Below are 72,089 nucleotides of genomic sequence, written 5' to 3' on the forward strand. Positions count from 1 at the left end.
TATGGCTCATGAAACACACCTATGAACTGCGGAATAAATAGAATTAATACACAGTGACATATCGTAAGAGGGTGAGGTATTGCCAAATTTTAGGGAGAATGTAAAATAAAGATATTTTTGTATTGTTATTTTTCCAAAAAGTAACTTTTTTTAATTTAAACATTGTCAGTTGAATATTTAGTTTGTATTCATCCTTACATATATTTTTATTATTTAATAACAAATTGCATTGAAAAATGAAAAAAGCAACAAGAATGAAATGCACTTATCACTCGTTCTCTGATTCGGCCTCCACAGAAGCAATATTTGCATGTAGAATTGAGTCCATCTATCAACAAGAGTTAGTCCAGTTAGTAAGGAGTCAGCTCATAACCCACAAAATCGTGAGTTTAAATCCCGCTGCCTATGTCAGGACCCTATTAGTGGGTGATTTGTAAGTATCTCTGTAAGCGTTCTCTCAGCCTGGAGGCATACCCTGGTCCTGGTGAGTCCCTGAGACCCAACTAACCTAAATTGTAGTAAACTTTAGTATACCCAAAAAAAAAAAAAGAATTGAGTCCGTCTCACCAGAAATATATATTGCATAAATGGAACAAATGTTTGCTTGCGTTAGTTTTCAAGGAATCATCAATCACTTTATTTTTTTCCCAAAAAAAAAAGTTATTAAGTAACTTTAAAATATTATCAGAACATCGATAAAGTAAGATTCAAAGTATAACACGCTCCAATACTATATTTCAAACCAGCCTAGATTCGCAATATACAATGACCAGTATATATTAGCTGCATTTCCATAACACACATAACCAGCATGTCTGGACTCAAACCCTGTACAATACACACACCTTATCTATCTATTTATCCTATGAAACTTTGAAGCAGGAAGATGGATTGAGAAAACCTCCCTAATTAAGCGCAATGCTCGGAAGTCTTCAACTTCAAATCGGCGTAAACCGACACAGGATGCATGGCACAGAGCCCTTTTTTTGTCTCTCCATTTCATTAGTGATTAGTGTTTATTTCATCTGAGGGGGGAAAATCATTTTGCACCATGTTTCTTATATTATTCCGCTCAGCTTGACAATCTCAAAGATTTAATCGTTGAAAAACATAACCATATTCATGTTGATGGAAGAAGACGGGCAGTGTACACGAATCCGTTTGTTGAATTTGGGTTTTTATCCATTTTAGCCTGATACATTGACTTGAAAATAGAGTAAACAAATTGCAATCTAAAAAAAAATTGTAAAATTATTCAAATGGAGAGCAATTAATTCTTATGCCTTAGTCAGTCTTGAATTTGTTCCCTTGCCTCTGTCTCTGCCCTAAGCCATTCTCTGCAATTAACAATTAGTCAATGAATCTTCTTGCTCTGTTTTTCTTTCTGACTTGTGGATGCTCAATCATATTCATTTATAAATATTTGTCTTGTCCGTCACATCAGCATAGTTTCACAGATTTCACAACACCGTTAGGCATTAGCCCTTGTTAAACGGTTTTAAACATTAGGTACTAACATAGCTAATTAACGGAATAAATTTAAATGATTTGATAAATATATATATAAAGTTCCGCGCATGAACATTTCTTTTTTTTTTTTAACCGAAAAAGCTTAAGATCATTAAAAGAAAAACGTAATAGAGACACTTATGCAGAAATAGAAAAGAAACGAAGGCGACAGCCAAATGACATCGCAGAGCCACAGAGACAAACCGAATAAAGACAAATAGCCTAAACTTGCAGGTTGAAAGTGAGGAGGCCAGTTTTTATTCCACCATAATCAAAAGAAAGAACAATAGAGAGTGGTTGTCCAAAGTCCCAAGACATGCTTTCCCGGGCCCACCTTCTTTGATGCCAATGCTGCAAAGACAACAGCAGCTTCAACAAACCCCTCTGTGACAGAAGGGTGAAGAGACCTTTGAAATTTGATAACAAATAGAAAAGAAACAGTGATCATGGCAGAAGTAAACCAGCATCCAGAACAAACAAAAATCACCCACAAGAAAAGGTGAAGACAGATCAAACAAGACAACCGCAAAAAGAAAAACAAAAACAAGTCACAGTGCTTAATCCTAAAAACAAACAGGGGAGACCTATACTCCAAATGCACACCACAGAGACCCCCCCACTCCTGATAGCATTGAGAAAAGACCCTCATGGCGATTGGGTGGCTGTGAGCCAGCCACCAAACCTCAGAAAGCAAGTATCAGCAAGATGAGCTTCTATCGATCCCAACTTCAGACCATCCCACAGCTTCAGTGTGTTAAACTTCAGATTCCTCAGAGTCTTGATTCCAACCTTTAACGAAGCTTCACCCAGCATTATCGACTCCTCGACTACCTTGTAAGTCTTGATCCCCACCCTCTCAAAGCCTCCGAGCTGATAAACGTTAAGATCCCCGCCAACCTTCTGAATCGCTGCCGCCAGACTCAGAGCTCCTTTTTCTCGAAGCAGACACCCCTGCTCCATCTCATTGGAAAGCCAGCCGCAATCTCCTATCTCACCCTTATCAAAACACCTTCCTTCACTTACCTGAGGAAATCTCAGGCATGAAACTGCGGAAACCCCAAGACGCCATCGCTAAAATCTCCTGCAGTGGAGAGAACTCCAACGAAGACTCCGGCTTTGACAAAACCCTAGGAAAGACCCCAGGACCTGAGTTTTCATGCGCGCGCACCTACTATTGGATTATAAGCGAAGGAGAGATGAGCCGAAATGATGCCCTATAGTCCTATACCAATTTCTTGTATGGGTAAACGACAACCGGTCAAACTTGATGCTGAATTTTATATCAATATCTTACGCCAGCGAAGTAACGAAGGAAAATTAATTCAATCCCATTTTAAATATAAGGAATATGATAAAACGAGGGCATCCCCTATGCATCTTAATTAAAAGTATATATTCTTTTTTTCCCAATATTATTTCACCTATACTAGAAAGGCACAGATAATAGGAATGCTAATGAATTTGGTAAGTGCATGTCTATATATATATATATATATATATATATGGTATATATATAAATTCCCTGTATATATAAACTTATGCTATAATTTCCGCCCAAAATTAGGTCGATGCAATCCTTTTTATTTAGGAGATTTCAAAATGGAACCAAGTTTTAGAAGTATGTGGCTTAAATGGCATTAAACTCCAAGTGAACATGTGAGGGTGTGTCCCTTCTAGAACCAAAATTTCCTTCGCATCTGTCCAGTTGTTAACATATATTGCATGGCGCAAATCCTCCTTCCATCCCCTAATGTCCTCTCCTGTAATCTACCCCATGTTAGCATGCAAAGCATCAAAACGAGTACGTAGCATCATGTTTGGCTTATAACCACACCAAAGTCACTTTTTTCAAGCAAAATCACTTCTTAAAAAGGTTATGTTCAATTATTTGTTAAATGCATCTTGAGGATGAGAAGATTTAATTTACACGTCCATAATGTATTGGTTAAAATAATGAAAAGCAATTAACCAAAATGAAAACTTCAATATGATGCACTGCTAGGATAGAAAGAAAGAAAACTTTCATGAATTTCAATTAGCAGGGAAAAGCTCCATTTGAAGAATCTCAAGTTTTGTTTCGCTTATATAAATTTAATTAAGCAAATATGCGTATTAATTATTGTATTCAACAAAAATTGGGGAAAAACCTTCCGTTACTTTTGTTGAGACTCCTTGACAAGGTTCCATGTTTGTAAAGAGCATTAAGTTGAACTTAGTTAACACAACCGCTGCGATATTTTTTTACAGATGTTGATCCAAAAATGACAAAAAACAAAAAGCTTTTGTAGTCATTCACCTGATTCCTCGTATGGCCCTGGTGAGCATTGTTCCATGTCACCTGATGGTTCTCCAAATACCAATGGTGAGTCAAGATTTGATCTTACGGCTGCACCGCCATGGAAAGGGGAAGAGCCGCCAGGTGAAGGACGGTGCAGCACCGCGAGAGGATCAAAGTCGATCAGTGAGTTCTGTCCCAAGTCACCTCTCAATGTTGACATTTTGAGGACCTATATAATATGACGAGTTACGAGAGAGATCTGTATGATCAATGCGAGTTAAAGTTCTTATTAATTAGTCGCACGAAAAGATGGAAGTATATATAATGAATTAAAATAAAAACAAGAATGAAATGCAGTTACCCCTCGACCTTGAGCCTAGGAACCAGCAAGTCATGGCTGCAAATCGAACAGAGGAGCAACAACAAATAACAAAAATTAAATTTTCTGCCGCATCTCTGTTCTTTTCTGTAGTGTCCCATCACATCGAAATTTAGAAACCAATTATATTTTTGTTTGAATAATTGTTATAAAGTCCTAAGAAATGAACATAATTACTAAAAAAATCCCAATGATAACAAAGTAGCCTACAATAATAAGTTCTAGAATAAAAATGACAATTGTTCAATTGTCATTGGGACTTATCCTTTGTGACTTATTGTAAATCTCCATAAAAGATAACACACATATGTACATACATAAAGATATCTAAATCATCTTTAAATTAGGTTATCCTTTCAAATTAGGGCTAGGGTTAGATCATAGATTTTTATTCTTATTACCTAATTTGGGTTCAACGTAGTATAGTGTAATGATCATACATCTAATTTTGTTTGAGAAAGCAATTTAATTTTAACTTTTAAATTACAAAAAAAATCCTCTCGACAAGTGGTGGCTGGAGATTGACAATGACAGGTTGTGGTAATAGCCGGCAGTGACTTCAGTTTGCCCTCTTGCCTCAATCTCTGCCCTATTCTTTCTTTCCACGATCTCTTTTTGCGTCGCTTCCCTTTTCTCTCCCAAATGACTCAGTCCTCTATATCGTAGTTTTAGCCAGTGACCGTGCCATCATCTTTGCTTCTTTTGAGATTTGATCACCTGCAATACTTATGAGGGTCCGGTGAGGGGGGTAAAGAAACAAAAAGATGTGCGCGCGGGAGGAACCCTTGTGTTAGATGTATCCTAGTCACCTTTCCCTATTCCTCTGGGGTGATGTGAGGGGATCCATCTATTGATTTCAAGTTAGAAAAATAAGTCTCTGTTAACCAAAAACATACTCCTTGTTTGCTAATTACTGAGAACTCCGTTTCAATTTAAAAAAATATAGACTTTTCCCGAAATAAAAAAGGTAAGTTGCACAAGCCCTTCTTCAAAATTTAATTAAGCTTTTACTTTCATCCACTCAACTATTAGTTGACCATCAAATCACGTTCTTAAATTTTTTGTTTTAACTAGAATATCCATATGTATTGTTGTCAAACCCGCTAGTTGACTCTCCAAGTTAGCATTTTTTTTTACATTTTTAGCTTACAAAATCATATCGACTCGTTGTTGTACTAACTGTAAACTCGACTGAATTTATGAGTTCATTCATCAAATTTACCATTTCTATGTTTTTAGCGCATAAAAGTTGAAGAAGAGAGAAGTGATAATATGGTTGAGAAGATGAAAACCTTAAAAAATGGATGTTTGTATGAATAATGGGTACCCAATATTTTCATCATTTCCTCCTGAAACAGTAAAAGCTCTTGCAAACATAATTGTAACAATTAAGGCACCGACAACTAAGCATGAAGATGCTGTATCTTTTATCCATTTCTCTCCTTGCTTCATTAACTCTTTGAGTTTCTCTGAATAATTCTGCAGCTGTCACGCCAGCCCTGTTTAGAAATAGCCTAAAGCTTGGAGGTGTTGAACTCTCCATCTCCTGCATTTGTTTCAAAAAGTATTATTGCATTTCACATTCTTATCAAACCCAGACAATTACTATATACAGTTTGGGAGAAAAATAATGAAGTATAGCCTTTCACATTCTTATCAAAACCAGATTAATATTGCAACTAGTTTGGGAGAAAATGATCAGTTAAAAAAACTGGAACTTCGATTCAAAGCCAAGCTTCATGGTATTTACTTTCTTTGTGATGTATTTGAATGATTTTATAACATTCAACGTGGCTCTGCACACTTGATTATAATAGATTCAATCTTATAAAGAGAAGTATGGCTCAAAGATTAATAAACATCTTTCTCTAACCTTAAACCATTGCAATTCTCTCTGCATTTGTAATGAAGATGCGTAGATGCGATTAAGACCATGATCATCAGGAGCCTTTATAGCCACCTTATGCATCAAGGTATGTCCAGGATCATTATCGGGTCTCATTGTTACCAGGCCATGCTTGAAGCGAAGGCCATGGATAAGGTTGAAAACCTTAGCTTGCCGATAATCAAGACTAGTTGCCAACATATCTTAAAAGAAGGAAAAGGAAAGAAGAAAAGAAAAGGGAGGAAAGAGAATTCAAGAAAAATGATAGTTAAATTTCAAAAATCCAAAAGGTGACATGATCTTTGAAAATTTTCAAATCATCATAATAAATAAATTAGAATTTTAAAATATTAGTGAATTTACAATGTTGCTCATTTTTTCAACAAAAAACTCAAGTTACCAACACCAGTCGGCCGATCGCTGATGCTGGAGCCTTACATAGGACGGAAGGTAGCATAATACTACATAACATACCAAAACATTGAGCATGAAAATAAAAACGAAGCAGCCTGGAACCCAAACGGCCTGTGAGGCATCCTAATGGAGTGACAGAACAAAGATAACTCCCCATATCTTGTTAACCACTTGCAAAAGCCCCGTCATTATCGAAAGTTGAGCTGATGCTGTTACAGCTTAAAGGGTTATCTTCGGCTCCCAGGAAAGCTGAAATGAAGTCTCTGTACATTCATTTTCTTCTTATCAGAAGAAATTCTCTGGACACATACTATTTGATAAATGAAGCTTTGAACCGTTCTAAGAGTATTAATAATAGTGCATGTCATAATAATATTTGCAACAGCCACAGCTTCTTTTCTTATTAAAGATCACGTCAACGTAATTGATCGATAAGAAACATCCAATCGTAATTATTCCAATCATAGAAGAACAAAGCGGTACATCAATTACAAATCCATCTCATGGCCAAGGCTTGACTTTCCTGTCAAAGATATTCCCATGCGTAGAAACAAAAGTGTGAAGAGGAAGGGGGAATTGTGACAGCACAAAGAGGAAGATGGGGACACTTGCAAATATAATAATTGGAAGGAGACCCCATGAGTAGTTTGTGTGTTTTAGCATGAGACGAATGGTAGGCAGAAAGGCTATTATCATGCTTACAATAGAGATGAAAAGAAAGAAAAGACCCAAAATTAACTTTGTAGGCAAGGACTTGAGAAACTTTTCCTCTGAGTATTGAGAGGTTAGGATTGCTAGAAACATTAAAACAGAAGTTGAAGAGAGAAGTGATAACATGGTTGAGAAGATGAAAACCTTAAAAAATGGTTGTTTGATAAATAATGGGTATCTAATATTTTCATCATTTCCTCCAGGCACAGTAAAAGCTCCTGCAAACATAATTGTAACAATTAAGGCGCCGACAACTAAGCATGAAGGTGCTGTATATATCTTTTATCCATTTTTCTCCTTGCTTCATTAACTCTTTTTGTGAGTTTCTCTGAATAATTCTCAGGCTGTCATCCATTCTTGTTTTGAAATATCCTAAAGCTTGGAGGCGTTAAACTCCCCACCTCCTGCATTTGTTTCAAAAAGTATTATTGCAGTTCACATTCTTATCAAAACCAGACTGCTACTATATCCAGTTTGGGAGAAAAATAATGAAGCATTTCCTTTCACATTCTTATCAAAACCAGATTAATATTGCAACTAATTTGGGAGAAAATGACCAGCGAAGAAACTGGAACTTTGATTCAAAGCGTGGCCTCATGAGATTTACTTTGTAATGTCATTGAATGATTCTATAACACTCAACGTGCCTCTAAAGAAGGCGAAACTCATAGGGGAACATTCTCAGATATACTTTCAGACAAACTGTATTTAGTTGATTGCTTTACACACTTGATTATAATAGATTCAATCTTATAAAGAGAATATGGCTGAAAGATTAATAAACATCTTTCTCTAACCTTAAACCATTGCAATTCTCTCTGCATTTGCAATGAAGGTGCGTAGATGCGATTAAGTACATGATCAGGAGCCTTTATAGCCGACTGATGCATCAAGGCATGTCCAGGATCATTATCAGGTCTCATTGTTACCAGGCCATGCTTGAAGCGAAGGCCATGGATAAGGTTGAAAACCTTTGCTTGCCGATAATCAAGAGCTTTATTGAAACACAAAACCATCATTCTACGGAGGAAAATCTCTGGGATTGCATTTGATACTTGAAGAACAAACTCAACATTCCCTTCTTTGGCTACAAGACTTAAAGCCTCATCTATAAATCTTTTTTGGTATGCTTTCCTTGCATTCTTACAGACTAAATGAAGAAGGTCATCTGCTTGTGCATGCAGCAGCTTTAGCTCTTGCACTTTCTTAACTCCTACATTGATCATGCATGGATCTTTTAGTTAGTTTAATTTAACTTATGAGAATTAAGAGTAAGCCTGAGCAAGTAACCAATTCTTTGAAGAGATGTATGGAAGTTAGCATCCATACCTGCAAAATTATCGGTGGAGGTGATGAGCCTTAATAGTAAGCCATGCCCTGTAAATTAAGGCCAAATCTTTTGTACCTGTTAATTAACATCACTTTAAAAAGCAATGTAAAGGTTACACGTTTTAATGCCTACAAATTTATATATTGTTCCTCTATATTCTCCTAATAATATTTTTGTAACATACCTAGCTCATTAAGTTTTATTTTATCTCCTTGACTTCTATCTTCTTGTTGGATGTCAACACAAACATCATTGATAGCTGCAGTTGAAGGTATATTTATATCTTAAATAGGCGAGGAAACATTGTCGTTAAAAAAATTCATAAATAATAATAATGATTATAAATAAATAAATATGATAATGAAAGAGAAAGGAAAGCATTTAAAATTCATATGGCTAGCCAAGGACACAGATACTGACAGTTATAAATCCATCGTTACCAGAAAATAAGTTCACTTGGGTGAACAATAGCGGTGTTCAAGGTTGCGATCTCATGAATTGGCGTCCACCTTTCATGATCGGCGGGCACGAAAAGCAATTCTTCACATTGTTGAAGCAAATTCAAAGCAATATCTGCAGATATTTATATAGTCATGCCATGAAGAATTGACAAGAGCATAAAAAACATGGAGACAAATGACAAGAAATAATACACACTACAAACGATATCTTATATTTAGAATGAGGGATGGTATAATACTAGATAACAATACCGAAACATTGTGCATGGAAACAACAACGGTATTTGTTTGTAAGGGCCCGTGTATATGAGAGAGGATTTTTGAACGATATAACCTTCTCAAAAAGGTTATGCTCAATTATTGTTACATGCATCTTGAGGATGAAGAGATTTACATGTTTATAATGTACTGGTTAAAATAATGAAAAGCAACTAGCTAGCCAAAGTGAAAACTTCATTATGATGCACTAAGCTACAAGTAAAGAAAGAAAGAAATCCTACACATGAAATTTTAATTAAGAGGCAAAGCTCCATTTGAAGAATCTCAAACGTTTTATGTCAATCATGTAAATTACTGAAATTTAACTAAGTAAATATGCCTATTTTTCAGACTTGTCGACAAAGTTCCATTACTAATGTGATCTCCTGAACGATTTTGATCTTTCCATTTACAACATTAAATTGAATTAAAAAATTTACTTACAAAAAAAAAATACTGAGTCCTTTTTCTGTGTGTGGCCGAACCTTTGTCAACACATTGCTACAATAACTTTTTTTTTTTTTTTAACAGCTCTTGGTCCAAATGACATAGAGAAAAAGAAGACCTTTTGTCCTCATTCACCTGATTCCTCGTTCGGCCTTGGTGACTCAGGTGAAGGACGTTGCAGGCCCACAAGAGGATCCAAGGCGATTGGCGCTGCGTTTTTTGTGAAGTCACCTGGCAATGTTGACATTTTGGGGATCTGTGTAATATAATGACTGCGAGAGAGATCTGTATGATCCATTCGTGTTAGTTAATTGCACAAAAAAATGGAAATATAGATATTGAATTAAAATAAAAGCAAGAATAATGAAATGCAGTACCAGTCGATTGTGAGCCTTGGATGGACCCAACAAGCTAGCTATGACTGGAAATTGAGCAGAGTAGCAACAATAAATATGCCACATTGCATATTTGGAATATATGCTTGCTTGCAAACGTTTCCAACGAATCAACTCAAAATATATTTGCGCCCGGAAATCAGTACATTACTTTGGAATTCAAAAAAAAAAAAAAACACAACAAAAGAGAGTCTAAATTAACAATGCTTTGCCTCGTAGCTTCATTTTATTTGTATTAATTTGTTTCAAAAGAATCGCTCACTTTTCTTTTGATTTTTTTTCCCTTCCTTTGGATTATGTTAAAAAGGAGCAATCTTAATAGCCAAGAAGCAAAGGGAAATTGAATCCGTGACCTCCCTCAAACAAAATTAGAATTTTAAAATATTAATAAATTTATAATGTTGTTTTCATTTTCTCTTTAAAAAAACTCTAGTTACCAACACTGGTCGGCCGATTGTTGATGCTAGAGTCTTAGCAACCAAGCAATTACTTTTTTGAAAATTTTTACAATATTCGTAATGTGATTAACAATTCTTATAACAATATTCACAACTCCATTAACGTCATTTATCATGTGTTTTTCAGATTTTTAAATTGAGAATTTTTTTTTCAACAACTGTAATATGGCTGTCATTGACCAAGTCATATCAGATGTATTTAAATTAATATTATTAATTTCCTACACATTTAATTTAATTAATTAAATACATACTAAGTGTATAATATGACTAATGGCGTTAATAAAGTTGTGAATATTAAAATAAGAGTTAACTACCATGTTACAAGTGCTGAAAAAAATCTCAGTTTAAAAACTCAGAAGACACATGGTAAATGGTGTTTAATCTCATAATAAGAGCTGTAAAAAAAAAAATCCCATAAGATCAGACACTTAGTAATTTCTCTGAGTTTAATATCCTATCATGTAAAGTAGTTAATGACATTAATAGAGTTGTAAATATTATTATAAAAGTTAGCAATTACTTTATAGATTTTGAAAAAAGTCCCCAAAAAATATTTATAGGTCATCGGAGCTCTAGTACCAATCGTCAGTGCCTGAGTTTTGGCTAGCCAATAAGGGTGACTTGAGATTTTCTTAAAAAAATAATAGAAGACAATGTTATAAATTCACCAATATTTGAAAATTCTAATTTAATCATTAGGACTAATTTGAAATTTCTCAAATTCAGATGACTCTTTGAAGTTCTCGAAATTTAACTATTATTTTTTGGGAGTTTTTTGAAAATAAAAAATAAAAAAGGTACAGAAAAAGGTGAGAGAAAAAAGAAAGAAAGAAAGAAAAAAGCTCCAAATAAGTATTCCACCTTAAGTTGTTATAGCTTTCGCTTTAGATTTTGTTATTGTCTTTGGAGCAAGCTGCCTTATTTTGTAGTTGAAAAATTTAAATGGAAAATTACAGAGAAGTCTCAAATAATTAAGTTAATCATTTTTAGTTTTCTAAAATTTGAGTTATTACTAATAAGTGCCAAAGAATGTGGGAATAATTTTGAAAAATATGTGTAAAATTACTCAAGCAAACTTTAATCACATTGATCCAAATTTGACTTCCCCCCTTTGATTGGTTTAACCGCCGGCAATGGCCGCACTGCATAACCGCAGAACAATCACTAGCGAGTCATTGACCGATTGCCAGACTACAATCCGTAGTAGGGGCCCGGCTGCCTATTATTACATTAATATAAATGTTTTGATAATATTTTATTAAATATTACTCCTCGGATCTTTAATATGAGATATAATTAATTAATTTAATTTAATTGAGGAAGTTATATAAGCTAGTTAATTATAAGAAATATGACATGTTTTTTCTAAAGTATCGTAATCATTCTTCTTAATATCTTTCCTCCCTCTCTTGAATTGATTATGCTTGAAGAAGCATCAATAGGGATAATTTAAAAATAATAATAAATACAAAAAATAGCTTTTATATTTAGGACTGAGATTAACCCAACAATTAGGTTTTATATTAAGAAAGGGAATAGTAATATTTAAGCATTTTAAAAATTGTTTTTTAACAAGTCAGCAATATAGATGTTAACTTGTGACTATTTAAAAATCTTTAAAATATTAACATTTTAATACTCCTTCGATCCTTAATATAAGACCCATTTAACTAATTTGATTAGATTAAGGAAGTTAGGTAAATTAGTTAATTATAAAAAATGTGACACGTTTTTCCTAAAATATTATAATCATCTTTCTTAATACCTCATTTTCTTCTTTTACTTGATTATGGTTGATGGTAGAGGTGGTAATGCGGGCTGGCGGTGCGGATACGGGCCAGCCCGTGGCGGTGCGGGCCCAAAGCGATGCGAGCTGGCATTTTGCCAGCCCGCCTATATATTCTTTTTTTTAAAAAATAAAAACTATTATTATTAATATAAGTTGAGCTTAATTTGAAATATTAAAATTAGACTTTGAATCTTGAATTTGAGTAGTAAGTTATGATAAAATAAAGTGAAGATTAATTTATAATTTAAGAATATATTTTTAAAAACTAATATATTTTTTATAAATAATTAATTTAACTAGTTTTTTTATTCAAAGTAATTTAGTTTTCTTATCTAAATTAATTAAGTAGGTATTTTATGTATAAATGTATAAGTATCAGATGTTTATTTAATTTTATAAAGGCTTTTATAGTGACACAACAAATAAATGAAAAATAAAATATGGACGATGATCTTCGTATAACTACACACAGAATCACAAATATATAAAGTGTTTAATTACTTATGCAATAATATGAAAGAAGCAATGTTTAATTGTTCATGTAGAATTTGAGAGTCAAAATATTTTAACTATATTAGGAATTATATGAAAAATTAAAAAAAAAAAAAAAAAGCGGGTAACCCGCGGGCGTCGCGGGCTCAAAACGGTGTGGGCTGGAATAGCCCGCACCTTGGCATGCCAACCCGAGCTTGCCTTTTTTAGCGGGCTAGCGGACCCAACCCGTATTACCAGCTCTAGTTAAGAAAGTATCCATAGAAGTAATTTAGAGAAAATTGATAAATATGAGAAATGGGTTTTATATTCAGGATCAAAACTAACTTAATAATTAGGTTTTATATTAAAAATCGGAGGAGTAACAGTTTATAGTAATTTAATACTCTTCCAATCCTAAATATAAAACCTATTTTGTAGTGTAAATTATATTATAAATGAGTCTTATATTCTGGATCGAAAAAATAATATGTTGCTGGACTACTATAAAATGGGATTGGTGGTGGGGTCAAATCAATTAAAGAGAACTCAAATGATAATTCAACAATTTCACACTTTTTTTAAAAAAATTAGTTCACGGGAGAACTCCCTGCAATTAATATTAATCAATTCTCAAAAAAAAAAATTTATGTCATGTACTTTTTTCAATTAACTCTCACAAAATTCTCAAATTGCATTCCCTTAATCACAATTTTATGTCTAAAAAGAAAAAAACAATCATTATTTTATTTGAGTTATAAATTAATGAACTTGTGCTATAAATCACCAAATTCTTGTTGTAAAAATTTGATTTTGAGTAGTAAATCTTTGTAAATTTTATAGGTGGATAAACAATTCAAATCCAGCAATTTAAAGCAAAAATTTGACAATTTGTAATATAAATTTGGTAATTTACAATAAATATAAGAAAATTCACAATCCCAAATATAATTCTTTTGGTATAAATCAACAATCAAATTTGACAATACACAACAAGAATTCAAAAATTTACAACACAAATTTATGATTTGCAAAAAACACAAAAGAATTCATAACTCTAAAATAAAGTAAAAGTATTTTTGTCTTTTCATTGATCTTGGGGGTACAGACGTACAGTGATGTTTTTTTTTCCAAGAGTTGATTGATATTAATTAGCTATTTTGGGGGTTTACTCTCTTAATTCAAAGTCTCTTAACAATCAAGTCTATTTAATTTCTTTTAAAAAATTTAACTTTCCAGTTTTCTGTTTATTCAAAACACTTATTTATTTATTTATTTCACAAAAATGTCCATGTGACTGACAAGAAACAGCTTAATTAATTATTCAAACCCAACATTTTAGAACAATAATTGTGCTTAGCCAAATTGCAGGGGGAAGCCGATTTTTGGTCTTGAGCAAACCATTATTTGCATCATATTTAGAGGTAATTAGAGGTGACTGAATATTGACTGGATAACGATTCATTTAAAGGAAAAATCACAAAAAAAGGACATTAAAAATAGAAAAATTGTAAATAGGGACATATTACAATATTAGTATTGGTTTTGATAATAATTAATAAGCAAGTTATAACAATTATTTTGAACGGATCTCTGAATGTAATTTTCCAATTTTTAAAATTTTTTTGCTATTTTTTTTTTTAATTAATTTTCTCCAACTCACATACTTATTTTCTTACACCATAAAATCACTCTTAAAGAGATAATCTGAACACCCCTAATGAGCATACAAATATTATTTTATTTTATTTTTAAAAAATATTTTAATATACAGAGTCTAAAATAAAAAATATTAAAAATATTTATTTAAAAAATTATTCTTTAAAAATTTTAAATGTTGATTGTTGAAATTGCGTTCAGATAATTTAGATCTTATCTCATAGCTGTTAAATGTTGATTGTTGAAATTTATCACCAGTGGTACATCATTATAGAGGATTATTGTATCAGTTTTTTTTTTGGGGGGGTGTGGAATAAAATCAAGGTTAAACTTCCTTATGTCATGGCCTTTCCTCTAAGATATGCTTCCCAGAGGTTAAATAATAGGAGAAAAATAGGTCTTGGAGGCTGTGTGACCCAACTGTTTGACTCTTCACGGGTATGTTGGGTGCGCGACGAATCTTATGTGCTTCTAAGAAAAGAAATTTCTTCATTTTTCGGGGTCTTGTAGGGGCATGGAAAAACATAAAAACTCTTAGATTGAAATGAAAAAATAAATGTACCTCTAATTACTTCAAAAATGGTAAGATTTTTGGCACAAGAGGGGTTGATTGGTTCTGATTTTTCTATTTTTCAAAAAATTCTAAGTCGGGTTTCTCTCCTACTTGTATCGAATAGAATATGTTCAAGCCAAATCTTTTGTTGAACGAAGGATGGAACAAAAAAAAAAACAAGAGGAAATTAGTTGATGAATTTTATGTTATTGTTATATAATAGACATGATCATTTTGGACGCGCATCTAATTACGCTTTGCAGCTCTACCCTCCCAATGAAATTGGCAAATGAAATAATCACCAACAAATGGGTCTCGACATGGGCCTTCATTCCATTCTGTTCCAGCCCATCTGGCTTAGGCCACAAATATTAAAGTTGAACCGATACTGTTACAGACTTTACAGGGTTATGTCGGACTTCCCATAAGCGGACGAAATGAAGGTTCTGTACATCCATTTTCGTCTTTATCAAAAGAAATTCTCACCACCAATGAAAATTGGATCCAACAGAAAGAATTAATTCCTCACAACGTGATGAACTAAAATTTGAATCCCCGTCGGAAGAGTTGCTCACATTTGTTGCCTAATAGTGCCTTGAATAAGATTGCTTCTAATAGGAGGATACCTATGTTTTAGCAAAAACAAAAAAACAAAAAAAAAAAGAAATTCTCACCGCCTACTTTGAAACGAAATTCTCTAACCATATATTTAGTGAATAAAGCTTTGAATCGTTCTAAGAGCATCAAAAATATTTCAAGTCATATTTCACAGTTTGTATCTGATATTTCCCATTCATTCCAAAATCATCTGGTATTGTCATTTAAATTTCAATATATTCTAAAATATTAATTTATTAAACTGTTTTAAAATCCTAATTCTCCTACTGGTAAATTTGGAAAAGGAAAATACAGGGATTCCAATATTCAATATTTATCAAATATCCGGAAGATGTATCATTTTTATTATCGGAATCGCATCAAAATCGGAGAAAAATATATCCGGCAGCTGCTAAGTTACGACATCTCTATTACTTCCCTGCTAGAGATATTCCCATAAGTTGGAAACGCAGCATGAAGAAGAAGAGGGAATTGTGACAGCACGAAGACGGATACTGGAACCAATGCAATTATAATAATGGGAAGGACACCATGCGTAGTTGGTATGCTTACAATAGACATGTCAAGCAGTCAAATAATAGAACACAGAGGGGGGCGTCAGTTACGCATACCTCCCAAGCAGTCTGGCAAATGAAATAATCACAAACAAATGGGTCTCAACTTGGTCCTTAACTCCAATCTGTTCAGCCCATCGGGCTTATACTGAAGCTGCAGGTTTTGGGACATAAATATCGAAAGTTGAACCGATGCAGTTACGGCATTACAGGGTTATCTTGGGCTTCCAATAAAAGCTGAAATGACGTCTCTTTACATCCATTTTCTCCTTATCAGAAGAAATTCTCTAGACAAATATTTAATAAATGAAGCTTTGAACCCGTCCTAAAAGCATAAATAATATTTCAAGTCATAATAATATCTGCAACGGCCACAGCTTCCTTTGTTATTAAAGATCGCGTTTCATATACATTTCATAGCAATAGTCCCACTTTCCTATTAAAGACAGTCCCATAAGCAGAAAAGGCTGTATTACGAACAACAGGAATCAGTGACAACAGGGAATAAGAGATGGGAACACTTGTGAATAAAATAATGGGCAGGATAGCCCCATGATAATTTGAGTGCTTCAGGGTGAGATGAATGGCAGAGAGAAATGTGATGATCATAGCCACCATGGAGGTAAGAAGTGTAGAAACACCGAAAAGCAACTTTGAAGGTAAGAAATTGAGGAATGCTTCTTCTGAAAAGGGAGATGTAAGGATGGCCAGAAACATCAGAACTGAAGCTGAAGAAGAGACGAGGGATACTATGGTTGAGAGTATAAAAACATTAAAACTCGGTTGTTTTTTGAATAATGGGAGTCCAGAATTTTGATTGTTCCCTCCCGGAAGAGTAAAAACTACAGCAAATGTGACAGTGACAATTAAGATGCCAACAAGAGAATAAGAAGATGCTGTAGCTTTTATTCATTTTTCTCCTTGGTTCATTAATTCTCCATGATGTGCTCTAAATGATTCTTCAGCTGTCATACCTGTACTGTTTTGAAGTACCCTAAAGTTTGGAGGCATTATCCTCTCAACCTCCTGCATTTATTCCAAATGGTGTTAATTCATATTAAAATGCCGAGAAAGGCATTGTATTTCACATTCTAAGCAAAATCAGACACCATCTACAAATATACTCCCCGGACATATGTTGTAGTGCAATTTATACAATAAAATAGGTCTTATATTTAGGATCAGAGGAGTATATATACAATCAATTGAATGTTTTAGAGGACAATAGAAATTAAAGAAAAAGGAAAATCAATGCATGTGTTTTTGTTTCAGTGAACCTTAAACTAATCAATAATTTCACTGATTTAATTACCAATTCAATATTAAAAAAGCACTGATGTGAAATTTCATATGACTAATAAGCTATCTCTCATGAGAATTTTAAAACTAACCTTGAACCATTGCGGCTCTCTTTGCATTTGTAACGCTGGTCCATAGATGCATCTAAGAATGATGTCAGGAGCCTTTGCAGCTGCCGCACGCAGCAAAGTATTTCCATCTTTATCTTTGCTACAAGCAAAGACATCCTTGAAGCGAAGCCCATGGATAAGGTTGAAAAACCTAGCTTGTCGATGCTCAATGGCATGGTAGAAAATGTTTCGATATGAGTTGTCCCTAGTGAGTAAGATTTCAGGATTTGCCTTTGATATTTTAACCACAAACTCAACATTCCCTTCTTTCGCTGCCAGAAGTAACACATTTGCAATAATTCCCCCTTCATCTTTGCTTGCATTCCTACAAACTAGATCAACAAGTTCATTTGCTTGTGCTTGCTGTAACTTCATCTCTTTTATTTTCTTGATTCCTACAATGAGACGTAATCTTTTTTTGTTAGCTGAGTTGATGAGAATCGATATCAGTATATATCAATATATCAATAAATTCAATAATAATCGTCAATATCAAATATAAAATTTATAACAAATTATGCTATTTATGTATCATAAATAATGCTGCATGCAATATGCGGGCCTATCCAATAATAAAAAACTTTAGAATAGTATGTCATTTTTGGAAGCATGATATGTTAGTTAGAAGATACGCCTACCTATAAAATTATAAGCAGAGAAGATGAGCCATTGAAGCAAAGGATGTCCTGCTGCAACTTAAAAAGAAAAAACGGAAAAAGGAAGAAATTAAAGGAAAGCTCGGCTTATATAAAGGAAAAGGTTCAAAAAATGTTTTTGTTTCATGTCTTTTTCTATAAAAATTGTAATTAAAGATGAAGTTGAATCCAAAGAAGAAGAAAAGACATATTTTGCTACCTGGCCCTATTAAACGGTTTTAAACATTAGGTACTAACATAGCTAATTAACGGAATAAATTTAAATGACTTGATAAAAAAAAAAGAAATATATATATATATATATATATAAAGTTCCGCGCATGAACCCTTTTTTTTAAAAAAACCGGAAAAGCTTAATAGCATTAAAAGAAAAACGTAATAGAGACACTTATGCCGAAATAGAAAAGAAACGAAGACAACAGCCAGACGACACCGCAGAGCTACAGAGACAAACCGAATAAAGACAACTAGCCTAAACTTGCAGGTTGAAAGTGAGGAGGCCAGTTTTTATTCCACCGTAATCAAAAGAAAGAACAATAGAGAGTCGTTGTCCAAAGTCCAAAGACATGCTCTTCCGGGCCCACCTTCTTTGATGCCAATGCTGCAAAGACAAAAGCAGCTTCAACAAACCCCTATGTGACAGAAGGGTGAAGAGACCTTTGAAATTTGACAACAAATAGAAAAGAAACAGTGATCATGACAGAAGTAAACAGCATCCAGAACAAACAAAAATAACCCAAAAAAAAGGTGAAACAGATTAAACAAGACAACCACAAAAAAAAAAGTACAAAAACAAATCACAGTGCTTAATCCTAAAAACAAACAGGGGAGACCTATACTCCAAATGCACACCACAGAGATCCCCCCACTCCTGGTAGCATTGAGCAAAGACCCTCATGGCGATTGGGTGGCTGTGAGCCAGCCACCAAACCTCAGAAAGCAAGTATCAGCAAGATGAGCTTCTATCGATCCCAACTTCAGACCATCCCACAGCTTCAGTGTGTTAAACTTCAGATTCTTCAGAGTCTTGATTCCAACCTTTAACGAAGCTTCACCCAGCATTATCGACTCCTCGACTACCTTGTAAGTCTTGATCCCCACCCTCTCAAAGCCTCCGAGCTGATAAACGTTAAGATCCCCGCCAACCTTCTGAATCGCTGCCGCCAGACTCAGAGCTCCTTTTTCTCGAAGCAGACAACCCTGCTCCATCTCATTGGAAAGCCAGCCGCAATCTCCTATCTCACCCTTATCAAAACACCTTCCTTCACTTACCTGACGAAATCTCAGGCATGAAACTGCAGAAACCCCAAGACGCCATCACTAGAATCTCCCGCCGTGGTCCGTGGAGAGAAATCCAACGAAGACCCCGCTTTGACAAAACCCCAGGAAAGACCCTAGGACAAGAGTTTTCACGCGCGCGCACCTACTATTGGATTATAAGCGAAGGAGAGATAGGCCGAAATGATGCCCTATACCAACTTCTTGTATGGGTAAACGACAACCGGTCAAACTTGATGCTGAATTTCACATCAATACCTTAGATTCGCGAAGTAACGAAGGAAAATTAATTCAATCCCATCTTAAATATAAGGAATATGAGAAAACGAGAGCATCCCCTGAGCATCTTAATTAAAAGTATATAATCTTTTTTCCCAATATTATTTCACCTATACTAGAAAGGCAAGGATAATAGGAATGCTAATGAATTTGGTAAGTGCATGTCTATATATATATATATATATATATTGCCTGTATATATAAACTTATGGTATAATTTCCGCCCAAAATTAGGTCGATGCAATACTCTTCATTTAGGAGATTTCAAAATGGAACCAACTTTTACAAGTATGCGGCTTAAATGGCACCAAACTCCAAGTGAGCATGTGAGGGTGTGTCCCTTCTAGAACCAAATCAATTGATATTTGGAACAGGAAGAGTAGGAAAGACAGAGGAGACAATACTAGAAAAAATAGTTTTAATGACGCTATTTTACGATGGTTAATAGTAAAATTGTCATTAAAAAGAGACAGTGACATTTTTATAATTAAGTGACAGTAAATTTCACTCTTTGCGTCAATTATTAATAAAATCGCTATGAAAAACCAGTCCCCCACTAAAAAAAGGTAGAAACGTTCCAAAACACTGTGGTAAGATCTTTTAACGGTGTTTAAATTTGTAAACGCTGTTAAAAGTACTTTTAGCGATAGTATTATAAAACCCCATAATATTTTTTCAAATTTTAAACAGAATCCTCGCGATATCAACATCACAATTTCACTTTTTTTCCCTAAACCTTTTTGCCATCGTGGTCGGTGGTCCCTTACCCCTGCCCCACTCCAGATTTCAATGACAACCCCTCATCGGTGATTCCCTCTGGTTTCCAGTGTCGCCGACCTCTCTGCCTCGTTGCCATCATTGTTTGCTGTTCTTTTTGAGTTTTCTTCTCCTATTATGTGATAAGCTCTCTCTTCTTGCTTCCTCCTCGTTCTAATGCTTTGGTGTTGTTCTTTTAGTATGTCTGTTTATTGAAAACCATGATTTATCAAATGGGTATATTTATTTTAGTATTTTAGAAGGATTGCATTTTTTTTTCTTTTGCTTGTTAGAGAGGTTTATATGCGAATTTGGAGTTCATTGGAATTGAGTTTGATTGATACTTATTTGTTATAGTTGATTACTTGCTATGCACGTCATAAGATGTTTGTTGAAACCTTTATTCTTGATTATTTTTTAATTTTGTAATTTTTTAAATAATTTTAGATATCTATTTTGAATTTTTTACAAATTTTTGACAATCTGTTGTTATGAACCTGTTGAGTATTTGGCCAAAAGTTTTTTCCAGCTAGGAACTTTGATTGATGAGTTTCGTTTAAAATTTCATGACAAACGGATGTCATTTGGGTTTTATTTTTGGATTCAGAAGTTTTACTCTTAAGCTTTTTTATTTGTTGGTTTGGGATTGTTTTGTTGATTATAATTGTTCAAATTTTCTTTTTATTTATTTCTTATATTGCTGGTTAGTTGATTTATATTGTTAATTGGTTGGTTGGTTGATTTGGACATTATTTGGGATTCCTTATATTTAAGGGAAAACTCTACCAAAAATTTTATAAAATAAAAAATGTATTCCCTTTAATTTGTAATTAAGTAGTAATCAATTTTATTTATTGACTAATATATACTTAATTAACTGATTTATTTAAAGATTCGAATTAAGTAGTTAGAATTGAGCTTAACAATTATGTTCTTTGATTATACAGAACAATGGATTGTACTTGAATAAAAGCTAGGAGAATTAGCAAAGAATATGCAAATGGAGTTGAAAGGTTTCTTAAATTTGTTGAGAGAAATACCCCTAATAAAAGGGATTACTTGAATTGCTGTCCTTGTGTCAATTGTTTAAAAAATAGTCAGCGGAGTATTCCTAAGATAAGAAAGTATCTTATTTGTGATGGGATAAATTTATGTTTATAAATTTTTTAGGTATAAAGTTTACAATAACGTGCTATAATATCTTTTTTTTTTTTTCTAATTGTTGATAGGGCTTTTCAAGGATTCAATGTACTGACCAAGAACAAAAAGCCACTACCAATATGGATTCTCCCAAAAATAAGTTGTTGTGAGCTAAGTTTTTTATTTATAAATTTTTAAAAGTTGTATATTTCCTAATGTATTCAATTCTATTTTTCATTTTGTTAGTACCGTTATCAATCTGGGAGTGTTGAATGGGGATATTACATGATTCACTATATGGATGACATTAATGAGATAGGAGTTACTAAGAAATTAGACAAGATAAATAAAAATTATATTTTTTTATATCTTTGATTTAGTTGGCTGATGACTTTGTTCTTTTTAATTTATAGGTATTTCAAGATAATGCAAAATATGAACCTGACGAAATCAACTCAATGAGGGATGGTTGGTCGAGAACATTTCTTAAGAATATGGGTTGATAAACATGCAGTATAGTTGAAGTTCATACTTTTGGTACTAATAGTTGAACAGAGATTTTTTGGTTCATTGACTATTAGGTTTAGTTGAACTATGGAATGGTTAGGTTGTTGGTCAATGAATTCAATGCTAAAACTCAAATCTAACATTATGTTTTAGCTTTCAATTGGTTTTACAGTATTTTGGTATGTTTTACTGGCTAAAATTAGCCTGTTTTGATTTGGTATTAGAGGAAGGTTGTATACAAATTGTAACAAATTTATATAATAAAATTTAAACTTTTCACGAAGGTTATTTTATTAACTGCAATGGAAATATCTTTTAATAGTGGTTAATTAAATAACTACTGTGAAAAGTGAGTCTTTTAACGTTATTTGTGAAAAAGACCTTTTCACAATGGTTATTTCCTAAAGTCCACCATAGGAAGTAAATTTTCAAAGCATTCATAACCGCCGTAAAATCCTTAGCTCTTTACATCCACAATAATCACTACACCTCTAAAATAGCTGTGAAAAACCCTTTTTAATCTCCATAAAAAAGATTTTCTACAGTAGTGGGATCAATAAATTAGCACGGGATAGTGGGTGGGCACTGTATTTTCGTTTTGCAACTTTTCATTTCTTTTTATTTCAATGTGACTTACATGAAATATGGCAAATGGTCAAATAATAGAACGCAGAGTGGGACATCAGTTACATATGCCTTTCGGCTTTCATGGCCATAGTGTCACTTTCCTATCAAAGACAGTCCCATAAGCTGAAAAGGCAGTACTACGAATGACAGGAATTAGTGACCATAGGGAATAAGAGATGGGAACACTTGTGAATAAAATAATGGGAAGGATAGCCCCATGATAGTTTGAATGCTTCAGCGTGAGACGAATGGCAGAGAGAAATGTGATGATCATAGCCACAACAGAGATAAGAAGTGTAGAAACCCCGAAAAGCAACTTTGAAGGTAAGAAATTGAGGAATGCTTCTTCTGAAAAGGGAGACGTAAGGATGGCCAGAAACATTAGAACAGAAGTTGAGGAAGAGACGAGGGATACTACGGTTGAGAGTATAAAAACATTGAAAGTCGGTTGTTTCATGAATAAGGGGAATCCATAGTTCTGATCATTTCCTCCAGGAAGAGTAAAAGCTACAGCAAATGTGATGGTGACAATTAAGAAGCCAACAAGAGAATAAGAAGATGCTGTAGCTTTTATCCATTCTTCCCCTTGCTTCATTAGTTCTCTGTGATGTTCTCTAAATGATTCTTCAGCTGTCCTGCCTTTATTGTCTTTAAGTACTCTGAAGTTTGGAGGCGTTACGCTCTCAACCTCCTGCATTTATTCCAAGTGGTGTTAATTCATATTTAAATGCCAACAATGGCGTTGTATTTCACATTCAAATCAAAATCCGACACCATATATATAACCAATTGAATATTTTAGAGGACCTTAAATATTACTTCCTCTGATTCAAAATATAAGATAAATTTATGTTTATCTAGAAATCAGTCACAATCAGTTTAACATAATAAATATGCAAGGCATGTGTTCTTTTTCTTAAATATGCCCTTATTAATGAAGAAAATGAGTAAAAGATGCAATAAGTGAATCAAAGAGAAAAGAGAATATATGGGAGTAACATTGAAAAAGACTCATTAAATGCCTAGATAAAACTAAAATATACCTTATAAAAAAACCAAGCCCTTCTAACAAAACTTGTCTTATATTTTGAATAAGAGGGAATGTATGATAAGTATATATAAAAGGAGACGAAAAAATTAAACAAAAAGAAAAAAAAATCAATGCATGTGTTTTTTGTTTTAATAAACCTTAAGCTAATTAATGATTTCATTGATTTAATTACTAATTCGATACTAAAAGCAATGGTATGAAATGTCATACAACCAATAAGCCGTCTCATATGAGAATTTCAAAACTAACCTTGAACCATTGCAACTCTCTTTGCATTTGAAACGCTGGTCCATAGATGCGATTAAGAACGTGATCAGGAGCCTTTATAGCCACCTTATGCATCATGGTATTTCTAGGATCATTATCGGGTGTCATTGTTACCATGCGATGCTTGAAGCGAAACCCATGGATGAGGTTGAAGACCTTGGCTTGCCGATAATCAAGAGCTGTATGGAAACACAAAACCATCGTTTTACTGAGGCAAATCTCTGGGATTGCTCTTGATACTTGAAACACAAACTGAACATTTCCTTCTCTAGCTGCAAGACATAAAGCCTCATCTATAACTCCCTTTTGGTGTGCTTCCCTTGCATTCCGACAAACTAAACGAACAACGCCATCTGCTTGTGCATGCAACAGCTTTAGCTCTTGTAGTTTCTTAACTCCTACGTGATATGTATCACACATGGATCTTTTCATTAGTTTAATTTAATTTATGAGAATTACGCGTAAGCTTGGACAAGTAACCAATTCTTTATACAGATATATGGAAGTTAGCATCCATACCTATAAAATTATTGATGGCGGTGATGAGCCCCGGTAATAAGCCATGCCCTGTGAATTAAGGCCAAACCTTTAATCCATGTTAATTAATATTACTTAAAAAAAGCAACGTAAGAGTTACACGTTTTAATCTGCAAATTTATATATTATTCCTATTCTCCCAGCAATATTTTTCTAACGTACCTGGCTCAGTAAGTTTCACTTTATGCCCCTGACTTTTGTCTTGTTGGATGTCAACACTAACATGATTGATACTTGTAGTTGAAGGTATATTTATATCTTAGATGGGCAAAGACACAACATTGTTAAAGAAATTCATAAATAACAATAATGATTATAAAGAAATATATATGATAATGACAGAGAAAGGAAAGCATTTGAAATTTATATAGCTAGCTTAGCACACAGATACTTACAGTCATAAATCCATTTTTTCCAGAAGATAAGTTCACTTGGGCAAACAATAGCAGTGTTCAAGGTCGCAATCTCATGAATTGGCGTCCACCCTTCATTATCGACAGGCATGAAAAGCAATTCTGTGCATTTTTGAAGCAAATCCAGTGCAATATCTGCATCAAAGTCACACCAGGAATTGGCAAGAGCATAAAAACATGGAGAGAAATGACAAGAAATAATATACGCTCCAAACTAGATTTTATATTCAGTGCGGAAGGTAGTATAATACTATATAACATACCGAAACATTGTGCACGGAAACAATAACGAAGAAGCCTGGAACCCCGACAGCCTGTGAGGTATTCCAATGGAGTGACAGAATAAAGAAAACGTCCCATTTCTTGGCAACCATCTGCAAAAGCCACTGTAACAGGAAGGTTATCATCCCTATTTGGTATGTAAACTATGCTGTAATTCTTGTTTACGAGGCATTTTGCAACTTGGGTGATTCCAGTAAACCGACAAGCCAATCCAAGTGCTGTATCGCCGAACAAATCAGGAGTTTCAAGGAACTGTGGAGGCAGTGATGTCAGCAACTCTTCCACTATCGTGATGTGCCCGAACATTGCAGCCACATGAAGTGGTGTTCTTCCTTGATTATCAATTTTTGCAGTCAACGCATTAGGCTTTCGCTTCAGAATTACTTTCGCATCACTCCAGTTGTTAACACATATTGCATGGCACAAATCATCCTTCCATGTATCTCTTTCCTCTCCTGTAATCCACACCATGTAAGCATGCAAGCATCAAGATGAGTACGTACATATAATTATTAACTTATTTTTAAAAGGAAGGGAGCCATAGTCTGAACTTACACTTTGTAGCTTTTGCCAGATATATCTTAAGTATAGTTGAGGTTGGAATAATATGCATATTGCATTAATTTGGGATATATTGGAAAATAATGTTAGTATATTGTTAACTTAAAAATGAAATTAAGTTGAATGTATACATCTGTGATTTCCATACACAAAAATACACACACATATAAATAGATTTTTGTTTATCATATATGATTTGCTTGTATAAACTAGAATTTCAGTTTACTGAGATGTATAATCTCATCCCTCATATTAACACTTTAGATTTTAATTATTTTTAAGAGTTTAGAATATGTTTCTTCAAATTTTTCTAAAAAAAAGTTTTTTTTGGCTATTTAAAATACTGCTTTCTTATGAACCATAACTCAAAAGAAAATGGTTGAGCCAAGCAACCATTACACTTTTAAATAATTTGAAAATCAGATCATAATATTTTTCAGAAGTATCCTTTTGGGAAAAAAAAACTTTTTTAAAAATAAAGAGAGATTAAATAAACGAGCCCTAAACATATAACTGACTAACAAAACTAGCGAGCAATCTTTCTATATTTAGAATATTATAAAGTAATTTGATAAAAGAATATTATGTGTCCCCCCATTCAAAAAATAAAATAAAAAAATAAATAAGAAGAAAGATTTTCTAAATATTCCACAAATATCAGTATATATACTCCAAAAAAAAAATGACTCGGTATATATTGCACTAATTAAGATGTAACTAAGAATCAAATGCACTTACCAACTTGAGCTTTGGCTGCTTCAGTGATTAATCTTCACAAACATATTTATACACACATATCAACTTGAGCCTTAACTGCGTCAGTTATTAATCTTCACACACATATCTATACACACATACAAACTCGAGCCTTGGCTGCTTTAGTGATTAATCTTCACAAATATATTTATAGACGCACACCAATTGAACTTGGTTGCTTCAGTGGTTAATCTTCACAAACATATTTATACACACATACCAACTCGAGCCTTGGCTGCTTCAGTGGTTAATCTTCACAAACATATTTATACCCACATACCAACTCGAGCATTGGCTGCTTCAGTGGTTAATCTTCACAAACATATTTATACCCACATACCAACTCGAGCATTGGCTGCTTCAGTGGTTAATCTTCACAAACATATTTATACCCACATACCAACTTGAACTTGGCTGCTTCAGTGGTTAATCTTCACAAACATCTTTATACACACACACCAATTCGAGCCTTGGCTGCTTTAGTGATTAATCTTCACAAATATATTTATACACACATACCAACTTGAGCCTTGGCTGCTTCAGTGGTTAATCTTCACAAACATATTTATACACACATACCAACTCGAGCCTTGGCTGCTTTAGTGATTAATCTTCACAAATATATTTATATACACATACCAACTCGAGCCTTGGCTGCTTCAGTGGCTAATCTTCACAAACATATTTATACACACATACCAACTTGAACTTGGCTGCTTTAGTGGTTAATCTTCACAAACATATTTATACACACATACCAACTCGAGCCTTGACTGCTTCAGTGCTTAATCTTCACAAATATATTTATACACACATACCAACTCGAGCCTTGGGAGCCTTGGCTGCTTTAGTGATTAATATTCACAAACATTTATACGCACATACCAACTCTAGGCCTGGCTACTTCAGTGATTAATCTTCTCAAACATATTTATACACACATACCAACTCGAGCCTTGGGAGCCTTGGCTGCTTCAGTGATTAATCTTCACAAACATATTCATACACACATACCAACTCGAGCCTTGGCTGCTTTAGTGATTAATCTTCACAAATATATTTATACACACATACCAACTTGAGCCTTGGCTGCTTCAGTGATTAATCTTCACAAACATATTTATACACACATACCAACTTGAACTTGGCTGCTTCAGTGATTAATCTTCACAAACATATTTACACACACACACACACCAACTCGAGGCTTTCCTACTTCAGTGATTAATCTTCACAAACATATTTATACACACATACCAACTCGAGGCTTGGCTGCTTTAGTGATTAATCTTCGCAAACATATTTATACACACGTACCAACTTGAACTTGGTTGCTTTAGTGATTAATCTTCACAAACATATTTATGCACACGTACCAACTTGAGGCTGGGCTGCTTTAGTGATTAATCTTCACAAACATATTTATGCACACATACCAACTCGAGGCTTGGCTGCGTTAGTGATTAATCTTCACAAACATGCTTATCCACACATACCAACTTGAACTTGGCTGCTTCAGGATTAATCTTCACAAACATGTTTATACACACATACCAACTTGAACTTGGCTGCTTCAGGATTAATCTTCACAAACATATTTATACACACATACCAACTTGACCTTGGCTACTTCAGTGATTAATCTTCACAAGCATATCTATACACATATACCTACTTAAGCCTTGGTTGCTTTAGTGATTAATCTTCACAAACATATTTATACACACATACCAACTTGAACTAGGCTGCTTCAGTGATTAATCTTCACAAACATATTTATACACACATACCAACTCGAGCCTTGGCTGCTTCAATGGTTAATCTTCACAAACATATTTATACACACATACCAACTCGAGCATTGGCTGCTTCAGTGGTTAATCTTCACAAACATATTTACACCCACATACCAACTTGAACTTGGCTGCTTCAGTGGTTAATCTTCACAAACATCTTTATACACACATACCAACCCGAGACTTGGCTGCTTCAGTGATTAATCTTCACAAACATATTTATACACACATACCCATTGGAACTTGGCTGCTTCAGTGATTAATATTCACAAACATTTATACACACATACCAACTCTAGGCCTGGCTACTTCAGTGATTAATCTTCTCAAACATATTATACACACATACCAACTTGAACTTGGCTGCTTCAGTACTGATTAATCTTCACAAACATATTTATGCACACATACCAACTCGAGGCTTGGCTTCTTCAGTGATTAATCTTCATAAACAAATTTATACACACATACCAACCTGAGACTTGGCTGCTTCAATGGCTAATCTTCACAAACATATTTATACACACATACTAACTTGAGCTTGGCTGCTTCAGTGATTAATCTTCACAAACATATTTATACACACATTCCAACTCGAGGCTTGGCTGCTTCAGTGATAAATCTTTACAAACATATTTATACAGACATACCAACTCGAGCCTTGGCTGCTTCAGTGAGTAATCTTCACAAACATATTTATACACACATACCAACTCGAGGCTTGGCTGTTTCAGTGATTAATCTTCACAAACATATTTGTACACACATACCAACTTAAGCCTTGGCTGTTTCAGTGATTTATCTTCACAAACATATTTATACACACATGCCAACTTGAGCCTTGGCTGCTTCAGTGACTAATCTTCACAAACATATTTATACACACATACCAACTCGAGGCATGGCTGCTTCAATGATTAATCTTCACAAACATATTTATACACCCATACCAACCCAAGCTTTGGCTGCTTCAATGATTAATGTTCACAAAAACGTCTATGTTACCTGTAAAATGCCTCAAGCTTTATCCTTTCGTCCATCTACAAGCAAGCGCTTTATTAATGACGATTTGAGTTAAAAAAATACCCAAATTACATATCCTTCTTGTTTGCTAATTACTCAAACCTCCTGTCTTATTTATACGTACAAATATATATAGAGAGAGAAAGAGAGGAAGACAGAGAGACAAAGAAAGACCTTTCGGATCTCAAAAGAGGCCACTCCTTACCTATTTTGATTAAAAGTAGAAATAATTTTGATTAGGTTAAAGTCATAAAATTAATATATTACTTATTTATCTTAAAATATAATGATATATTCACGTAATAATTAGATTTCATAAACAATTATATTTGATTATTTTCATAAGCTACTTAAAATAATTAGTAATATGCTTTTCTTAGATTTTAGTTATTTTTAAAAGTTTAGGATATGCTTGTTCAAATTATTAAAAAAATAGTGCTTTCTTGTGAACCATAGCCCAAAAGAAAATGGTACGGTTGAGCTAAGCAATCATTACTCTTCTAAATAATCTGAAGATCATTTGATTAAAAAAGTGACATCAACAAACAGGCCCATAATCAAAGATCATAGTGGTAAGATTTTTCAAAAGCTGAACTCCTCTCACATATTTACTTTGCACTTTATAAATCATTATTGAAAAGCTACTTATAAGCTATTCTAAACGGGTTCTAAACCAATGAGCCCTAAACATATAATTGACTGATAAAGCTAGCGAGCAATCTTTCTATCTATATTTGGAATATTATAAAATAATTTGATAAAAGAATATAATGCATCTCCCTGTACATTATGTTTGGTATAAGGTTTTCGGAGGGGAGGGGAGGGAAGTTGCTCCCATCCCCTTGTTTGGCTGGTACAATTTTTTAGGAAGGGAGCTTCCCTCCCCTTGTTTGGTTAAGATATTTGTTAAAGAGGGGAGGGGCTCTGCTCCTCTCCTCTTCCCTTCTAGCATCCCCTCCAAAAGTGAAAGTTTTTTGGAGAGGAGATAAAAGATAATATTTTAATTTCTCATATATATTTTTGATTTGTTAACCCCTAATCAGTCGTAAACATTTCTACATAAGAGAGTTCTTTTGAACATATAGCAAGAGGTTGTTGAGATAATTGTCTTCAAAATTAGTGAGCATTTGTGAACCTTTTTTTTCCTTCCTCTTCTTCTTATTCCAAGAGGCTGTTGGTATTTTCTTTAACCTTCAAAGTCTTTTCTCTGATTGAAATGTATCACTCACGACTTTTTATCTTGATATCCTATAAATGTGTGACAGTATCTTGTAAGTCAAAATTGGTGAATTACATTATATATATAGTTATATTTTGATAAAATAAAAAAGTAAGAAAATTCATTTAAATTTTATGAGGTTAAAATAATTAATTTTTTATTAGAACAAAATAAGGTATCATTAAAATTTTTCCCTTCCCTCCCCTCCAATTAATTCAAATAGAAAAATCATTAAAATCTCTTCCCTCCCTCCCTCCCTTTTTGTAGCTACCCTTCCCTTTCCTCCTCTCCCCTTCTCTTGATTAAAATCTCTCCTTTCCCTTTCCCTCTGTCAAGCCAAACACAGCGGTAGGAGAACAGAACAAAACAAATAAATAAATAAATAAAAAGAAAAGAAGAAGAAGAAGAAATCTTTTCTTAGTTGAAGCTTCATCACACGACTCAGCTTCAAAACTAAACCTATAGCATGATGAAATCACTGCTTTGTACAGGCCATTCGATGCAGAAAATAATGGAAGGCCCAATAATAATATAAGATTGACCTGACCTGTTGGGTGGCTTTGATCTGAAGGAGGGAACACGAGCATGGTGGCTTGTGGCTAGGGTGAACTCTCAGTCCCTACATTATTATTTCGTAACCATAAAACAAAATTTGGAATACACCATAAAAAATTCTACTCCGGTCTACAAAAATAGGTCTTGAGGAAATATTATAGATACATATATATTGCATTAAGTAAATAAAAATAAGAATCAAATGCACTTACCAACTCGAGCCTTGATCTGCTTCAGTGATCAGTCTCCACAAAGCCTATGTATACAACTGACTCCACGGCACCACCAATATATGCAAAAAAGTTGGATACACAATATAATTTTGTCATTGTGATCTGACTCTTACTCATATAAAAGTGTGAGTTAGTAATGAATCAGAGAAACAGACGGAGACAAGTTGGGAACACAGAATCACCAAATAATTAAAAAAGGTTCATGTTAATCTTAATCGTGTGTAAAAGCCTAATCTTCAGCAGAATAATCATTACCACCAGTTTCCTCAGGATCTAACGCCGCAATCGGAAAGCAGGACGGCGAACTCGGAGCCCCAGAAGAAGGACTGTGAACAAGAGAGGCGGAGACGAGAGGTGCAAACGCCGATGGCTAATGAAGTGTGAAGAACGACGCGAAGAGATCAAGACGGTAACACAGACGAAGGCGAGAGGCAGATTATATTGTCTTAAATATAGACTTCTGAAAGTTCTTTCTTTCTTTGTGAGCTTCTTGGAAGGTGCCTCGTTCACACCCGCGGCATGACCATTTGTGCCTCTCCTGGAACGCGTATCTTTCGCTGCTGTCCAAATTCTAAAAGGCATGACCATTTGTGTACTTCCGGGAAGGTGCCTCGTTCACACCCGCGGCATGACCATCTGTGCCTCTCCTGGAACGCGTATCTTTCGCTGCTGTCCAAATTCTAAAAGGCATGACCATTTGTGTACTTCCGGGAAGGTGCCTCGTTCACACCCGCGGCATCGCCATTTGTGCCCCTCTTGGATCGCGTATCTTTCGCTGCTGTCCAAATTCTAAAAAGCATGACCATTTCAAGGAATGGTGGGCCATGAGAAAATGGAAGGATGCTTTGATTATTACTCTTCTAGGTTGCTTTAACAGCCTAGACATGATGAAGGACAGAGTGTTTTGGCTCTTAAAATCCAGAGACTTGAAATTATTGAATTGCCCAATGAGTATTTTGTCTTTCGAGCAAAGGACAAGGAGTTATGCAGGAGATTATTGCTTGGTAGGCCATGGCTTATACAGGGGCACTACTTAATTGTGCCACTGGAGTCCAAATTTCAACCCGTACTATAACGAGGTTCGAAAGGTAGCCATTTGGGTTAGAATCCCAACACTTCCTATCCATATTTACTCTGAGGATTGTATGCTAGAGTTGGAAAACATTATTGGGAAAGCTTTGAAGGTGGATTTAAATACCTTGGCTCGTGGCAATAGGAATGACACTACAGTGGAGAGAGGTAAATTTGCTAGATTAAGTGTTGACGTGGATTTTGTCAAATCTGGTGGTCCAGATTTATGTCGAGGAAAAAGCTTTATCATGTTGAATATGAGGGCTTGAAATCATCTACTTCAAATATGGTAGATACGGCCACAATCAAGAGCAGTGCCCATTGAATGAATCTGAGGAGTCAACAGCCCAAGGTCCGGAGGATTCACCGGTAAACAACGTTGAGAACACCGAAAAGCAGTCCCTACTTGGTAGTCCGGAAGGCGACAAAAATGAGGAGTATGGCGTGTTGAAACCACTGGCTTAGGCCATAAATATGAAAGTTGAACTTGATGCTGTTACGGACTTAGGTTACAGGGAGTGTTGGATTTTTGGACTTAGATATGCTCTTGATGGGTCAGATTATTTGACTGGATATTAAGAGAATATTCTAATTAAATATCCAAAAAAAATTATTATATTTTAACTCGGTCAAATATCTTAATCAAAGCAAATCGGTTACAATATAAGTTAAATAAATTTATATTGTACAGATTAAATATATATTAAATATATATTTAAAATTAATTACGGTTGATTCTGAATTTAAATTCAAATTCATAATCTTATTAACTAAAAGATATTTGAATATTTGAATTTAAATTTGAACTAATAGATTTGGTGGATATTTTCCAGTAGTTAAACTGATGGATTTAGTAAATATTTTACAGTGTCATTTTATTTGGAACCATATGTCTGGCCCACATATGCGTGTTGTTCGGTGCGCGCATGCGTGTTGTTTGGTGACGGGTCACGTCTCTTACATACTTTAGGGGACATTTATAATCAAGTTCCAATTTTTTTAAAAAAAAGGCCCAATGTGGTATTATTACTTTTTGGATGCGAGCGATAAATGATGAGTCTCATATTTTCTCTAGTCGTGATACTTATAAGATTTAAATATCTTTTAAATATTAGTTTTTAAGTTGATACCTCTAACTTATGAGCTAGTTTTTCAGTTCAATCTAAAGTCCTAATTCATTTAGTATTCTGAAATTTATCGTCATATTAGAAAAGCTGCCAATTTTCATCACAATGTGTACAGTGAGTCCGTGAAAAGCTTTTATTGTTGGAATCATATCTGATAAATCACATCATTTTAGTGGTCTTTGTCTTCATGCAGGCTCATGGATTGCCAGTAGCAAGTAATTATCCTCGTGGTCCTTTCCTTTTTCTACTAACTTATTCATAGTTTTCGCTTTACACAGTTGCCCTTTTTTTTTTTTAACTGCTTAAAATCGATTAAACATTTCTGTTTGGAGGAACGGGTTTGAGTTTTTTTTTTTTTTTTTTTGTGGGGGCCGCCAACGATGTTGAGGGGTTAGCATGACTACAGAAATTTCAAACGGAAAGTTAGACATTATGTAATCTTTGGGAAAAGAGAAAAGCAAGAGGAAGAGAGAATTGAGGAAAAAAATAGGAGGTAATAAGAAGGAAATAAAAGTAAAAGAGAAAAATCAATGGAGGGTAAGCGTTATGAAAAAAGCTAAGTTCTTATGACATGACACATTAAAATTTAAATTTCTGCTAAAAATGTATTTATATTAATATTTTGAAGAGGAGTGCCTATTTCAACACAACACCATCATAATATTCATTTGTATATTTAGTTGTTGCGGTGTAACATCCTAAATATTATTCCAATAAAAAAATTATTATTATTTCAAAAAAATTAAATTAAAAAATATAAAATAATAATATTTTATTATTATAAAATAATCATATTTTATTATTTAAAAAAAAAAATGAAGACCCAGCTTTTTCACCGATAATTAAAGAGGAGGGAGAAAAATGGGGGAAGGTTAATAAATGAAGAAGGAAATTGGGCATGAGATGGTTGGAGTTAGAAGGATAAATGGAAGAGGGAGGTAGGGAGTGAGAGGCGCAGAAAGAGAGATCTAGAGAAGGGCAGAGAAGTGTTAGTATTTTGAAGGACAATGCAAGTTTTGAGAATTATTTAGGTACATAAAAACACTTCTTTGTTGAGACTCCTTGACAAGGTTCCATGTTTGTAAAGAGCATTAAGTTCAACTTAGTTAACACAACCGCTGCGATATTTTTCTACAGATGTTGATCCAAAAATGACACCAAAAAAGAAAAAAGCTTTTGTAGTCATTCACCTGATTCCTCGTGTGGCCCTGGTGAGCAATGTTCTATGTCACCTGATGATTCTCCAAATGCCAATGGTGAGTCAAGATTTGATCTTACGGCTGCACCGCCATGGGAAGGGGAAGAGCCGCCCGATGAAGCATAGTGCGGCACCGCGAGAGGATCAAAGTCGATCGGTGAGTTCTGTTCCAAGTCACCTCTCAATGTTGACATTTTGAGGACCTATATAATATGACGAGTTACGAGAGAGATCTGTATGATCAATACGAGTTAAAGTTCTTATTAATTAGTCGCACGGAAAGATGGAAGTATATATAATGAATTAAAATAAAAACAAGAATGAAATGCAGTTCCCCCTCGACCTTGAGCCTAGGAACCAACAAGTCATGACTGCAAATCGAACAGAGGAGCAACAAGAAATAACAAAAATTAAATTTTCTGCCACATCTCCGTTCTTTTCTGTAGTGTCCCATCACATCGAAATTTAGAAACGAATTATATTTTTGTTTGAATAATTGTTATAAAGTCCTAAGAAATGAACATAAGTACTAAAAAAATCCCAGTGATAACAAAGTAGCCTACAATAATAAGTTCTAGAATAAAAATGACACTTGTTCAATTGCCATTGGGACTTATCCTTTGTGACTTATTGTAAATCTCCATAAAAGATAGCACACATATGTACATACATACAGATATCTAAATTATCTTTAAATTAGGTTATCCTTTCAAATTAGGGCTAGGGTTAGATCATAGATTTTTATTTTTATTACCTAATTTGGGTTCAACGTAGTATAGTGTAATGATCATACATCTAATTTTGTTTGAGAAAACAATTTAATTTTAACTTTTAAATTACAAAAAAAATCCTCTTGACAAGTGGTGGCTGGAGATTGACAATGACAGGTTGTGGTAATAGCCGGCAGTGACTTCAGTTTGCCCCCTTGCCTCAATCTCTGCCCTAAACCGTTTTTGGTTTTCTTGAGTGAATGCCCCAAACGATTTTTGTTTCTCTGCAATCAACAATTAATTAACGAGTAATCTTGCTTACCTGTCCCTTCTGCCGGCATGCCCGGGACCAAATAATAGTACTCCATCTTGTCATTATTACATGGCACTTTCAACACAAATTATGAAATGATCCTCAACTCGTTTAAAAAAATAAATAAAAAAGTCTAAGGTGACCATACTTACCGGCTTCATTTGTATTCAAAAGAATCTCTCAATCTCAGAACCAAGAGAGGCATAACAAAGCAAGCTGAGTGTTCCTTTGAATTCCCGAGTGATGAGGAGTCTATATTATACACATTTTGAGAGACACTGAGATTGCAAACAGTGTGGTTATCTATCATTGACCCTATCTATTATTCTGCGTTGATTTGCAGGAATGGCTGAATTGGAATATGAAACACCAACCAGGCACCAGAACATTCTGCAGGTGGCCATGGACGAAAATTTTAGGCCTTCTCTACCGGTTACTTTGGGTAAAAAAACAGATGTGAAAGAGCTATCGAAGGAATCAGTGCACAACCAAAAGAAATCATTCACTATCTGATTCATCAATTCAAGGAATCATCAGATCGAGACAGATACAATCATGAACTCTTCAAAGTCTCAGACAGATCACAGAGCAAATAGAATAAAGTTCGGGTAGATGTTGATCTGAGCACCCTACAATTGACGCAATCATTTAGTATGTTGGATATGAAGAAGATTACAAAATTTAATGTTGAAAACCAAATATATACTTAAAGGGGCGGAATGCAAATTTTACTACTCATTTGGTCTGATGGGAGAGCTTTTAAAGAAAATGGAATAAAAAAGGGCGTAGGAATGATGGGAAGAATGTGAATGATTTTCCATTGAATTCATCAATTCCTTTCTTTTCAGGGGAAAAAACTTACTATATTTTAATGCACATGGATTTTCTTACCTAGTGCCGCTGTTTCAAAATTTTGTTAAATACTTTATATTACTACATTCAGTCCTTAATATAAAAATTTGTTTGACTTTTATTTTGGTCCTAAATATAAAACCCCAATCTATTTTGTCTCTCATATTTATCTATTTTTATAATATAGTACTTGTAGTAATAATAGTTCTAGCCAATAGATTTTATTAGTGAGCGTATTTTAGGGGAAAAAATACTTATTTATTACAAATAACTAACGTAATTAATTTTTTTAATCTACTCAAATTAGTCAACTAGCTCTTATACTTTGGTCATCAACTAGCTCTCATATTAAAGACCAGAGTATAAGAGCTAGTTGACTAATTTGAGTAGATTAAAAAAATTAGTTAAATTAGTTATTTATAATAAATAAATATTATCTTTTATAAAATATCCTTACTTATTATATGTATTAGCTAGAATTACCATTTGATGGAACGTTTAACCTATGCAACTACTATAAGGACTAATTTGGAAAGAAAAAAAGAGGACAAATATGAGAGACAAAGTGAATTAGGATCTTATATTTAGAATTAAAATTGAATATTAAATAAGCTCTTATCTTAAAGGATATGAGATAATGTATAAATTTATTTTCAAAATACAAAAAAGCCACTCGACAAATGACAATATATAATGAAGGACGGTGATTGACAACGGCAAGCGGTGGCTGATGGCAAAGGGTAGTTGCCGGCCGGCGTTGGCAAGGGACAAAGCGGGCCCACACTGGCAAAATAATTGCCAATAATTATGCTCGGCGATTAAAGTGATGCCTTACTAAAATATGTCGCCACTACTAAAAGCACTGTTTGGCGCCCACATACTTTTGCACATGGAGTGATGATAACTTGGCAAGTTGCAAAAAGGGATATGCTTCCTCCGGTTAAAAATATAGGATGCCTATTAGAAGAAATCATTTGTTCACTATGTATAAGTCATCTAAAGAGTTCTTAATTATCATTTCTTAATTTTAACCTCTTTATTAGTGGTGTACCTTGAATCTCAAAAAAGATGAGACAGGTTGAAACGTTTGGATACTTTTTAAAACCATGGTTTTAGAGAAAGCCTATCCAAACACTTTCAAAAATTCAATAATTGATTTTGTATACCAAAAGCATGGTTTGAAGGATAAAACCATGGTTTTCTAAGAAGCCAATTTTTCTACTTGAGGTGGAAAATCATGGCTTTACCAAAATATATATACATATTAATTAGGGAGAATCTCACATAAAAAAGTTTGAAATTACTAAATCTCAAATGAAATTTTTTTTATAAAAATGTGTTATTATTTGTAATTATTGTCAAAATTTGTTAAAGTGTCGTTACCAAACTTGACTTGGGTGTTTGGATGAGGCAAAACCATGGTTTGCAGAATAGCTTTTGGAGAATAGATTCTGGAGAGAATAGATTTTGAAAGAATAGATTTTTTAAAAAAGTGATTCTGAGAAAGTGAGAGTGTTTGGATAATTAATGTCAGAAGTGCTTTTTGATATGTGAAAATTACTAAAAAGGACATAAGTTTAAATGATAATTACATATAAGATATATTTCATAATATGTTTATTTTAAGTAATAAATTTATTAATAATATATATTTTGGCAACATAATAAATAAGGTATAAATAAAATAAATAATAAAAAATTTCCGTGTATATATAGTAATAAAATAAATAAATATGTTTTTAGCAAAATGATTTATTTTGCCAAAGAAAATATTATTATTTCTTAAAGATTTGAAAGATGAAATCTAATAATTTTGTTTCACAAAATTAAATAACCACACAAAAAAATTTCATATTAATTCTGTTAATAATAGAGGTTGCAACGAAATATATTTGTTCAAGTAAGTTTTTTTAACAACACATTACATTATGTGAAAAGAAAAAAGAAAATAAAAAGGACATAACTATTCTTGTATGTAGTGAACAATTTGATCTCTTATGGAGTCACGAAGCCGAGCCATGTGAGATGAAGAATCTACTGATGAAGGTATATGTGAAGATCCAACTCCATCATCATCATTCTCTTCTGCATAAGAACCTTCTTGTTCAAACTGAATGAAACCAGGATCAGAAATAGATGTTGATCTAATGAAGTTATGTATGGCCATCGTTGCACAAACAATTTGAACCTGTGTTGCAAAGTCATAGCTCGGCATGTTTCCTAAAATTGCAAACTTACTCTTCCAAACTCCAAAAGTTCTTTCGATAGTACTCCGTAGACTTGAGTGCAAATAATTGAACGTCTCATTGTCATTTTCAAGTGCAGATGACCTTCGGAAATCAAGGAGATGGTAGCGTTCACGTCTGTAGGGACCAAGGTATCCCATGGGCGTCGGATAGCCATCATCCACCAAATAATATTTTCCTACATGAAATATATGACTGGTGTCAATAAAAAGTTTTTCGTAATAGTTAAGCATAAATAAATTGTGGGAATTTAAAATATACCTTGAGGCGGATGGGGAAAGTTCATGGAAGGAGTTGTAAGGGCGTGGTCAAATATACGAGCATCATGCGCACTACCTTCCCATCCGGCCAATACAAAAGTGAAGCACATGTCCCAATCGCAAACAGCCATTACATTTTGCGTCACTCTGCCTTTTCGGTTAATAAATTTTGTTTGCTCAGTTGCATCAACAATGCACGAAATATGTGTTCCATCAATTGCTCCAATAGCATGTTTGAAAAAGGGCCAGTATCGACCACCAGGCCGTATTTTAGTATGCAAATGCTGAAACGTTGGATCTTTTGGTTTGATGTTGGTCATAGCAAGTCTACAGCATGCCAGTAAGACATTATGAAAATGTCTACTAATTGTCTCCCCTGAATGCTGAAATCTTTCTTGCTACATCCTACTACTAAGCGCATAGCCAACAGTATTTAAAAACATTGCAACCATTTCATGTATCCCAACATTTCTAGTTTCCCTTAGACCGTGTTGTTGCAATTATGTGCAAAGACTAAAGAACACTTCTCTTTCCATCCTAAACATGTTATAACAACGAGTGGAATGGCCTTGTAAAACATCCCTTACCCATGCCTTGCCTGTATAAATACTTGTATGCTGGGGCTCTTTACACAAATGAAGAGAAGCGTATCCACCAACCGCTACTGCAACTTGATTAACCCGTTTGTTCCGTTGTTTACGATACTTTTCCGCAATTTTAATTTCATCAGCCATTTTTTGTCTTGTCTTGTGCACATAGACATGAAATTCAGCAACCCTGATATGAAATTACTTAACATTTAACAAGAAAATAAGTTGTTTAATTCCTACAGAAATTCAATAGTCACATAATACAATAGTCTGGTTACATCATTCCTAAAAATAGATACAAATTATCATAGTCATCTTGTAAGCAACACAAATGAAGTCTCAATCCTTAGTTGCATGCTTCAAGAAGATCAGTAGTTTTTCCCTCTTGTTCTTCAGAGCCACATACATCTCCCTTGCAGCTGGCTTGTCCATAAGGAGTGTTGTGCACCGGCCAAATAGATCAGGATCATCAACAATTTCATCAACTTCATTAAGGTGCTCCATGACTCCCGCAATTGACGTCTCATAAGCACGTGCTTCTTCTTCTAACTTCCTAGCACGTGCTTCTGAAATCTCTTCATGTTCACGCTGAGAATCATTTTCATTTGCCTGAGCTATCCTGCTTAGTGCATCTGCTATTTTCATAGTGGTAGTAGGTTTCTTCTTCATGGATTCACCCTTTTTTCTAACCCCTAATGAGCTACTAGGTCGACTGCCACCTATGCTTCTACCCCCACGAATAGTTTCCTGTCTCATTCCAGTGTTGCCTCCACTTCCTCCACTATTGTCATTGAATGTGACTGAATTAAACTCCCCGCTTATGCCAGTTGGTGCCCCCAAAATTTCATCACTATCTCCAGATCCTTCTTCCATATCATCTTCAGGAACTCCTTCGCTTGGAAGTGTCATGGAAGAAGGTGCCCATGACTGTGGTCCAGTCGCAGCTACAACCCAAAGAGTTGAGTCAATTCAGCCCGAAATTGAAGCCCTCTTTCTCTAAATTTCTCATAGCCTGGAACTTCCTGCGCATTCAACACCAAAAATATTATACATTATACAAAAAACGTTAACATGGGAGAAAATACAAGTTCAAATAAAGTTAAATGATTACCACTATTTTCTTCTCCTACCAATCATCAGGGGCACTAACAGTATTCCTTTCAGCATCCCACCCTAAACCTGTCTCACGGAGCAGCCTATCCCATGCCACTCCTTTCGCAAGGTATCAAATTTGTTCTTTAATTGGATTTTCATATAAACCCTCCCAGTCTTTGCAGTAAAGTTCTCCTCAATACTTGTCCAAGCAGGCTTTGTCATGCTAGTTCCTCTTCTTCCCCCTCTTTCAACTTCTTCAATACACAGGTCAATAAAGATCTTTGTGGCTCTTATATCCCACGAAGCCTTGCTATTTTTTTTATTCATTATGCTATAAACCAATTACAACAGTTCAGTCATGACAAGTTCAACCCAAAAAGCATACCATTCAGTCCAGGAGATATGATATAACAAGTATAGTATTTAACAAGTATAGCCACATGTTCTTTTTTCTAGCAAAATGAGGCCTCATTAATAATTGATATTGCAAAATTAATGATGACTTTTTTCCCCATCATTTCAGGGAGTTCTTTTCGGTTAACTGACCAAAATTGAAGTTCAACCACTAATTATACTGTTGGTTAACTGATCAAAATTTGAAACATAGAAATTGGTTAACTCATTTGTAGGATTTTGATTAGAGAAATAAAAATAATTTCATCAGCACAAACACCCATAATCCAACTGTATACACACAGCATGATCGACTGGTCTGTCTCCAAAACACAACATACGAATATGGGAAAAAAGACACACACACGAAAAAAATTTCCAGCTACCAAAATTGCAGAACGAACAACCACACACAATAGAATGAAACCAGCATCCAAACCAAACGGTCAGCCCAAAATTAACGAAATTAACAGCTATGTGGGGGGAAACAAAATGAAGCCACCAATGATCCAAAGTTATCGGTGAAACCACCGCTGTGTTGGGGGGAAAAATCGACTGGAGATAATATTACAGACCGAAATGATTCAAAGCATAATAATTACGGTGAGCACATATATATTACAGACCGAAATGGGGGGGATATCAACCGGGGGGAAAATCGACCGAACGTAATTTCAAAGCACCACAGATGTGTGTACATATATATTGTAGACCGAAACCAAAGGCGAAAATCGACCGGGGGAAAAATCGACCGACATTTGGAAAATTGACCAGAGAATGCATAACCGGAGTTCGCGGAGGCAGCTTACCGGAGTTCTGGATATGAGAGGTGGAACTGAGCAAGGCGACCTAAGACGGACTGAAAGCGAAGAGATCAGAACCGGATGGCTCCGATCGGCTGAACCCAATGCACGGTGATGTCTTGGCAAGCCCAGAAACACGTCGCCAGCGCTGATATTCCTGAGGGATGGGAAGATCTCACCGACGACACAGGACCGGATGGGTGGCTTTTTTCCTTTGATTCTTCTCCAGTGAGAAACAGAGCAACTCGAGATCTTCAGGTGAGCTGAATGGAGAGGGCGACGGCGATGAATGGGAGAGAAGAGGCGGAAGAGATCTTGACCGTGAGCTGAATGACCGTGAGCTGAAGAGTATACCCCGCGTGCTTGTTCCCACCGTGAGCTGACCGTTGAAGCCAATAAGTCCTTCACAAGCAAGGTTTTGTTGGGGAGAGCCAATAATTGAAGCAATAATCGATCCCCCGCCTGCTTATCTGGAACCGAGGTTTTGTTGGGCAAAACCAAGGTTTTGCCCAAAACCTTGGTTTTAAAAAAATTAATGGGGGTGTTTGGCAAATTTTTTGCCAAACCATGGTTTGGCAAAAAAGCCAAACACCTTAAAATTTAGCAAGTTCAAGCTTCTTTTTATGGGATTCTTCTATTAATTATTAATTAATTATATAAATAATAAATTGATCATATGTGTGCATATATATTATTTATATATTGCACATGAAAAGGCTAATATAAATAATAAAAATCATCTGAATGAATTTCTTAAAATTATTTTTTTAACAAAATCTATTCTATCCAAAATTTATTTTCTAATTTCACTTTTTTCGGAAACCATTCTCCAAAAGCTCACATATATTTAAGTAAGAGTAAAGTTGGAAAATTTTTGGGTATAACATTTTTTACATTTTTATTATTACACTCAAAACCATGATTTTCCACCCACAAAAGTTTCAAAAAAAAAATTCCTCTTCGAAAACCAAATTATGGTTTTCAATGTATAAGTGGTTTTGTTTTTTTAAAAAAACTATTGTTTGGCTACTTTTTCTCAAAACCGTGATTTTTACTCCAAAACCATAGTTTTGGTTTCTGCCCACCCGGGTAAAGAAGCACTTTCGAGACTTAATTAGGCTTGAATTCGTATTCAAAAAAAGTAAAACAGGAAAACATAAAGTGTAAGGTCTATGAATCTTTTGTTCAACATATATTTTAGGTAAATTCATTAATTAGTAACGACATTTAATCTTTTATCAGTTTTTCGTACTATCATTCTCATAATCAATTCTCAGGATATATATGTTTAGTAATTGCGCCATATAATGCTACACCCAAAAATGGAAACAAACTGAAGGAGAGCATATAATCTTTTATTAGTGAGACCTTTCTGGTTTTGATATCCTCTAATCTCTGCATATACGTCGTCCTTCCTCTTCCTTCTTTCCACGATCTCTTTTTGCGTCGCTTCCCTTATCTCTCCCAAATGACTCAGTCCTCTATATCGTAGTTTTAGCCAGTGACCGTGCCATCATCTTTGCTTCTTTTGAGATTTGATCACCTGCAATATTTATGAGGGTCCAGTGAGGGGGGGAAAGAAACACAAAGATGTGCGCGCGGGAGGAACCCTTGTGTTAGATGTATCCTAGTCACCTTTCCCTATTCCTCTGGGGTGATGTGAGGGGATCCATCTATTGATTTCAAGTTAGAAAAATAAGTCTGTGTTAACCAAAAACATACTCCTTGTTTGCTAATTACTGAGAACCCCGTTTCAATTTAAAAAAATATAGACTTTTCCCAAAATAAAAAAGGTAAGTTGCACAAGCCCTTCTTCAAAATTTAATTAAGCTTTTACTTTCATCAACCCAACTATTAGTTGACCATCAAATCACGTTCTTAAATTTTTTGTTTCAACTAGAATATGTATTGTTGTCAAACCCGCTAGTTGACTCTTCAAGTTAGCATTTTTTTTTTATATTTTTAGCTAACAAAATCATATCGACTCGTTGTTGTACTAATTGTAAACTCAACTGAATTTATGAGTTCATTCATCAAATTTACCATTTCTATGTTTTTAGCACATAAAAGTTGAAGAAGAGAGAAGTGATAATATGGTTGAGAAGATGAAAACCTTAAAAAATAGATGTTTGATGAATAATGGGTACCCAATATTTTCATCATTTCCTCCTGAAACAGTAAAAGCTCTTGCAAACATAATTGTAACAATTAAGGCACCGACAACTAAGCATGAAGATGCTGTATTTTTTGTCCATTTCTCTCCTAGCTTCATTAACTCTTTGTGAGTTTCTCTGAGCACATAAAAGTTGAAGAAGAGAGAAGTGATAATATGGTTGAGAAGATGAAAACCTTAAAAAATGGATGTTTGATGAATAATGGGTACCCAATATTTTCATCATTTCCTCCTGAAACAGTAAAAGCTCTTGCAAACATAATTGTAACAATTAAGGCACCGACAACTAAGCATGAAGATGCTGTATTTTTTGTCCATTTCTCTCCTTGCTTCATTAACTCTTTGTGAGTTTCTCTGAATAATTCTGCAGCTGTCACGCCAGCCCTGTTTAGAAATAGCCTAAAGCTTGGAGGTGTTGAACTCTCCATCTCGTGCATTTGTTTCAAAAAGTATTATTGCATTTCACCTTCTTATCAAACCCAGACAATTACTATATACAGTTTGGGAGAAAAATAATGAAGTATAGCCTTTCACATTCTTATCAAAACCAGATTAATATTGCAACTAGTTTGGGAGAAAATGATTAGTAAAAAAAACTGGAACTTTGATTCAAAGCCAATCTTCATGATATTTATTTCTTTGTAATGTATTTGAATGATTTTATAACATTCAACGTGGCTCTGCACACTTGATTATAATAGATTCAATCTTATAAAGAGAAGTATGGCTCAAAGATTAATAAACATCTTTCTCTAACCTTAAACCATTGCAATTCTCTCTGCATTTGCAATGAAGATGCGTAGATGCGATTAAGACCATGATCATCAGGAGCCTTTATAGCCATGTCCAGGATCATTATCGGGTCTCATTGTTACCAGGACATGCTTGAAGCGAAGGCCATGGATAAGGTTGAAAACCTTAGCTTGCCGATAATCAAGACTAGTTGCCAACATATCTTAAAAGAAGGAAAAGGAAAGAAGAAAAGAAAAGGGAGGAAGGAGAATTCAAGAAAAATGATAGTTAAATTTCAAAAATCCAAAAGGTGACATGATCTTTGAAAATTTTCAAATCATCATAATAAATAAATTAGAATTTTAAAATATTAGTGAATTTATAATGTTGCTCCTTATTTTTTCAACAAAAAACTCAAGTTACCAACACCAGTCGGCCGATCGCTGATGCTGGAGCCTTACATAGGACGGAAGGAAGCATAATACTACATAACATACCAAAACATTGAACATGGAAACAAAAACGAAGAAGCCTGGAACCCAAATGGCCTGTGAGGCATCCTAATGGAGTGACAGAACAAAGATAACTCCCGATATCTTGTTAACCACTTGCAAAAGCCCCGTCAATATCGAAAGTTGAGCTGATGCTGTTACAGCATTAAAGGGTTATCTTCGGCTCCCAGGAAAGCTGAAATGAAGTCTCTGTACATCCATTTTCTTCTTATCAGAAGAAATTCTCTAGACACATACTATTTGATAAATGAAGCTTTGAACCGTTCTAAGAGTATTAATAACAGTGCATGTCATAATAATATTTGCAACAGCCACAGCTTCTTTTCTTATTAAAGATCACGTCAACGTAATTGATCGATAAGAAACATCAAATCGTAATTATTCCAATAATAGAAGAACAAAGCGGTACATCAATTACAAATCCGTCTCATGGCCAAGGCTTGACTTTCCTGTCAAAGATATTCCCATGCGTAGAAACAAAAGTGTGAAGAGGAAGAGGGAATGTGACAGCACAAAGAGGAAGATGAGGACACTTGCAAATATAATCATTGGAAGGAGACCCCATGAGTAGTTTGTGTGTTTTAGCATGAGACGAATGGTAGACAGAAAGGCTATTATCATGCTTACAATAGAGATGAAAAGAAAGAAAAGACCCAAAATTAACTTTGTAGGCAAGGACTTGAGAAACTTTTCCTCTGAGTATTGAGAGGTTAGGATTGCTAGAAACATTAAAACAGAAGTTGAAGAATAGAGAAGTGATAACATGGTTGAGAAGATGAAAACCTTAAAAAATGGTTGTTTGATAAATAATGGGCATCCAATATTTTCATCATTTCCTCCAGGCACAGTAAAAGCTCCAACAAACATAATTGTAACAATTAAGGCGCCGGCAACTAAGCATGAAGATGCTGTATATATCTTTTATCCATTTTTCTCCTTGCTTCATTAACTCTTTTCGTGAGTTTCTCTGAATAATTCTCAGGCTTTCATCCATTCTTGTTTTGAAATGCCCTAAAGCTTGGAGGCGTTAAACTCTCCACCTCCTGCATTTGTTTCAAAAAGTGTTATTGCAGTTCACATTCTTATCAAAACCAGACTACTACTATATCCAGTTTGGGAGAAAAATAATGAAGCATTTCCTTTCACATTCTCATCAAAACCAGATTAATATTGCAACTAATTTGGGAGAAAAATGATCAGCAAAGAAACTGGAACTTTGATTCAAAGCCTAGCCTCATGAGATTTACTTTGTAATGTCATTGAATGATTCTATAACACTCAACGTGCCTCTAAAGAAAGCGAAACTCATAAGGGAACATTCTCAGATATACTTTCTGACAAACGGTATTTAGTTGATTGCTTTACACACTTGATAATAATAGATTCAATCTTATAAAGAGAATATGGCTGAAAGATTAATAAACATCTTTCTCTAACCTTAAACCATTGCAATTCTCTCTGCATTTGGAATGAAGGTGCGTAGATGCGATTAAGTACATGATCAGGAGCCTTTATAGCCAACTTATGCATCAAGGCATGTCCAGGATCATTATCGGGTCTCATTGTTACCAGGCCATGCTTGAAGCGAAGGCCATGGATAAGGTTGAAAACCTTTGCTTGCCGATAATCAAGAGCTTTATTGAAACACAAAACCATCATTTTACGGAGGAAAATCTCTGGGATTGCATTTGATACTTGAAGCACAAACTCAACATTCCCTTCTTTAGCTGCAAGACTTAAAGCCTCATCTATAACTCTTTTTTGGTATGCTTTCCTTGCATTCTTACAGACTAAATGAAGAAGGTCATCTGCTTGTGCATGCAGCAGCTTTAGCTCTTGCACTTTCTTAACTCCTACATTGATCACACATGGATCTTTTAGTTAGTTTAATTTAACTTATGAGAATTAAGAGTAAGCCTGAGCAAGTAACCAATTCTTTGAAGAGATGTATGGAAGTTAGCATCCATACCTGCAAAATTATTGATGGAGGTGATGAGCCTTAATAGTAAGCCATGCCCTGTAAATTAAGGCCAAATCTTTTATCCCTGTTAATTAAAGTTTAAAAACCAATGTAAAGGTTACACGTTTTAATGCCTACAAATTTATATATTGTTCCTCTATATTATCCTAATAATATTTTTGTAACACACCTAGCTCGATAAGTTTAACTTTATCTCCTTGACTTCTATCTTGTTGTTGGATGTCAAAACAAACATCATTGACGGCTGCAGTTGAAGGTATATTTATATCTTAAATAGGCGAGGAAACATTGTCGTTAAAAAAATCAATAAATAATAATAATGATTATAAATAAATAAATATGATAATGAAAGAGAAAGGAAAGCATTTAAAATTCATATGGCTAGCCGAGCACACAGATACTGACAGTTATAAATCTATCGTTTCCAGAAAATAAGTTCACTTGGGTGAACAATAGCCGTGTTCAAGGTTGCGATCTCATGAATTGTGTAATGACCCAGAAATTTGAAAATTCTTAAGATCTTCAGTACTCATTAATTGATCAAGTAATTTTTTTTTTAAAAGGTATGATTTAAATTTTATAACAATGGGTATAGTTGAAAGTAAGCCCATCTTCAAAGAAAGAAAAAAAAAACAAAAAAAAAACAGAGATAAGAAAAATAATAATTGTAATAATCTTGATAATGTAATTATAAGTTAGTTAATTCTTTTATCATTTATTGTGGTCTAGTGATCAAGAAAAAAATCGGGGGCTAGGTAGCAGTGGAGGTTGTTGAGTATGCATTTGCTTCAAATCTTGGGCTTGCTAAAAAGGGGAATTTTATTATTGTTTTCCAAATTAAATTACAACATTTCCCTAAAAAAAAAAAAAGAAAATGAAGATTTAAGTTTAAATGAGATTTTATTTTATTTTATTTATTTATTTTTCCTGCCGCTGCCTATGAGGGCATCGCGTGGGGGTGAAAAAAAAAAAGGGGGGAGAAAGCTCCGGAAGTGAAGAAAACCTCAAATCCCTAACCCCATCTTGTGATTTCATCGCTCCTTCCACTGCCTTCCCCTATCCGTGCGTTCGTCGACGGCGTGTGTGCTGTGGGTGTGCCGGTAATGCTGAGCTCTGCGTTGCTTCCTTCAAAGCTTTGTCATTCTATTTTTTCCTTTGCTCTTCGGTGCCTTGGTAGCTTAGAAAGGATTGAGCTTCATTCCCGTTTTCCTCTTCCATCTTAGTTGCTACTATTAGGGATTTAGGTAAGCTCAAATCCCTTTTTTTTTATCTTGAGTAGCAGTGTATTTGAGAGAAGTTTTCCCTGTTCTTCTCTCCCCTGTTTTTGCTGCTGCTGTTGTGGGGAGTGGATTGGAGATAATTTACTTCTGTTGTATTTAATCTTTTACTCTGATGAATGGGAGTGTGTGGAATTGTATTGAGATTATATATATATATATATATTCAGTTGGCGCTGATGTACGGTTTGGCCTGGGGGGTATTGCGTTGAGCTTTGATGAATTTTGGTTTAATGGATTTGATGAGTTTATTTGAATGAGGGTGCCGAAACATATGTGTGTGTTAATTAGCAATTAGCAATGCTTCACTGTTGCCAACTTGTGGATTAAGAGGTTTGGTTGTTGAGTTATGTTGAATGCCTATAAGGTGTTTGACAAACTGTGTGAATGAAGAATGAGACTTGGAGATTTTGTTTGGTTTAGACATGAGGGGATGAAGTATTTGGATATGTTTATATTAATATTGTGATGATTGTAAAAGTAGAACTTTGGAATCTAGTTACTTATGTTAATAATGTTGAGAAATTAACTTGTGTAGCTTCATGTTGTATTTAGGGTGTTGTAGTTGCTTGTCTAGGAGTAGAACGCGATAATGAAGATGTTGTACTAGTTATTTGGACGCTCAAGAGCTATATGGTTGTTGATTTTTATAGCCTGATATTTATTATGTGAGTTGAGCTAAGATGTGCTTGGAATAGCTGTGCAATCTTGTAGAAGAATTTAATTAAACTAAGATTAATGGATATTTGCAAATTGATTTATGGAATGGTGTAACAAAGGAGTTGGTTTATTGTGCAGTATTATTGAGCTGAATTAGAAAACGTTTTTTTGAAAGGTTGATATAATATCCATGTATGAAACTCCACAGAAATTTAAATAAAATCCCTTGAACGTTGGCATTGAGTGAAATATTTATATACATAAGCTCATTTTTATTTATTGAGACTTACTGAAGAAGAATAATCAACTAAAATTTCATTGAATAAATTGTTATGAAAAATTCTTTTGGTTCTGTGACACCAGGAGATTTAGGAGTAAGCACATTACATAATTGTATAAACGAAAGTAAGTAGTATGATTGAGATAAGTAGCTGTTTAGTGAATAGTGCTTCATGATAATTTTTATAAATGATATGTTTTTCAATGTCATATTTGTTTATATCATCAATATTTTTGTTTTAAATATTATTTGATTGAAAACAGATTTGTTGGAACTATAACATTTGTTTATTGATATTTGTATGCCCGGACGAAATAATGCTTTTGAATAATGATATATATATTTTAAAAATGTCCCTGTATGAACTTATACTGTTTGAAAAGAATCCTTCCTCGGTGACTAACGGAATTTGAAAGAAAGTTTTGAAAATGTTATTTGAAAACTTTCATGCTGGGATCATTTGTTATAAAATATTCTTTCTTTATAAGATTTCATTATGGGATGTAGATATCTTTCGTTTAATGGTATATTGATCCCATGCATGCTTGAAAAATGTTTTTTTCCTGAGGACTGAATACAGAACGCTGGTTGCTAACAGCAGTACTGTTAGCTCTTGGTGCACCATGGTTAATATCGAGCTCGCTTGTTATTCGTGGCTTCAGCTGCGCTTGTTATTCGTGGGCATTGTTCTCACGCTTGTTATTCGTGGCTTCAGCTGCGCTTGTTATTCGTGGGCATTGTTCTCACGCTTGTAATTCGTGGCTCCGACTGCGCTTGTAATTCGTGGCTCCGACTGCGCTTGTATTTGTTGCTTCGATCGCGCTTGTGATGGTGCGCCATGGTTAACATCGAGCTCGCTTGATATTCGTGGGCATCGTTCCCGCGCTTGAATTCGTGGCTCCAGCCACGCCTGTTGGTTACTTACCCTCGTGGACTGTGTGTCCACGCTTGTTACTCATTCTGTTGAAGTCCTCAACTGAAAAGAGTTTTTGACACTATTTCGTGATTTGAATTTATAAATAAAGTTTTTTTTATATCAAAACCTCTTTATATATTTTATTTTATGTTTTTATGGCTTATTATGAATTTAAAAGCAATGGTAAATTATTTATTTTATATGATTATATTGCATAATTTGTTCTTGTAGCACTTCTTTTACCTTATTTTTATTAATGGGAACTATTGAGTCCTTGTACCTCCCATTGAATAGCAAAGACACTCATTATTAATCAAAGCTTGTAGATACGTTTCCGAATATCTTTTAATGATGTAAATCTAAGTGTACATTTAAAAACAAAGGGAAAAAAAAAACTTACTATTTTGACAATAAGAAATACATATATATATATATATATATATGTGTGTGTGAACTAGAAATAACGGATGAACCCTTAAGATTTTTGTAATTTTTAGGGCAAGCATTTGTTTGTATGTCTTGAAGGCTTTAGGAATGTGAGTTCTCATATTCCGTGCCGGTCACCTTTTAATTTTCGGGGCGTGACAAATTGGCATCCACCTTTCATCATCGGCAGGCACGAAAAGCAATTCTTCACATTGTTGAAGCAAATTCAAAGCAATATCTGCACATATTTATATAGTCATGCCATGATGAATTGACAAGAGCATAAAAAACATGGAGACAAATGACAAGAAATAATACACACTACAAACGATATCTTATATTTAAAATGAGGGATGGTATAATACTAGATAACAATAACGAAACATTGTGCATGGAAACAACAACGGTATTTGTTTGTTAGGGCCCGTGTATATGAGGGAGGATTTTTGAACGATATAACCTTCTCAAAAAGGTTATGCTCAATTATTGTTAAATGCATCTTGAGAATGAGGAGATTTACATGTTTATAATGTACTGGTTAAAATAACGAAAAGCAACTAGCTAGCCAAAGTGAAAACTTCATTATGATGCACTAAGCTACAAGTAAAGAAAGAAAGAAATCCTATACATGAAATTTTAATTAAGAGGCAAAGATCCATTTGAAGAATCTCAAACGTTTTATTTCAATTATGTAAATTACTTAAATTTAACTAAGTAAATATGCCTATTTTTTAGACTTGTTGACAAAGTTCCATTACTAATGTGATTTCCTGAACGATTTTGATCTTTCCATTTACAACATTAAATTGAATTCGAAAATTTACTTACAAAAAACAAAACAAAACAAAAAACTGAGTCCTTTTTCTGTGTGTGGCCGAACCTTTGTCAACACATTGCTACAATAACTTTTTTTTTTTTTAACAGCTCTTGGTCCAAATGACATAGAGAAAAAGAAGAGCTTTTGTGCTCATTCACCTGATTCCTCGTTCGGCCTTGGTGACTCAGGTGAAGGACGTTGCAGGCCCACAAGAGGATCCAAGGCGATTGGCGCTGCGTTTTTTGTGAAGTCAACTGGCAATGTTGACATTTTGGGGATCTGTGCAATATAATGACTGCGAGAGAGATCTGTATGATCAATTCGTGTTAAAGTTCTTATTAGTTAATTGCACAAAAAAATGGAAATGTAGATATTGAATTAAAATAAAAGCAAGAATAATGAAATGCAGTACCAGTCGATTGGGAGCCTTGGATGGACCCAACAAGCTAGCTATGACTGGAAATTGAGCAGAGTAGCAACAATAAATATGCCACATTGCATATTTGGAATATATGCTTGCTTGCAAACGTTTCCAACGAATCAACTCAAAATATATTTGCACCCGGAAATCAGTACATTGCTTTGGAATTCAAAAAAAAAAAAACACACACAACAAAACAGAGTCTAAATTAACAATGCTTTGCCTCGTAGCTTCAATTTATTTGTATTAATTTGTATTTAAAAGAATCGCTCACTTTTCTTTTGATTTTTTTTCCCTTCCTTTGGATTATGTTAAAAGGGAGAAATCTTAATAGCCAAGAAGCAAAGGGAAATTGAATCCGTGACCTCCCTCAAACAAAATTAGAATTTTAAAATATTAATAAATTTATAATGTTGTTTTCATTTTCTCTTTAAAAAAACTCAAGTTACCAACACTGGTTAGCCGATTGTTGATGCTAGAGTCTTAGCAACCAAGCAATTACTTTTTTTTTTGGAAATTTTTACAATATTCATAATGTGATTAACAATTCTTATAACAATATTCAAAACTCCGTTAACGTCATTTATCATGTGTTTTTCAGATTTTTAAATTGAGATTTTTTTTTCAACAACTGTAATATGGTTGTCATTGACCAAGTCATATGAGATGTATTTAAATTAATATTATTAATTTCCTACACATTTAATTTAATTAATTAAATACATACTAAGTGTGTAATATGACTAACGGCGTTAACAAAGTTGTGAATATTATTATAAGAGTTAACTACCATGTTACAAGTGCTGAAAAAAATCTTAGTTTAAAAACTCAGAAGACACATGGTAAATGGTGTTTAATCTCATAATAAGAGCTGTAAGAAAAAAAATCCCATAAGATCAGACACTTAGTAATTTCTCCGAGTTTAAGATCCTATCATGTAAAGTAGTTAATGACATTAATGGAGTTATAAATATTGTTATAAAAGTTAGCAATTACTTTATAGATTTTGAACAAAAGTCCCCAAAACATATCTATAGGTCGTTAGAGCTCTGGTACTGATCGTCAGTGCCCAAGCTCTAGCCAGCCAATAAGGATGACTTGAGATTTTCTTAAAAAAATAATAAAAGACAATGTTATAAATTCACCAATATTTGAAATTTCTAATTTAATCATTTGGACTAATTTGAAATTTCTCAAATTCAGATGACTCTTTGAAGTTCTCAAAATTTAACTATTACTTTTTTGGAGTTTTTTTAAAATAAAAAATAAAAAAGGTACAGAAAAAAGTGAGAAAAAAGAAAGAAAGAAAGAAAGAAAAAGACTCCAAATATGTATTCCACCTTAAGTTGTTATAGCTTTCACTTTAGATTTTGTTATTGTCTTTGGAGCAAGCTGCCTTATTTTGTAGTTGAAAATTTTAAATGGAAAATTACAGAGAAGTCTCAAATAACTAAGTTAATCATTTTTAGTTTTCTAAAATTTGAGTTATTACTAATAAGTACCAAAGAATGTGGGAATAATTTTGAAAAATATGTGTAAAATTACTCAAGCAAACTTTAATCACATTGATCCAAATTTGACTTCTCCCCTTTGATTGGTTTAACCGCCGGCAATGGCCGCACTACATAATCGTAGAACAATCACTAGCGAGTCATTGACCGATTGCCAGACTACAATCCGTAGTAGGGGCCCGGCTGCCTATTATTACATTAATATAAATGTTTTGATAATATTTTATTAAATATTACTCCTCGGACCTTTAATATGAGATATAATTAATTAATTTAATTAAATTGAGAAAGTTAAGTAAGTTAGTTAATTATAAGAAATATGACATGTTTTTCCTAAAGTATCATAATCATTCTTCTTAATATTTTTCCTCCTTCTCTTGAATTGATTATGCTTGAAGAACCATCAATAGGGATAACTTAAAAATAATAATAAATATAAAAAATAGCTCTTATATTTAGGACTGAGATTAACCCAATAATTAGGTTTTATATTGAGAAAGGGAATAGTAATATTTAAGCATTTTAAAAATTGTTTTTTAACAAGTCAGCAATATAGATGTTAACTTTTGACTATTTAAAAATCTTTAAAATATTAACATTTTAATACTCTTCCGATCCTTAATATAAGACCCATTTAACTAATTTGATTAGATTAAGAAAGTTAGGTAAGTTAGTTAATTATAAGAAATGTGACACGTTTTTTTTTAAAATACTATAATCATCTTTCTTAATACCTCATCTTTCTCTTCTACTTGATTATGGTTGAGGGATATCCACAGGGATAATTTAGAAAAAAATTGACAAATATGAGAAATGGGTCTTATATTTAGGATCAAAACTAACTTAATAATTAGGTTCTATATTAAGAATTGGAGGAGTAATAGTTTATAGTAATTTAATACCCTTCCAGTCATAAATATAAAACCTATTTTATAGTGTAAATTATATTATAAATGAATCTTATATTCCAGACTGAAAATATAATATGTTGCTGGACTGCTATAAAATGGGATTGGGGGGTCAAATCAATTAAAGAGAAGTCAAATGATAATTCAACAATTTCACACTTTTTTTAAAAAAATTAGTTCATGGGAGAACTCCCTGCAATTAATATTAATCAACTCTCAAAAAAAAATTATGTCATGTACTTTTTTCAATTAACTCTCACAAAATTCTCAAATTGCATTCCCTTGATCACAATTTTATGTCTAAAAAGAAAAAGTAATCATTATTTTAGATGAGTTATAAATTAATGAACTTGTGTTATAAATAACCAAATTCTTATTGTGAAAATTTGATTTTGAGTCGTAAATCTTTGTAAATTTTATAGGTGAATAAACAATTCAAATTCAGTAATTTAAAGCAAAAATTTAACAATTTGCAATATAAATTTGGTAATTTACAATAAATATAAGGAAATTCACAATCCCAAATATAATTCTTTTGGTATAAATCAACAATCAAATTTGACAATATACAACAAGAATTCAAAGATTTACAACGCAAATTTGTTGATTTGCAAGAAACACAAAAGAATTCACAACTCTAAAATAAAGGTATTTTTGTCTTTTCATTGATCTTGGGGGGTACAGACGTACAGTGATTTTTTTTTCCAGAGTTGATTGATATTAATTAGCTATTTTGGGGGTTTACTGGAATTGTCTCTTAATTCAAAGTCTCTTAACAATCAAGTCTATTTAATTTCTTTTAAAAAGTTTAACTTTCCAGTTTTTTGTTTATTCAAAACACTTATTTATTTATTTCACAAAAATGTCCATGTGACTGACAAGAAACAGCTTAATTAATTATTCAAACCCAACATTTTAGAACAATAATTGTGCTTAGCCAAATTGCAGGGGGAAGCCCATTTTTGGTCTTGAGCAAACCATTATTTGCATCATTTTTTTTTTTGATAGGTAGGAAATTGAAAAAGACAATCAGACAAGTCAAAAAGGCAGAAACTAAGAGATATCCAAAGCCGCAATGTATTCCAGTGCACTTTCTCTGCTTAGGATTTGGAAGTCGACACTCCCCTCCAGCGCCTTCTTTGCAAGTGCATCCGCCATGGCGTTAGATTCTCGCTTAATGTTTTGTAGTTCCACTCGCCACTCTCGGTTGAGTAAGTTCTGTATTTCGGCAACTACACTCCAGTCCTCATGGAGAGGATTTTCTGCGCCTGTGATCGTTTGGATGGCCTCAGCTGAATCGCTCCGTAGTATAATATCTTTTTCTCCCAGGTCCCAGGCTCTCTTAAGGCCCCACAAACAACCCCACAGTTCTGCGGTTAAGTTATCACCCTGTTCCAGCCTGTGAATAAAGCCTTCAAGAATTACGTGGTCTGTGTTCTTAATAATGCCTCCGCATGCAGCCTTTCGGTGAGTGTAAGAGAACGCCCCATCGACTTCTACTATGATCTTGTTGCTGCAGTTTACATCGCTTACTCGAGAAACGTGCCTTAAAGGGGTGTTTATGTTTGCTCCTCGAAGGGTTGTCATGGCGCTCTGCATGCAGTTTATGATCGCCTCGGCTCTAGCGTGCAGCGAAGAGAAGTCCGTCACAGTACTTGAGTGAACGTAATCGTTCCTTGCTTTCCAGAGGAGCCAGCAAATTACGGAGAAGATGCTGGCCCAGTGACCTTCAACGAAGCTCACGTTTTTCCTCCTGTTCAACCGGATCCAATCCTGTAGTTCATAAGAGAAGAAGCTATGTTGAAATTCTGGTTTAATTATCGCCGCCCAGAACTTCTTGACATCCAGACAGTTTCGAAGTGCATGCAGTTCATCTTCTGTTTCCTGCTTACACCTGTCACATAACCCCGTTTCGTGCAGTCCTCGTCTGAATTTCCTCTTGTTTGTTATGCAGCGCTCGTGCTGGAGGATCCAACTGAAAGTTTTACATCTCTCAGGAATTTTAAGTTTCCAGATGCCTCCCCAATGGTACCTAGTCACGTCTCTGTCAGTATTCAGTGCCATGTAGGCAGATTTAGTAGTAAAGGATCCACTTTTATTCCATTTCCATCGATATACGGTATTTCCCTGTCTATCTTGTGCTTCTTGAAGGCCTGTTCTCACATGTTCCCAGCTATTCTTAATGCCTCTCCAAGTGTTCGAACCTGCTTTCTTCAGATTGATGTGAGGTAGTATATCATTGCCGCAGTCGTATTTGTGGCGAATGACCTGGGCCCACAGGGAGTCTCGTTTGTGGATGAGCCCCCAACCGAGTTTCATCATGAAAGCATAGTTCTGCTGTTTTATATGTCGCATGCCAAGGCCTCCATGGTTTTTTTCCTTGCACACTCCCTTCCAAGCAATAAGGTGCATTCGTCTTTGCTCATCTGATGACCCCCATAGGAAGTCACGGGCTCTTTTTCTATAGCGGCACAAGTGTTGTCAGGTAGGCACGCTGTTTGCATCGCATACATAGGCATGGCATTAATCACTGATTTGATTAAAGTGCCACGACCGGCGAGGGAGAGAGTATTAATTTTCCAGCTACTGAGACGGCTCTTGACTTTGTCAACAATATAGCTATACGTCTCTTTAGAAACTCTATCATGGTGGAGGGGAACTCCCAAGTACTTCCCAAGGTCTGTTGTTTGGGAGAAGCCAAGTTCAGTGCTTAGTTGGGCTGCTCTCAAGTGGTGGACATTTTTAGAGAATAAGACTTTGGTTTTGCTTTGATTGATTTTTTGTCCTGACGCCTCGCAGAAGCTAGTAAGGCACTTTTTGATCACTTCTACCTGTTCTAAATTGGCTTCTGCAAAAATGAGCAAATCATCAGCAAAAAACAAATGAGATATGGGAGGGCCATGCTTACCGAGTTTAATGGGTTTCCATTGTCCCTTAGTCATTTCGTTTTGAATGATGTGTGCTAGTTTTTCCATGCAAAGGACAAAAAGGTAGGGCGAGAGCGGGTCGCCTTGTCGAAGTCCTCGAGTAGGATTGAAGTTATCAGCTTTATCTCCTTCCCACAGAATTTGCATAGACGGTGTGGAGATACAGGAATAAATGACTTTGCGCAAGGTCTCTGGCAGCTTTATGTCTTCGAGGCAGTTCATCACAAAATTCCATCGGATACGGTCGTAGGCTTTTTCCAAGTCGATCTTGATGGCCATGAATCCTCTTTTACCTATCATGGTTCTCATTGAATGGATGACCTCTTGTGCAACAACAATATTATCAGAACTGGTTCGACCAGGGACAAAGCTGCATTGATTTGGAGAAATGATGCTCGGTAGGAAGGGCTTCATCCTGTTGATAACCACTTTTGTAATAGTCTTATACACCACGTTGCAAAGGCTTATGGGGCGAAAGTCTCTAATAGTCTCCGGACAATCCTTTTTGGGGATAAGGACAATGTAGGTGTGGTTAATGGCCCCGATGGTTGTTGGGTTGGTAAAAGCTTGCTTCACTAAATTTATCACCGAGGTGCCCACAGATTCCCATTGGTTTTGGAAGAAGAGGGCGTTCAAACCATCAGGACCCGGCGATTTGAGTGCCCCCATGCTGAAAATAGCTTCTTTAACTTCCTCTTCCCTAACTTCTTTCTGTAACCTCTCCATCTGTAGAGCATCAATCTCAAGGAAAGGTAGTATGGTTGCTTCGAATATCTCCTTCCCCACCTTCCTCATGGAATAAGTTGACAAAGAAGTCTGTCGCTATTCTTTTAATTAAAGTTGGATTATCAGTCCATTCCCCGTTCTCTTGTTGGATTGCTTCAATCTTGTTACGGCGCCTTCGTCCATTAGCTCTTGAGTGGAAATATTTTGTGTTTTTATCCCCAAGAGCATACCATTGACTTTTAGCTTTCTGAGCCCAGAGCAAGTCTTCTTGGAGAATAATTTCCTCTAGTTCAAGCCAGAGTTTACGCTGTAGTTGATCTAAGGCAGAGGATTCCCCGGACGAAAGTATGCTACGTGAGATGCCCTCTAGTCTTCCCATCAACAAGCTTTTTCTCCTGCCTAGGTGACCGTAAGTTGTTTTGCTCCATTCAAGGAGGTCTTTAGTAAACTTTTCAATGTTTAACTCCCAGTTCTCGTTGACGTCCCATTTCTCTTTAACTAGCCTGCTGAAATCATCATGAAGCACCCAAGGAGCGTTAAAGCGAAAAGGGCGATGGACAAAGTTTTTAGAGAGTATACCTGGTCTTAGCTGAAGGAGGATGGGACGATGATCTGATTTATACCAAGGGAGGTTTTTAACGACAGCATCAGTATACACGTCTTTTGCCTTGGAATTTGATAAAACTCTGTCAATTCTACTTTCACACCCTTTTCCCCTCCAAGTGTAGAAAGGGCCTGAGCAACCCATGTCCAGTAACTGTAAGCTTTCGACCCAATTGCTAAAGTCTCTGTCAACAGAAGTAGTTCTTATAGCATTTGATCGGCGTTCGTTGGAGAACAGAGTAGCATTAAAATCTCCTCCTATGAACCAAGGCCAGTTGTTTCCTGGGTTGAGTGCTTGAAGTTTATTCCAGAGAGAGCGTCGAATCGTGATGTTTGGAGAAGCATAGACGGCAGTGATGAAAATCTTGTCTCCATTGTTTTCAACCACCGTGTGAATGTATTGACTGTTCACTTCAAGAACCGAGAGAGACCAGCTATTGTTTGACCAAGATATCCAAATTCCACCTCGAAAACCAGCAGCATCCACAATTTCACAGTGTTGGAAACCCAGTTTCTTGCTGATCTGTTTTGCCTTATCACCACTTGATTTCGTCTCGAACAGTGCACAAAGCTCAATTTTATATTTTTTCTTAAGTTCTCTTATGAGTCCCGGGAGTACCTTGGACCCTGTGCCCCTGCAATTCCAGAAAAGCAAGTTCATGGGTCACTCAAGTTTGGGGTGTTCATGCTTATAGACCCCATATCATTCAAACTGTGTGTCCTCTTCTCGCTGAGACCATCCGAATTCTGGTTCATTCTGACCTGCGCCATGGACATATCTATGTCAGGAGGCTGGTTTACGTCTACCTTCGAGTGGTGTGCCGTGTTCGTTAGAACTTCATTCTGCGGTGAATCCCGTCCGTTGGCTACGCTAGGCAGATTGGGATAGTCAGTGTTAGGTCCATTCTCACTGAGGTCCATTAATGCCTCAAACGGATTTTTAGCCTGCCAGAAGTCAGATCTGGTAATTGGTGGCCTCGGTGACGTGTTTGTAGCTATCTGCATGCCAGGTGGCATCTTTTCTTTTGCTTTTTCCAGGCCTCTCTTTTTGGATATATCTATATGCTCCACCGGGACCCATCTCATATTTCGTTGATTCTCTTTTCCCATCTTTTTGGATTTGCCGTGATTTTCTTGCTGGATTCTTGCGGTATCTTTAGTATTTCGGTCCTCCTGTCGAATAGCCTCACGAGAATCATGGTTCTGATCTGATAGCGTATTATGATGCTTAAAATTCTCTTGAGCATTTACTCCGGGCCCTATTTCCTCGGGTTTTCTAAATCTTCTTCCTCTTGGCCGTTGCACCAAGTTCCAAGCTCCAAGGCCTTCCGCCGCCGGCAGGTTGTATCTGTCAGAATTCTCACCGGATTTCTGGTTGTCCTGAGGGCGTTTGGGGATGCCGCTTTCGGAGATATTGTGTTGGGTTGCTGGAGGTGGTATGTTCATCTCGTTCGGCTCTTTGTTTAGGTCAACGTTCGCTGCCCCTGTTTTTGTACCAATTGCTGCATTCTCAGTCCCAGGATGATCTGTTGTTGCTTCAGGGGTGGTACTCCTATCCGGACATGCACTCCTGTGATGCCCATATTTCGCGCAGTGGAAGCAGACGAGGTGGAGACCTTCGTACGCGATAACTCGTCGTCAGCCAAAGACATTAATGGCTGACTTTAGTTTCTTCTTAAGGTCTATCTCAATGCAGATTCGTGCGAAGCGGCCTCTTTCACTTGTATGCGTGATCATATCCACCTTTAGAGTTCTCCCGATCAGCTTTCCAATTAGTCGCAGGCTTTCTACATTGAAGAATTCCAAGGGGAGGAGAGGTATACGGATCCACACGGCGATTTTCTTCTGCACCTCTGCTTCCCAAGGGTCAAAATTTGGCCGCCACCGTTGTACAGCGAGGTAGTGATCGGCAATCATCCAGGGTCCTTCCTGATATATCATATTCATGTCATCCTCATCGTCAAATGAGACAACGAAGAACCCATTGTCCAGGTCTCGGGTCGTGAAGGGATGCTCTGTTTTCCATATTCGTGCAAGATTTGTTTTCATTAGCCATAAAGGTGGGTTCTTACCGAGGAGCTTGATAATGAGTGACTTTCTCCACGGTGCACACCACCGTTCATAGTCTTCTCGGGGAACCTTTAACGTCGGGCAGTCTTCATCATCATCGGCAACCTGTCCCTGGTCCTGGTCGGCATTAGCGTTTATGAAATAGCTCTTGATGTTGTCGAGATATTCGTTCCATGCATCGTCGAAGACCCTACTTCCTTTCCTGTCGCTCGACACAGCCACGTTCTCCGTTCCCATCAGTTTATCTTTAAACGATTCAAGCTTTTCGTGACTCTCGGTTGCGTCAGTCCCTTCTTTTTCCTCGTTGTTCACTTTCTTGTACTTTTTCCGGCGTCGAGTGGCTGAGTCGCCTTCCTCCGGCATTCCTCCACCCCCACCGCTCTCAGAGAGATTTCCCGTTCCCATTTTTTTTTCTTGCTATGTATTTAGAATATGTTTATCTGCTTCTACCATTATTTGCATCATGTTTGGAGGTAATTAGAGGGGACTGAATATTGACTGGATAACGATTCATTAAAAGGAAAAATCAGAAAAAAAGGAAATTAAAAATAGAAAAATTGTAAATAGGGACATATTACAATATTAGTATTGGTTTTGATAATAATTAATAAGCAAGTTATAACAATTTTTGTGAACGGATCTCTGAATGTAATTTTCCAATTTTTAAAATTTTTTTGCTATTTTTCTTTTTTTTTTTTTTAAGTTAATTTTCTCCAACTCACATACTTATTTCTTACACCATAAAATCACTCTTAAAGAGATAATCTGAACACCCCAAATGAGCATACAAATATTATTTTATTTTATTTTTAAAAAATGTTTTAATATAGAGTCTAAAATAAAAAATATTAAAAATATTTATTTAAAAAATTATTCTTTAAAAATTTTAAATGTTGATTGTTGAAATTGGGTTCAGATAATTTAGATCTTATCTCATAGCTGTTAAATGTTGATTGTTGAAATTTATTACCCAGTAGTACATCATTATAGAGGATTATTGTATCAGTTTTTTTTTTGGGGGTGTGGAATAAAAACAAGAAGGTTAAACTTCCTTATGTCATAGCCTTTCCTCTAAGATATGCTTCCCAGAGGTTAAATAATTGGAGAAAAATAGGTCTTGGAGGCTGTGTGACCCAACTGTTTGACTCTTCACGGGTATGTTGGGTGCGCGACGAATCTTATGTGCTTCTAAGAAAAGAAATTTCTTCATTTTTCGGGGTCTTGTAGGGGCATGGAAAAACATAAAAACTCTTAGATTGAAATGAAAAAATAAATGTACCTCTAATTACTTCAAAAATGGTAAGATTTTTGGCACAAGAGGGGTTGATTGGTTCTGATTTTTCTATTTTTCAAAAATTCTAAGTCGGGTTTCTCTCCTACTTGTATCGAATAGAATATGTTCAAGCCAAATCTTTTGTTGAACGAAGGATGGAACAAAAAAAAAAAACAAGAGGAAATTAGTTGATGAATTTTATGTTATTGTTATATAATAGACATGATCATTTTGGACGCGCATCTAATTACGCTTTGCAGCTCTACCCTCCCAATGAAATTGGCAAATGAAATAATCACCAACAAATGGGTCTCGACATGGGCCTTCATTCCATTCTGTTCCAGCCCATCTGGCTTAGGCCACAAATATTAAAGTTGAACCGATACTGTTACAGACTTTACAGGGTTATGTCGGACTTCCCATAAGCGGACGAAATGAAGGTTCTGTACATCCATTTTCGTCTTTATCAAAAGAAATTCTCACCACCAATGAAAATTGGATCCAACAGAAAGAATTAATTCCTCATAACGTGATGAACTAAAATTTGAATCCCCGTCGGAAGAGTTGCTCACATTTGTTGCCTAATAGTGCCTTGAATAAGATTGCTTCTAATAGGAGGATACTTATGTTTTAGCAAAAAAAAAAAACAAAAGAAAAAGAAATTCTCACCGCCTACTTTGAAACGAAATTCTCTAACCATATATTTAGTGAATAAAGCTTTGAATCGTTCTAAGAGCATCAAAAATATTTCAAGTCATATTTCACAGTTTGTATCTGATATTTCCCATTCATTCCAAAATCATCTGGTATTGTCATTTAAATTTGAATATATTCTAAAATATTAATTTATTAAAGTGTTTTAAAATCCTAATTCTCCTACTGGTAAATTTGGAAAAGGAAAATACAGGGATTCCAATATTCAATATTTATAAATATCCGGAAGATGTATCATTTTTATTATCGGAATCGCATCACAATCGGAGAAAAATATATCCGCCAGCTACTAAGTTACAACATCTCCATTACTTCCCTGCTAGAGATATTCCCATAAGTTGGAAACGCAGCATGAAGAAGAAGAGGGAATTGTGACAGCACGAAGACGGATACTGGAACCAATGCAATTATAATAATGGGAAGGACACCATGCGTAGTTGGTATGCTTACAATAGACATGTCAAGCGGTCAAATAATAGAACACAGAGGGGGGCGTCAGTTACGCATACCTCCCAAGCAGTCTGGCAAATGAAATAATCACAAACAAATGGGTCTCAACTTGGTCCTTAACTCCAATCTGTTGAGCCTATCGGGCTTATATTGAAGCTGCAGGTTTTGGGACATAAATATCGAATGTTGAACTGTTGCAGTTACGGCATTACAGGGTTATCTTGGGCTTCCAATAAAAGCTGAAATGAAGTCTCTTTACATCCATTTTCTCCTTATCAGAAGAAATTCTCTAGACAAATATTTAATAAATGAAGCTTTGAACCCGTCCTAAAAGCATAAATAATATTTCAAGTCATAATAATATCTGCAACGGCCACAGCTTCCTTTATTATTAAAGATCGCGTTACATATACATTTCATAGCAATAGTCCCACTTTCCTATTAAAGACAGTCCCATAAGCAGAAAAGGCTGTGTTACGAACAACAGGAATCAGTGACAACAGGGAATAAGAGATGGGAACACTTGTGAATAAAATAATGGGCAGGATAGCCCCATGATAATTTGAGTGCTTCAGGGTGAGATGAATGGCAGAGAGAAATGTGATGATCATAGCCACCATGGAGGTAAGAAGTGTAGAAACACCGAAAAGCAACTTTGAAGGTAAGAAATTGAGGAATGCTTCTTCTGAAAAGGGAGACGTAAGGATGGCCAGAAACATCAGAACTGAAGTTGAGGAAGCGACGAGGGATACTATGGTTGAGAGTATAAAAACATCAAAACTCGTTTGTTTTATGAATAATGGGAGTCCAGAATTTTGATCGTTTCCTCCCGGAAGAGTAAAAACTACAGCAAATGTGATAGTGACAATTAAGATGCCAACAAGAGAATAAGAAGATGCTATTGCTTTTATCCATTCTTCTCCTTGCTTCATTAATTCTCTGTGATGCTCTCTAAACGATTCTTCAACTGTCACGCCTTCAGTGTTTTGAAGTACCCTAAAGCTTGGAGGCGTTATGCTCTCAACCTCCTGCATTTATTCCAAGTGGTGCTAATTAATATTTAAATGCCAACAAAGGCATTGTATTTCACATTCTAAGCAAAATCAGACACCATACACATATATACTCCCCCGGTCCTTAATATAGGACATATCTTGTAATATAATTTATACTACAAAATGGGTCTTATATTCAGGACTGAAAGAGTATCTATATAATCAATTGAATGTTTCAGAGAACAACAAAAATTAAAGAAAAAGGAAAATCAATGCATGTGTTTTTTTTTTTTTCAGTGAACCTTAAACTCATCAATAATTTCACTAATTTAATTACCAATTCGATATTAAAAAGCACTAGCGTGGAATTTCATATGACCAATAAGCTATCTGTCATGAGAATTTCAAAACTAACCTTGAACCATTTTAGCTCTCTTTGCATTTGTAACGCTGGTCCATAGATGCGGTTAAGAATGATGTCAGGAGCCTTTGCAGCTGCCGCACGCAGCAAAGTATTTCCAAATATATCTTTGCTACAAGCAAAGGCATCCTTGAAGTGAAGCTCATGGAAAAGGTTGAAAACCCTAGCTTGCCGATGCTCAATGGCAAGGTAGAAAATGTTTCGATATGAGTTGTCCACACTGAGCAAGATTTCAGGATTTGCTTTTGATATTTTAACCACAAACTCAACATTCCCTTCTTTCACTGCCCGAAATAACGCATTTGCTATAGTTTGCGCTTCATCTTTTTTGTTTGCATTCCCACAAACTAGATCAACATGTTCATTTGCTTGTGCTTGCTGTAACTTCATCTCTTTTATTTTCTTGATTCCTACAATGAGACGTACTCTTTTTTTTTTTTTTTGGTTAACTGAGGTGATGAGAATCGATATCAGTATATGTCAATATATCAGTATATGTCAATATATCAATAAATTCAATAATAATCCTCAATATCAAATATAAAATTTATAACAAGTTATGCTATTTATGTGTCATAAATAATGCTGCATACAATATACGGGCCTATCTAATAATAAAAAACTTTAGAATGGTATGTAATTTTTGGAAGCATGATATGTTAGTTAGAAGATACGCCTACCTATAAAGTTATAAGCAAAGAAGATGAGCCATCGAAGCAAACGATGCCCTGGTGCAACTTAAAAAGAAAAAAATAGAAAAAGGAAGAAATTAAAGGAAGGCTCAGTTTTTATCAAGGAAAAGGTTCAAACAATGCTTTTGTTTCATGTCTTTTTCTATAAGAATTTTAGTTAAAGATGAAGTTGAATCCAAAGAAGGGAAAAGAGACATATTTTACTACCTGGCCCTGTTAGTTTCCCCTGTTTTCTTTCCCTTGTGTCTTCGCCTTCATTTTGGATGGGTAAAGAACCACTTTGGAAACTTGGGCTTGAATTTGTATCTATATCTAACAAAGGAGAGCATATAATACAAACCAATGAAAAAATAGGAGTAAATATAATACTCTGATAAGAAAGAAAATGAAGTTATTGGAAATATTTAAAGATACTAACGGTCATAGATCCATCGTTTTCAGAAGACAAGTTCAGTTGGGCTAGGAATTGTAGAAGTCATAGACACCATGCCAAGAATTGGCTGCCAACCGCCGAAATCAGATGCAAAAAGCAATTCTTGGCATTGAGTAAGCAAGTGGTGAGCAATATCTGGGTATCATATTTACACAATAAATAATATATAATATATACTGAATGCGGAAACAATAATTATAACAACCTTCTATTAGTGTAAGACCCTTTTGTTTTGATAAACTAAACAAGCCGCTCTCATTGAGATAATTTAGAAAATTTAAAAGTATTAACTATTTTTAGCTAAATTCCTTTTATTCAATATAAAGTTATTAATAGGTAGTTATTATATTATAGATATTACGTGCCGAAACATTTTGTTTGCAAACAACAACAAAGAAGAGCAGGACCAAGATGGCGGGGTTGGAGGTATTCCAATGGAGTTTGAGAATAAAGATAACGTCCCATTTCAGGATGACCACTGAGAAAAGCCGACGCAACAGGAAGTTCAGATGTTAGGTAGTGCGGAATGCAAAGTAGGTAGGAAGGAATTCTTGTCCACTAGACATTTGGCAACTTCAATGCTTCCAATGACGGTGGCAACGAAGAGTGGCGAACTGCCAGAATCATCAACAGTTTCTAGGAATTCTCTCTTCCATTATGTTGGCATGACCAAACAAGGCAGCAACATGAAGTGGTGTTTTCCCTGAAGCAGTAATTTTTGAGGTTAAGGCATTTGGCTTTTCCTCTAACAATGCTTGTGCAATTTCCCGTTTGTTATCACATATAGCTTTATACAATCTATCCTCCACTGCAACCTCCTCTGTGTGTCTTTCTTCATCCTCGGTCGCCATGCTTCTTTGTTCCTCAATTCGTCCTTGTATATCTTCCCTTATCTCTCACAAATCACTCACTCCTCTATAAAATATTTCCCTCTGTATTTGATTTAGCCAGTATTCTCTATCTCGCCTTATGCCGAGTGACCGTGCCATCTTATCTGCTTCTATATTAATTTGAATCACTGCAATATTTATGGAGGGTCTAGTGAGGGGGAAAAGAAACACAGAGAGATATTGGCGGCTCGTGTGTTAGACGTATCCTGGTCCTCTTTCCCTGTTTCTAGGGTGATGCGACGGGATCCATCTATTAGTTGTATAACCGAAGACAGGCGATGGTTTGTTCTTTTTTCTTTTCAAAAAAAGGTGGTTTTTGTCTGATTTAGAAATTTTATGGAAAGTAATATTTTATTCTACTGATTTTTACAAAATGTAGAAATAATTTTGCATTTGGTTAAAGTCATAAAATTAATATATTACTTTTTTATTTTTAAAGTATTTCTTTATTTTTATGACAACTATTATAATTGATTATTTTCATAAACTACTTAAAATAATTAGTAATTTTTTTAGATTTTAATTATTTTTAAAAGTTTAGAATATGTTTGTTCAAATTTTTTTTCAAAAAGTTTTTATTGCTATTTAAAATAGTGCTTTCTTATGAACCATAACTCAAAGGAAAATGGTTGAGCTAAGCAACCATTACTCTTTTAAATAATTTGAAAATCAGATCATAATATTTTTCAAAAGCATCCTTTTGGGCAAAAAACGTTTTTTTAAAAAGCGAGATTAAACAAACAAGCCCTAAACATATAATTGACTAATAAAACAAGCGAGCAATCTTTCTTTATTCAGAATATTGTAAAATAACTTGATAAAAGAATATTATGTTCCCTCCGTTGAAAAAATAAAATAAATAAATAAGAAGAAGAAAGATTTTCTAAATTGCTAGTTGTAATCTCTTGACATGACTCAGCTATAAGACTAAACACATATTATGATCAAATTAATTAATTATTTGTATAGGCCATTCGCTGCTGAAGAATGAGTGACCTGACCTTGTGGTGCATACGACCGACCCCCAGGAGCAGCGAATATTTCCATTTTTGCTAGTGGCTATATATGGTGAACTCAATCCCTATATTATTGTTTTGTAATCATCAAACCAAAATTGGAACAAATTAAATGAGTCGCACAAATATCACTATATATACCCCAAAAAAACAATATGACTCCATATATATTGCATTAATTAAGGTAAATAAGAATCAAATGCACTTACCAACTCGACCTTTGGTCTGCTTCAGCGATTAATCTTCACAAAACTTTACATCTGAGTTCATCATCACACCGCCAACATATATATATACACGCGCGTGTGCGCGCGCAAAAAAGCCTGAGTTGACTGTAAAATTCTTCTAACTTTGTCCTTTTCTCCATCTACAAGCAATTGCTTTATTAATGCCAATTTGAGTAAAAAAAAAAAAACCAAATTACATATCCTTCTTGTTTGCTAATTACTCAGGCCTCCTTTCTAATATATATATATATATATATATATTGAGTGGGGGGGGGAATCATTTTGCATCATGTTTCTTATATTATTCCACTCGGCTTCACTATCTCAGAGATTTAATCGTTGAAAAACATAACCATATTCATGTTGCTACATATACAATATTTCTCCTACCATCAATCATCATCATCATTATTGAGTTGATAATAAACCATGCAATTAGATGCTACTAATAAATACAAGTTAGTTTCTCACAATGTAACGAACTAAAAATCTGAATTTCCACTGTACCTACATTTAATGATCAACAGTACTTTGATCAAGGCCCAAACTGGATCTCTTTTATGTATTGGTGCTTCCTATTTCCTAATTCATTTCACTCCGTCTCTCTCATCGTATACAATTTCGCCTAGCATAAACCTCAGTAACACCAAAGTGGAAAATAGGGCCTCACGCTTAGTTCATCCACTGAAGAGTTGCACTAGTTATACAGAAGTTGATGAGTCCAAGGAGGTAGGTGCCATTGATGGTAATCCGATGCAGAGGCTGGTTATGGAGATTGCGGTGTTTCGGTAAAGTTCACATCGTTTGCTCTGTCAACGTCCTTTGGGCATCTTCTAACAGTGGGGATCAACATCACTAACAGCCTAAACTTAAAAGGAGTGTGTTAAATTAAAAAAAAAAACTATAGGGACCTAATTCAAAACTCATTATAACGGTAAGGACTGAGAGTCTAATTTTCCCTAGAAATTAAAGAAAAGTAAAATAAGAGAAAATAGCAGAAGATGCCACACAAAATTTCATGTGCGAATGTGAGAGAAAACTTACAGGAAACAGGCAGAAAATTTCACACTGAGAAATGTAGTTCACAAGATCATCTCATCTGTATGGGGGGGTGTGCGTGTGTTATATGGGAACTTTTTCGAATATTGTTAGGAATCACATTGTCATTGAAAACAATGTAACTTAATTACAGATTTCATAGTATGTCTGAATATTAGTATCGATCATTCCACAGAGGACTCGTCACCGCCATTTCTTTAAAAAGGAAAAGGAAAGAAGAAAGAAAAAGACACACAAGAAATTAAAGAGACAAAAAAGGACAAAGTTCCAATTATATATTCCACCTGAAGTTTTTCTAGCTTTCACTTTGGATTTTGTTATTGTCTTTGGAGCAAGCTGTGTCATTTCGTTACTATGAAATATGAACCCCTTAGGCATACAAAATAAGACTAATTATTTAGGACAATATCAATCATTATTTGAATAATCAATACATATATTTTTAATAAGATTATTTTTATAAAGAAGAAAATTTTTAACCAAGAAATATTAACCAGTGCTGTTGACCTGTTTACGTCATAAAGTCAACTACAAAATTTGTGAATATACTTACAATAAGAATATTTAAAAATTCTTAAGATGATTTCGTTCACGTGATTTTTTTTTAACCAGTGTGAAAGAAAATATTTAGTTCATTAATTGAGTAAAATAATCAATCGATCACTATAAGGCATTAAAGTAATATAATTTAATTAATGCTCAATTAGTATTTATCATAATATTTTTCAAAAAGTAAAGGGCTGATTTTTTAATTAAACATTATTTAAAAATCGGAATATACTTTGTAACGTTAAAAAGGCATAATATTATTTAAACATTAAAGGGCTGATTTTTTTTAAATATTTTTGCCCATTGATATCTTATGTTTTGGGGACATAGTATTTATTTTGTATTCAGTGGTACAAATCTGTATTTTGACATTCAACATAATTTGTTTTTCTAAGCCATCGTGTGACGTAACGTTGGCGTTTTTGTGACATACAAATTTTAATTTTTTTAATTCGTACAAATTTGAACTTCGACCTTAAATTTAACTTGTCGATTCATCGTCCAAATAATGCGCAGAGCAGGGGAAGGGCAAATGAGAAATAGAGAGGAGAGAAGTCATGATAGATAGAGAGAGAACTCAGAGAGAAAATAGTGAGGGGTTCAAGCTCAATCGGCACCTAATATATACTCCTCTGGTCCTAAATATAAGACCCTTATATTAAGGGTAAGACCTTTATATTAAGAGTTTTATATTTAGGATCTGAGAAGTATAGCTTTACCCTTAAGCCTAGGCCAGGGAAAAAAGATCAATGATACTCATCTAATCTTTAATATAAGACTTATTTGATCAATTTGATTAAATTAAAAAAGTTAGGTAAGTTAGTTAATTATAAAAAATATGAGATATTTTTCCTAAAATACTATAATCATCTTTTTTAATATTCTTCCTTTCTTTCCTACTTGATTATAGTTGAATAAGTATGCACAGGGATAATTTATTAAAAAAATAATAAATATAAAAAATAGGTCTTCCATTTACAATCAAAATCAATTCAATAATTAAAGTCTTATGTTAAGGACCCAAGGAGTACCATGAAAAGATATAGATTGAAAATTTGAGATATTAATTACTTATTAATTAATTGATTTCATATATTATTATTTCTTTTTTAATTTCTCACTCCCTTCTTCATTAGTACATCACTATAGAAGATTGAACCATCTTATTTCTTAACACTTCCTTTAAGATACTTTGCGGAGGTTAAACAAGAGCGAGATATATCGGTGTATTAACACTAAATATCCTATTAAATCTTAGTTAAATCTGATGTTGTGTTGGACTCTTCATAAGTATGCTGGAGTGTGATTTTCTTTCGTTAAGTGAGGGATGATAAAATAATACAACAAGAGAAAGTTAGTTAATGAATTTTATGTTGTCATATTATAGACACTCTACACCTCTACCCTCCCAAGCAATTTGGCAAAACTTGGTCCTTAATTCCATTTGTTCAGCCTGTCGGGCTTATATTGAAATTACAGGTTTAGGCCATCAATATCAAAAGTTGAGCTGATGCTGTTACCGCATTAAAGGGTTATCTTTGGCTCCCAGGAAAGCTGAAATGAAGTCTCTGTACTTCCATTTTCTTCTTATCAGAAGAAATTCTCTAGACACATACTATTTGATAAATGAAGCTTTGAGCCGTTATAAGAGTATCAATAATATTGCCTGTCATAATAATATTTGCAACAGCCACAGCTTCTTTTCTTATTAAAGATCACGTCAACATAATTGATCGATAAGAAACATGAAATCGTAATTATTCCAATAATAGAAGAACAAAGCGGTACATCAATTACAAATCCATCTTATGGCCAAGGCTTGACTTTCCTGTCAAAGATATTCCCATACGTAGAAACATAAGTATGAAGAAGAAGAGGGAATTGTGACAGCACAAAGAGGAAGGTGGGAACACTCGCAAATATAATAATAGGAAAGACACCCCATGTGTAGTCTTTGCGTTTTAGCATGAGACGAACGGTAGGCAGAAAGGCTATTATCATGCTTACAGCAGAGATGAAAAGAAAGAAAAGACCCAAAATTAACTTTGTGGGCAAGGACCTGAGGAACTTTTCCTCTGAGTATTGAGAGGTTAGGATTGCTAGAAACATTAAAAAAGAAGTTGAGGAAGAGAGAAGTGATAATATGGTTGAGGATATGAAAACCTTAAAAAATGGTTGTTTGGTGAATAATGAGTATCCTATATTTTTATCATTTCCTCCTAGAACAGTCAAAGCTCCTGCAAACATAATTGTAA

At 34.7% G+C, this 72,089-nt stretch overlaps 4 protein-coding genes across 4 annotated transcripts; all 4 read right to left on the bottom strand.

Moving 5' to 3' along the window:
* Positions 1–22,903: 22,903 nt before the first annotated feature.
* Positions 22,904–35,107, bottom strand: LOC114714740 (uncharacterized). The gene is made up of 6 exons (XM_028899507.1): positions 34,906–35,107; positions 25,356–25,829; positions 25,075–25,227; positions 24,842–24,937; positions 24,125–24,540; positions 22,904–23,515 (listed from the first exon to the last, which is right to left on the bottom strand). The coding sequence occupies exons 1-6, from the start codon at positions 35,105–35,107 to the stop codon at positions 22,904–22,906; spliced, it is 1,953 nt and encodes a 650-aa protein (XP_028755340.1).
* A 5,116-nt stretch (positions 35,108–40,223) lies between these two features.
* On the bottom strand, positions 40,224–40,793 carry LOC114714741 (uncharacterized). Its single transcript, XM_028899508.1, has one exon. It carries the CDS (start codon positions 40,791–40,793, stop codon positions 40,224–40,226), a length of 570 nt encoding a protein of 189 aa, XP_028755341.1.
* A 17,665-nt stretch (positions 40,794–58,458) lies between these two features.
* LOC114714742 (uncharacterized) lies at positions 58,459–59,706 on the bottom strand. The gene has a single exon (XM_028899510.1). The coding sequence runs from the start codon at positions 59,704–59,706 to the stop codon at positions 58,459–58,461; it is 1,248 nt and encodes a 415-aa protein (XP_028755343.1).
* Positions 59,707–63,968: 4,262 nt separating this feature from the next.
* On the bottom strand, positions 63,969–65,358 carry LOC114714743 (ankyrin repeat-containing protein ITN1-like). The gene is made up of 2 exons (XM_028899511.1): positions 64,963–65,358; positions 63,969–64,580 (listed from the first exon to the last, which is right to left on the bottom strand). Exons 1-2 carry the CDS (start codon positions 65,356–65,358, stop codon positions 63,969–63,971), a joined length of 1,008 nt encoding a protein of 335 aa, XP_028755344.1.
* Positions 65,359–72,089: the final 6,731 nt, after the last annotated feature.

Source organism: Neltuma alba, unplaced genomic scaffold (assembly GCF_004799145.2).
Source record: "Neltuma alba isolate B1F8T4 unplaced genomic scaffold, ASM479914v2 tig00011541_pilon, whole genome shotgun sequence".
Classification (NCBI taxonomy): Eukaryota; Viridiplantae; Streptophyta; class Magnoliopsida; order Fabales; family Fabaceae; genus Neltuma; species Neltuma alba.

Coding starts and splice junctions, on each gene's coding strand:
- LOC114714740 (XM_028899507.1), bottom strand. CDS start 35,107: ATGTCAACATTGAGAGGTGACTTGGAACAGAACTCACCGATCGACTTT. Junction 25,830..34,905: donor AGGGCCACACGAGGAATCAG/GTGAATGACTAC, acceptor TGTGGATTACAG/GAGAGGAAAGAGATACATGG. Junction 24,938..25,074: donor GAAAAAATGGATTTATGACT/GTAAGTATCTGT, acceptor TGCCCATCTAAG/ATATAAATATACCTTCAACT.
- LOC114714741 (XM_028899508.1), bottom strand. CDS start 40,793: ATGACACTTCCAAGCGAAGGAGTTCCTGAAGATGATATGGAAGAAGGA.
- LOC114714742 (XM_028899510.1), bottom strand. CDS start 59,706: ATGAACTTGCTTTTCTGGAATTGCAGGGGCACAGGGTCCAAGGTACTC.
- LOC114714743 (XM_028899511.1), bottom strand. CDS start 65,358: ATGAAGTTACAGCAAGCACAAGCAAATGAACATGTTGATCTAGTTTGT. Junction 64,581..64,962: donor GAGAGCTAAAATGGTTCAAG/GTTAGTTTTGAA, acceptor GAATAAATGCAG/GAGGTTGAGAGCATAACGCC.